This window comes from Marmota flaviventris, chromosome 8, assembly GCF_047511675.1.
Source record: "Marmota flaviventris isolate mMarFla1 chromosome 8, mMarFla1.hap1, whole genome shotgun sequence".
NCBI classification, from domain to species: domain Eukaryota; kingdom Metazoa; phylum Chordata; class Mammalia; order Rodentia; family Sciuridae; genus Marmota; species Marmota flaviventris.
Genome location: NC_092505.1, coordinates 13154316 through 13226404, shown reverse-complemented (window position 1 = coordinate 13226404; position 72089 = coordinate 13154316). Strand labels below are relative to the sequence as shown.

Genomic DNA, 72089 nt, shown 5'->3' with positions numbered 1-72089 from the left:
ATAATATCTTGGAGGCCCAGGTGTTACATGAAGGGCACTCACCCACTAAGGAAAGGTCACTGTCTTCCATAATATGGAGAATGCCTAGGACATGGAGGTTATTATTAATTTAGAGGAGTTTTCTTAATCAATGCCACTTATCAAGACAATTGCTAGAAGTCTCAGAGTAGAGATAGTCATATGTTGCATTTTAAAGTAGAACCTTAGTTTCATTACTAGACATATTTTAGCACAAATTATATTAGTAGGAGATGAAACCCATGTGATGAACATTTGCATTTCCCATAAAAATTAGTAAAATAATCATGGTGAGTATGTCAGTAACAATTAAAATGCATTGATGGCATACGCTTATTGGATTAAGAAAATGCACTAAAATATGCAGATAAATTTCCTACACAGAAGAAGTAATGAAATCAGAAAAATAGTCATAAAGGTTCATATAATTTGAGAGATGAAAAATACTTGGACATTGAACAAGGGAAAACAAAACAAATATTTAACAATTGCCATGGTAGATGTGCTAACAGCCACAGAATTAAGAGTACTTTATATTTTGTGTTGTATTACTTGTGAAGTTTACAGTCAGGGATTCCCTGATGTCCCAATATGTAGTTTGGAGATTTGCTAACCTTCAAAAAGTGAGCAATATGTTTGCTAGGTATTGATTGAATAGCTTTGTGTTGAAAGTTAACAAACCTAGTTAAATTTGGAGGAGTGTGGACATTGTAAAGACAAAGTTCTGCACTGCCTCAACTGGCTGTGAAGGGCACATCCATGTATCATCCCTATGATTGCAAACTGACTATCTTACCCTTTCTCTTGGTTTAACAATCATACATATAGAATTTTCTTATACCACATCATTTAGAAGAATCAATCCAAAGGCTCAAACTCTGCTGGTCCAGGTTTTTATTCAGCAGATAGAGTGAGTGAGCGAGCAGCAGGAAGAGATGAGGCTAACACACCTTGCCTAACTGCAGGCACACTGAAAGAGTCCTTACCCAGCTCCCCTGCCTCCCTTTCTAAGAGACATCTCAGGACATTTCCTTATTAAAATTTTTGTCAGAACCTAGAGTAATGCAAATGCTGCATTGATAACCGTTTAACAGATTCTAAAAATTATATCCGCAATCTCTTTTCAAAGATTATCTCATGAAACAGTCTGTCTTGTGTCATATGGGCCACTTTGAGATTTACTGTCTCAGCAAGATGCTGTGATTTATAGCAAGTCTGGAAGAAAGAGTCATCTCTAATTAGAGGCCCATCTGGCTGAGTTTGCTGTGCTTTTGGAAAACAACCAGTCTTGCTAAGCACATTTTAGACATACCTGATGGAGTTGACCATGTCATTGGTGAGAGGGTCGAATATCTTGAAAACATTGGCAAATTCTCTATTACCGTCCTCTCTTCACTCACTACCCTTCAGTAACTGCTTTTGACCTTGTTCTCTATGCTTAAAACACTCTTTACCCCCGCCAATCTCAGGGAGCTCTCTTGTAATTCTTGTAGGTATAACTCAAGTGTCATTTTTTTGAGAAACAAAAATACCCCTGATCTTGCTAAAAGCAACCAATTCCCTTGTTTGTAATACCATTTTTACTCACTATATACTATTTTATACACTCCAATATTATCATACTTTTCTGCATTTACCACTTATTTTTCTTCAGTCCCTCAGATTGAGTTGTTTACTATATACCCCAAGCACCCAGAAGAGAGCTGAGCACATGATAGGTGTTCCTTGTTTACTGAGCGATTATGCATGCTGAAATAACTTCCAAGGATACAAGTACCCTTATCAAGTGATACAATGAAATATTGACTTAGCAATCTGAGACAGTTCACAGATTTAGAGAGATGCTCTTGTAGTATTCTAATTAACTTTTCACCAGTATGACCAAAATACCCAACATATACAATTTAAAGGAGAGAAGATTTATTTTGGCTCAAGGTTTTAGAGGTTTAAGTCCATTGTTGACTGCTCCACTGCTTTAGTCCCAAGGCATGGTGAAAGGGTCTAGTGAGGGGAAGCCTCTAGCTCAAGATCACCAGGAAGAGGGTAGAGTGGGTAGGGGGAGGAAAGGGACAAAATACAGTCCTCAAGGACACATCTGTAATGACCCCATTGCTTTTGCAGTTTTGGCTTGGTAGTAAATTCTTTGAATTTCTCTTTCTCTGCTTACATTGCCCATCTGTTTTCATATGTAGTCTATTTTTTTCTTTTAGAACTGTGCACATATTCATCAGAGTTATTTTAAATTCCCTGTCTGATCATTTAAACATCTATGTCGGAGTCTGATTTTGATGTTTCCTTTTCTCTGGAGGCTGCGTTTTTACGGGTCTTTGGCATGCCTTCCATTTTTTTTTTTTTTTTTTTGGTTAGAACTCATGCTATATTCTGCAATAGAAACTGAGATAAATATGACTTTGGCATGAGATTTGAAGTTAATATGGCTGTGAGTTAGGTTATATTTAATATCTGCTGTAGCTGCAGGCGTCAGAGTCTTCCTATTTTTTTAGCATCCTTATTTTTTTCCTCCGTACTTGGCTCTCAGGTTTCCTAGCCACTTCTCTTCAGGGAGAATCTCATCAAGTAGCTCTTTCATCTGTACTCCACTGTTATTATGTTCCAGACAATGTTGGTGTGGTGGTAAGGTAGAGGAGAGGGGAAGCATTCTATAATCTTATAATTAAATATCAGATTTTTAATTGGAATGTGTCCCTAAGCTGTGACCTTCCAAGAGTTTCTTAATCCTACCCATCCCTACTTAAATGAGCCAGGAGAGCTAGTGGGGCCCCAAAAGGGGGAGACATCCACCCCTGGGTGGATAAGGTTTTCGTGAAGCTGTTTCTCTTAGATAGTGGGGATTTGTTAAGGAGGAGGTCCTAGGTTTGCTCTCTGGGATTACTTCTCCCCTTTCCCTCACAGGGATTTGTCATGAGAAACTGGCAGAGTCCCTGGAAGTGAAACCCAAGACTATGGCCCCCAGGAGGTTTCATATGCTTGCTAATCCACACTCAGCCTCCAGCAATTTCTCAACATGATTATCATACTTTGTACTGAGTTATGGCTTCAGCAAATTTAGCTCAAGGAAATTGAGTACTGACACACATAACAAGATGAGGGAATCTAACAAACATTTAGTGCAAGAAGCCAGATACAGACACCTTGGGGAGATACTTTATAGTTTTATTTAAAATTTCAAGAATAGGCAAAATTCATATGTGGGTCACAAGTGAGAATAATGGCTATATTTGTGGAGTGATGTTTTGTGTATAATAGTGTGCATGTTGTAGCTCAATTTACATCTTAAAGTGATGTTAATTTAACCAAATCAACCATGGATGTGAGTCTGAGATAAAAGGCAGGCTGGTTCAAGGTGTGATTTACTCATTAGGATTAGGGCAGGGAGAGAGAGGGTCTGGGAAAAAGTGTCAAAAAAGAGAAGGTGTGCATGACATCACCTCTCAGTAACCAGGAAAGCCAAGTATGTTTGACAAAAGACAGAATGGGGAAAGACTAGAATAGATTTTAAGTACTGCTTCAAGGTCAGGAATTTTATGGGTCAAGGTTAGGACAGAGAATATCTTGCTAAAAGGAATGGTTGCTAGTCAGTTTCTAGAGACCATTGTGTTTCTTGTATGTCAGGCGCATTTTGTTGATATTCCACCTCCTTAAAAAGATGGATATTGATGTCATTATAGCATAGTTTTAATTTGTGAAATAAATATTCCCACACTTTAATTCAAATGAGGGGAAAATGTTTCTTTAGTTGAAATATGTACCATTGTATATTACTTCTGGTAACCTCATGCCAGTCTTTTTTACCTCTGTATCTCTTGTGCCTGGCACAAGGTGACTTGGCATATGAGAAGCAAGTGATAGAGAGTGTTTTTTTTTTTTTTAATAAATCATCAGGTTAATAAATAAACTGAGGCTATGTTATAAAAAAGTAAGTTATGAATTTTCAAGCAGATAGACTTGAAGCACAATCTGGTCTTGATGTTGATATATATGAAAGGGTATAGGGGTATGTGATTATAAAAAAGCATTTGTTTGGGAACCTACAGGTAAGAGAGGATTGCAGGAGCTTAGTGTTTCCAATATTGAGCTGAAGGGTATGAAGCCAGCAAGGTAGGGGGGAGAAAGACAATGAAGGAAAACAGATATCACACTAAGGGGCTGGGATTTTTATCTTATTGGAATAGATCATAGGAACTATCCGGGGCTTAAGGAGAAGCTTATGTCCAGGTTTGCAGCTAGACACAGGGTTCTGGTAGAACTGTGTTCAGTGGAAGAGAGAGATAAGAGAGATCATTGCTAATCTTTTCTTTTCAACATAACTTTCATCAAGGACTTTTGAGATCTCTCAAGTATAGGGATTAGAAGTCTCCAGACTTCTGAACTACTGGAGGTATAAATAAAACCTTCCCCCTACCATCAGGTTAAAAAAAAGTTCAGTTGAGAATCACCTGTCCTACCCGCTTGAGTTTGTTGGAATGAAACAATGAAAACAAATCCATGAACCAGATTCTTAATTTCACTGAATCTCATTTATTATAGTTTGAATCGAATATATTCTTCCCACACCTGAGCAACATTGGATAGCATTGCAAGCTGAATTTCTTTGTAAAGGTAAGATGGAAAACAAGATTAAAAGTTGAAAGAAGCTCACATTCGATTAGGCACAGTGAAAACAAGAAAAAAGCAGCAAAAGTCCATGGAATTTGAATTTTCGTCCTGGATCTTCGCATGAATCTTCATTGGAAGGAGGATGCTACAGGCCTCCTTGGGCCGAGCAAGATGGACGGCAAGTGCTGAACACGTGGGGCAGAGTCTGGCAACTGCTGGAGTGAGGCTGCAGAGGTCTGAAGCTGCTGGACACAATGTTCACTGCTTGAGGATTGTAGGTCAAACACCCCGTGGGTCGGTACCCGTAAGGGAGGAGGTTCAGGGGTCGGCCGCTGTTGGGCAAACAGGTCAGGGGGCGATAGCCACTGGACACACAGCCCGTGGGCTGGAAACTAGTGATCAGGGGAGTCGTTGGACGACAGTGGCTGGATACATAGCTCAGAGGCCTATAGGATACTGGGAGGCAGGAGCTGGAGAGGAAGGAAGAGGTTGGCAGAAAACCAGATCCTTGGCAGGGCCTGGGCACGTAGTAAGCCGTGGAAGAGCAGCTGGAGGTCTCGCAGTTGGCAGGCTGGCAGCTGTTCGTCTCCCCAGAGGTCTCCTGGCAGTTGCCTGGGAACCAGGCCTGGTTTTGACAGACCCCAGGTACACAGAGCACATCTCCACAGCTCACATTTGTAGAGCAGAGGGCAACAGGGGCGTTGAGAGGAACATGGCAGGAATTTCTGAGACACCCTGAGCTGTAGTTTCCGGAGCAGGAGTTGTGGCAAGACATGGTGAGGGTTGGAGAGCAGGCTGTGGTTGGAGGAAGCCAGCAAGTGTCTGCAGTTGCATTCTGACCCTGCCTTGGCTTGTCCCTTTATATATCCCTGGAGAGTGGAGGTTCTGTGTACAGACTCTTCCTCCTGGTCCTATGAGACTGCATCAGAGCTTTTTATTACAGTACAGGAAGTGGGGCTCCCACTTCCCATAAAACTGAATGTTCCCTGCAAAGCCTTCCATTGATTAAGTATATCTATAAACCAGTGTGACTGAACTTTAATAGGATCTCTCCTTAAATTGTCCAACCAGAGCAGACACTTTGGAAGGCTATGACCTTATTCCAGTTATAATCAACCCAACAGTATACAAACATTTTTAGAATTCCTCCCTTGAAATTGTCTTTAAAAGTTGTAGCAAACTTCTTTGAATATTGGCAAATTTTGTCTTCGAAGAGAAATTCTGTTCTTTGTAGAAATTGTCAGAATAACTTGAAATCAAGACTTGCAAACGTGAAACCCTTATAACCTATGTGGCAGAATTTAAACTAATAAAATGTAAAAAAAAAAAATGTTCAATGTGTTTTGTTTCCTTTCAAAATCCTAATAAAATTGATTTCTTATCAAAATATCTTTATTCAGAAAATCTGTGCTCATTCATTTCAATGAATAAATGAGTAAAATCAAAAGCTAGGTTTTTACCTAAGGGATTTTTATATATAGGTAGCAAAGTTGAGTTCAGTTAAAATTTTGGACTTCAGTGTGACACAAGTGAATAAATGAAACCCCCTTAAAGAAATTGAACAAAATAACAGTTTTCATGATTATTGTAGGATTAGGTATTATATGGTTATCCATATTATGACCTAAAACCATCATTCTTGGTTTTAAAACTAATGTACATGGATTGAGACAGGGAAATGCTTCATTTCCTGCATTGGTTCTGATACCAATTTCTCAAAGGAATTTCTAAATGTCATTACATAGACAATGGCATCAGAATAAATGTATGGTTTTTCTAAGTTTGAGGACTTTGGAGGCTATGTGGACTATATATTTCTGTAAAAAACTGTTTAATCATTTAAAAAATTCATAAATGTGGTTTGTTTCAAGTGTAGACACTCTTTTACATACTAACATCTCTAGCAACTTCAGTGGCTATCTTAATGGGAATTTAATTTATCTTCAAATCTAAATTCTAATTTCCTTTGGCTAAAACTTTAATTTAAATTGCAAAACTTTTTCTCTATTCAATGGAAATGGTCACACTTATCAAGTTTCCCTCAGTCCAGGAGAATAGAAAATTAGAAAAAGAAGTTTGGTTTCTCTCCGAGGCAATACAGGTCTATTTTACTATCAGGGTTAGAAATATGAAAATAATACAATACAGTCTCTGAGATCCTGCACTGTCCTATTGATATTATTTCTGAATTTTAGGTTGGAGGCCTTTACTCTTCAATGATTTGAATATGCTGTGAAGGAGCCCTAGTCACCCCAACACCCTAGGGCACCATCACCTGATTCTTGCACATGGTTGCTAGAGTCTTCTTGAGAAATCCTGGATTCATCAGCTGAATGGCGTCAGTAATAGGTACAGCCATATTTAGCTGAATGCTTATCAACTTTATTTGTTGATGCTCTTTATGTCTGCTCTTCTCTCATATAAGCAGGAGTCAAACACCTGCATCATTAGCACATCAGTGTCAGTGGATGTATGCATAAGAACTTTATAAGTTTTACGTATACATGAGTGTTTTCTTCCTGAAGAGAAGGAGGGTGGAGAAAGGGGAAACACATTTCTTTTCTCTGTGATACACCTTTTGGTATCCATATGAGTAGTGTCACTTCACCCTTGTAATTCTACGTGGCAAGTTTTACTATTTCAAGTACTGGTAATAAAACTTGAGATTTAGAAAGTTACATTAATAAATATGAAGATAAGCATTACAGCAAAGACTCTTCATCTCCCCAAACATTTTTGTCCCACTACCCAATTTGGGCATTATGTAGAGATGGACTCACCTTCATTTAGTGCCTTCATGAACCTGGATAATTTTATGATTGTTCTTATCCCTAGTCCTTATTACTGTAATTTTATATACATATGCTACACACACTCACACACACACACACACACACACACACACAAACAAAATACCTAAAATTTTTAGAAAATAGAATGTTCTGAATGAATTCTCAGAGCATTACAAAATAAAGGTATGTTAATGAACAACAGCCTTCCATTCATTCATTCAGAAAACACTCACTGAGCATCTTGTACATGTGAAATATCATGATAGAACCTGGCAATGATACTAAGGCAAAACTGGTTTCTTCTCCCAGATGCTTTCTGTCTTCTTAGGGGTGTTATGACAGGTACACATAAATGTTGGCAAGTTCTGTATGTGATGTACAGAGAAGGGCAAATGTAGCTCAATGACTTAAGGTAGAAGTTGGTGTTTGGTATTAATTTTGAAAGATGGAAGGTAATGGCATGGATTTGGGGCAAGAGGGAGACATTTTAGGCTATGGAAAAAGATTAAAAAAAAACAAAAAAAAAAATGACAACACGATGCTTTTTATGGAGGGTTCTTAGTGGCAAGTTATAGTTACTAAACCTCCACTCACTCGCCAAATCTCTCTGGGTCATCAAGGAAGCAGGGTGATGTTTTAAAGGCATTTGTTCCAGTAGCTGATTTCAAGGAGCGTGGAGAATATTCTGTGGCCTAGATTGGAAAGTGAGAAATTTTATTATAATGCTTTTCTTCTTCAGCCTTCTAAAGTTAGAGTCTTTTCACCCATTTCTCTTTGTTATGGCTGCTATTATTCAAATTGGGTTTGGTCCCCATTGGTTAATTTCTTACTGCCATCTTTGACTTCTCTCCTTATAGTCTTTTGTTTTGCCTGAGCACTATATTTAAAATATAGGTCTAAAATTAATTTCATCCTTTGACTCTCTTACTCAAGACACTGAGGAATTCCTTTAGTCAACAGGGAATTGACCAGATACTTGATTACCCTCCACTGCCTTGTTCTCCTCTTCAAGTCTCACATTGTACCATCGCCATCTATTTGGTGTATCATCTCCTTGCTTATCCTACTCTTCCTCTCCTCAGAAACAATTTTAAACTTTTTATCTATTGTTCAGATCTCAAGTAAATCAGCTCTTTATTTTTAAATACTTCCTAGCCCATTCCTGCCAAGCTAAATGTCTCAAGCCTTTAACTATGTATAATTATCACCACTTAATTCTTCCCCACAAACTTGAGTGTGCATGTTCTCTCTCTCTCTCTCTCTCTCTCTCTCTCTCTCTCTCTCTCTCTCTCTCTCTCTCTTTCTGTCTCTCACACACACTTTTGCCTTAGAAGCAGTATGTATCTTATTTTCCAATTGTATTACAGTACTCCTTTTACATGCTATCTACTCAATGCTCATTATCCTCACTATAAACCAGTCAGTAGTCTTCAGGCTTCAGGTCTCTTAGTGGATTGAATGCTCACCCCAAGCCCTGTTTGAGTATATGTGATCATTATTATCAATATATCTGAGGAAGCTTAGTCTTTGATTAGTAAATATTTTCTAACATTTATCAAATAAAAATTGACTTTTACTATATCAATAATCTCTTTGATAAACTTTTCAATTTTTCTGTGTTCACCTGGAAAAGTCAACTTCTAAGGTATATGAGAGAAGAAGAGGATAAGAGGAAGGGCAAGGCACTTTAAATCCTTTATCAAGTTTTTCTCCAAGTTACTCTAATATGTCTGATTAATAGCCACCTTAGCTTGGATTAGAAAAGACAGCCAAGTGTATGGTGTCAATTTCCTTGTACTCTACAACTTAATAAAGTGACGTAAGTGTAGCACCCCCTTGAGGTTGGATGTCATGTGCAAAATCACTGAATCATCATCTATGCATCCAAGTATTTCAGTGATTCCCTATCAGCAATGTAGGCCTCTGGGTGGATGATTAGGCTATCAAGCAGTAATTCACTGTTAAATAAATTTTTACTGTGTTATAGCATTATTGAGTGTGGAAACTATAGTCTATACATGACTTGAAAAACATTTGCTCCTGTCATTCCTGTTTCCTTAACGCTCAAAACCTTTCTCCAGATGATGCTAGAAATACTGTTTTATGTTAATTAACACACCATTTCATACTTGTATCAAAGACAGTAAAGTTGGAGGTATCCTTCTTACTATTCAAAGCTAAGTACTTTAATTGTGCTCCTTTCATCTTCAAAAGGACATTCAAAATTTATTTCTTTTGCATATATGTTTATAATTTAATTATGACTTTTATTAATTTTCCTCAGTTTTTTAAGACAAAACTGTGAAATAAAAATGGCACATGTTTAAGGTGTATAGTATGATGTTTTGATACATATACATGGTGAAATAATTATCACAATCAAACTAACATTTTCATCAGCTCACATAGTTACCATTTATTTCTTTTTTAGTGAGAACACTTACTATCTATTCTCTTTGCAAATTTGAAATATCCAAAGTAGTATTAACTACCATTACCATGATGTATGTTAGATCACCAGAACTTACTAGTCCTGCATCAGTGAAACTTTGCAAGGTTTGGCTGACATCTCCCTACTCCGACTCACTAGCTTTTGGAGAACCCATTCTAGTCTTTGCTTCCATAAGAGTGACATTTTTAGATTTCACCTATAAATGATTTTGTGGACTATCCATGTGACCAGCTTGTTTCACTGAATGCAATGTCCTTCAGGTTCAACCACATCCATTTGTCAAAATGGCAAGGATTTCTTTCCTTTTTAAAGGCTGAATAGCATGTTCGTACAGATATTGCCTCAAGTTACTTATTTCATTTTCTTCGGTTATACACCCCAGAATGAGATATGTGAACCATATGATAGTTCTCTTTCTAATTTTTAAAGAAATTTCTGGAATGTTTTCCGTAAAGACTGTGCAATTTACCTTTTTGCCAAAATTGTCCACTGTTTCACATTGCTCTTCATCCTCACCAGGTTTACCTTATTTTTTTGGTAATAGCTATACTAGAGGCTGTGAAGTAATATCACATTGTGGTCTTTATCTGCATTTCCATGATAACTGTAGTGTTGTTGGACATTTGTTTGTTTTCTTTGGAACAATTTTTAATTCAGATTTTTTGTTCACTTTTAAATTGGGCTGTTGGAATTTTATTTGTTGTTGTTTGCAATTGAGTCATATGTATTGCTAAATATTTTGAATATTAACACCTTATTACATTTATGGTTTGCAAATATTTTCTTAGGTTCTATAGGTGGCTTCTTTGTTTTGTTGATTGTTTCCTTTGACTTGCAAAGCTTTTAAGCTTGATGCAATCCACTTGTCTTTTATTGTTTCATATATTTGGGCTTTGGTTGTCATTTCCAAAAAAAAATCATTGCTAAGCCCAATTTCAAGAAATTGTGCCCTGTTTTCTTCCAGTAATTTTACAACTTCTGGTTTTATGTTTATATCTTTAATCCATTTTGAGTTCATTTTTACACATGGAGTAATATATTGATTCAATTGAATTCTTCCACATTTGGTTAAGGCAGTTTCCCCAAAATATTTATTAGAAAGACTACCCATTTCCCATTATATTCTCATGGCAACATTGTCAAAGATCAGTTAACTGTGAATGTGTAAATCTATTAATGGGCACTCCATTTCATTCACTTGATCTACTTGTCTATTTTCACACAAGTACCATCTATTGATATACGTACATTATAACATGTTTTGAAATAGTGTCCTTCTAGCTTTGCTTTTCTTACTCCAGATTGATTTGCCTATTTGAGAATTTTAGGATTTTTCTGTTGTTGTGAATATGCAATTGGAATTTTGTTAGAGATTGTGTTAAATCTGTAGGTAATTTTGGGTGTTTAAAAAAAGTTATCAATATTAATTCTTTGAATCCATAAGCATAAAATATCTTTCCACTTGGTTTTGTTTTCAATCTCTTTCATAAATGTTTTCTAATGTTCAGTATACATATCATTCACTTTCTTAGATAAATCTGTTCCTAAGTACTCTTTTTTATGCTACTTTAATCAAAATTTTTTTGTATTTCTTTTTCAGATAGACTATTTTTAGAGTATGGAAATGCTACTGGTATTTGAATGTTGATTTTGTATACTGCAACTATACTGAACTTATTTATTATTTGTAACAGTTGCTTTTTTGTCTTTCTTTCTTTTTCCTGGTAGAGTTCTTCCAGGTTTCTAGTTAGTATCATGTCATATGCAAAACAGAAGCAATTTCACTGCTATCTTTCTGATTTGTATGTGTATGATTCTTTTTCTTTTCCTAATATCTTTGGCTCATTCTGTGATGAATGGAAGAATGCAAGAATGGACATGCTTGTCTTTTTCTTGATCATAGGGGAAGATATTTCAGTTTTTCACCATCGTGTATTAGCTGTGGATTTGTTATATGTGGTTTTTATTACATCAAGGTGCATTCCTTCTATACCTAATTTGTTGTGAGTTCGTATCATGGAAATTTGTTGAATTTTATCAAATTCTCATCCTGCATCTATCAAGATGATATACTACTTTTATCTTTCACCAGTTGATGTGATATATCAGATTTATCAACATGCATTCATTGAATCATTCTATCTTCCCAGAGATAAATCTCACTCAGTCATGTTACATGATCCATTTAATGTGCTGTTGTATTGGTTTGTTAGAATTTTGTTGAGGATTTTTACACATATATTCATCCAGGATATTGGCCTGTAGTTTTCTTGTAGTGTCCATACCAGACTTGGGTGTCAAAGTTCTGAATTTATAAAATATGGTTAGAAATGTTCAAAAAAACAACAGTTACTTGTGTTGGTTGTTTGCACCTTTATTATTCTATATTTCACTTTATATATATCTGTTATGATCTTTATTATTTCCTTTTTTCTGACTTCGGGCTTAATATATTTTTTTCTGCTTTTTCTAATTCCTTTAGAAGTTGCATTGTTTTATTTGACATATTTATTTTTCTTTAGGTAGGTGTTTATTGCTCTAAAATTCTTAAGTATTTTAGTGCATCCCATAAGTTTTGTATGCTGTATTTTAATTTTTATTCATCTCTAGATTTTTTTATTTCTCCTTTTATTTCTTCTTTGACCCATTGGTTATTCAGGAAGGTTTATTTATTTTTCATGTGATTGAAAAATTTTCAGTTTTCGTCTTGATTTTGATTCCTAATTGGATACCATGTGGTTGGAAAGGATCCTTGATATGATTTCAGTCTTCATAAGTTTGTTAAAACTTGTTTTGTGGGCTAACATATGTTCTATGCTACAGAATACTCTGTGACAAGTTGAAAAGAATGTGTATTCCTTTGTGTAATCAGAAGTGATATTGGTGGATCATATTTTATTTTCTGAGGAGTCTTCATAATATTTTCCAAATCCACTGTACTAATGTGCATTCTTACAAACAATGTACAAGGATTCTCTTTGCTCTGCATCCTCACTAACATGTGCTTATCTGTGGTTGTTGATCATAGTCATCCTAGCAGGTGTGAAGAGACATTTCATTGTTGTTTTAATTCAAATTTCCCTAATGACTAAAGATGTTGAACATTTTCAAAATATATTTGTTGACCATCTACCTCTCATTTGAGACATACTTGTTCAGATCCTTTGGTCATATTTTAATTTGAAAATTTGTTCCTGTTGTGTTGTTTGAGTTTCTACATATTTTGGATATATATGTAGCCCTTATAAGATGTATGGTCAGCACATATTTTCATCCAGTTCATGGATTATCTCTTTACTCTGCTAATTACTTCTTATCCTATAAAGAAGTTTTAAAGTTTCTTCATTCCAGTGTTTGTTTCACAAGTCTTAGTATTATACATATGGGAGCAACTTAACTCCACATCAATAAATGAATGGGTAAAGGAAATGTGGTATATAAACAAAATGAAATAATATACAGTCTTTAAGAAGACAAAAATTCTGTCATTTACCACAACATTGGTGGAATTGGGTCACATAATGAGAAGTGAGAGAAGCCAGGCATAGAAAGACTAATATTATATGATTTCCTTATATGTTGAGCCTATAAAATTCAATCCCATAGAAAGAGTAGATATATCATTGACAGAAGCTAGGAGTGAGGAATGGTTTGGGAAAGAGATGTTATTCATCAGAATAAGAAGTGTCAGACTGAAGAAATACGTTTTAGTGATCTATTGCATTTAACAATGACAATACATTGTATAGTTCAAAGTTACTGAAATAATAAAATTCTAGTTGGGTACAGTGTTCCATGTCTATAATGCCACCAACTTGGGTATCTAAGGAAGGAGAATAACAAATTCCAGGCCAGCCTCAGAAACTTAGTGAGACTCTATTTCAAAATCAAAAATAAAAATGATTGGGATGTGACTCAGTGGTAGAGTACTCCTGAGTTCAATTCCTAGTACTCAAAGACAGACAAACAAAGCAAAATATATTCTTTTATGTCTTCACCACACACAAAAAAAAACTGACATATTAATGTGGTTATGAATATGTTAATTAGCTTGATACACTATTTATATAATATACATATGAAAATATATGTACTCCATAAATTTACCTAATTATTTATTGTCAATAAAAATTAATAAAAAATAAATATACCTAAATTTTATATCAAAAAATTCAGAATGGGTCAGAGATTTACATGTAAAATGTAAAATGATAAAATGTCTTTTAAAAATGGATGAAAAATTGTATGATCCAAAGCTGTGAAATAATTCTTAGACTGAACAGCTCAAGCCTATCCTGAATTGAAAATGTCATGAGTGGGGATTTAATCGAAACTTAAATTTTTCAGCTGGGAGTGGTGGCATCTGCCTATAACCCCTGGCTTGGAAGCTGAGGCAGAAGGACAGCAAGTTCAGAGGCAGCCTCAGCAATGGGAGGTCAAGCCTCAAACTGTGTGAGGTCCTAAGCAACTGAGGGAAACCCTGTATCAAAATAAAATATAAAAAGGGTTGGGGATGTGGTTTAGTGGTTAAATGTCCCTGGGTTCAATTCTTGTTACCAAAAATAATAAATAAAATTAATTAATAAATTAATTAATTAAAATTTTTATTTTGGGAGTTCCTGTTAAGAAGATAGGGAAAAAAAGTTACAGAAGGTAAGAAAACATTAGCAATCCAACTGTTTAACAATCAACAATCCAACTAGAACTTGAGCAAAATATATGAGGAAATATTTCACCTAAAACAATATACAGATGGGAAATAAGCACATGAAGTGATGATCAGTAACATAGGCCATTTGGGAAATGCAAATCATAACCACAGTGATGTGTCACATTCATTAGGGAAAAAATTGCTAAAATGAAATATGGACAATATGAAACACTGGTGAGAATTCAAATAAATTGCAGCATTCATATATTCATTGTATGAATACAAAAATATAAAAATGCAGGGTACTAGAAGGTGGCAGAATAGAGGAAGAAGACACGTCCCACTTACTTTGCTATTTGTGATTTGAACAATAGGAATACAGCTTTCTATTGAGGTGGAAGTGAACTATTACATATGATTTTTTTTTTTTTTTGTCAGAGATTTGGAGAAGCCCAGAGATACTGACGTATTGAGTAGAGGCACATAGGAAATGCACCCGAGCCTGGCAGGGTAAATGATGCTATGGCACCACAAAGCAAGAGGCAATGCGAAGGGAGTGAGAAACAGAAGACAAAGGTGGCACATGATTGTGTTTCCCAACCTTTAAGTAAAGAACAGAGATTGTCACTGGGCATGGTGGCTCACGCCTGTAATCTCAGCTTCTCAGAAGGCTGAGACAGAAGCCAGCATCAGCAAAAGTGATGAGCTAAGCAACTCAGCGAGATCCTGTCTCTAAATAAAATGCAAAAATAGGGCTGGGGATGTGGTTCAATAGTTGAATGGCCCTGAATTCAATCCCCAGTACCCTGTCCCCCCCAAATTTAAAAAAAAAAAAAAAAAAAAGAATAGAGATTGTTGCCCTGGCTACATTGGTTGACCAAATCTTGTAATACCATATACATATGATCTTTTCTTTTCATTTTTCCTATTTGATCATTTATGTGAAAAATCAAGGGAAAACGGCATCCCAAACACTTCACAACACAATTGCCACCATGAATCCGGAGTAGAGGAACTGCCATAAAAAGAATTTAGGATGCTGATCATTGAAATGTTCAACAAACTAAGAGAAGATCTGAGGAATGAACTGAGTAAACATACTCTTAGTTAAATAACGAGAGAGAGAGAGAGAGAGAGAGAGAGAGAGAGAGAGAGAGAGAGAGAGATCTAGAAAAGAACCAAATAGAAATCCAGAAAAGAAAAACTATAAATTAAGTTAAAAACTCCATTGAAAGCATCCCTAATACATTAGACTATTTGAAGACAGATTCTCAGGCCTTGAAGACAGATTATATAAAATTAAATAAAAATGGATAACAAAGAAAAGGTGTTAAGAAACCATGGCCAGAAAATTTAGGAAATCTGAGATAACATTAAAAACCAAATGTAAGAATTATTGGCACACATAAAGAAAGTGAAATATAAAGTACAGGAATGCCCAACTTTTCCAATGAAATAATATCAGAAAAAAATTTAAACATTAAGCATAGATGGAAATCCAACCACAGGAGTTCTTAAGAACTGCAAGTAGACGAGATCAAGAAAGATCCTCTTTTTAAAAAATTGATTTTATTTTTTAAATACATGACAGCAGAATGCATTACAATTCTTATTACACATATAGATCCTCTTAAAGATACATTATGATTAAAAAGCCTAATATAAAAAGCAAGCATAAAATTCCAAAAGCACAAGAGAAAAATGGAAAAGTCACATTTAGAAGCAAGCCAATTATAATGTGTGCTAATTTCTCATTCCAGACCCTAATTGCCAGGAGGGCTTGGAATAATATATGCCAAACCACAAAAGATAACAATCTCCAAACAAGATTGCTATATGCAGCAAAACTGTCCTTCAAAATTAAAGATGAAATTTTAAACATCCCTGATAAGCAGAAACTAAAATGATTCATAATCACTAAATCAACACTATAAAACATATTCAATGAGATATTTCTCATACAGAAGAAATAAAAAATAAATATTGCAGGTAATGTATGAATGGATCTCACTAAATGAATCGTCAATTGAAGAAGAATTAAAAATGGATGAGGCATGAGGAGTAAATAAAAATTCAGGAAATAAAAATCATCTTTCTTTAATAACACTGAATGCAAACTGTCTAAACTCTCAAATCAAAAGTCACAGACTGACAGAATCAAAATCAAAGACCGAACCATATGTTGTTTATAAGAGAAGCACTATGTACACAAAACATTCAGAGCCTTAAGTTGAAAGTATAAAAAAAGTTATACCCTGTAAATGGAACCCCAAAGCAAGCAGGCGTAGATACTATCATATCTGACAAAGGATACTTCAAGCCAAAGTTAATTAGAAGAGACAAAGATGGACCACTTCATATTGTTAGGGTAACTGGCACAAATATCTACAAGAGGCACATCTCTGAATTCAAGCAAAATTTTATTGACATAAAGTGTTTGCCAGCTTGCCCTTCTGCCAGGCACAGCAGGCAGAGTCACTTAAATAGAGGTTTTGTATCTTTTAAACAAGGAACAAGAGCAAGTTGGAAATGACCTTGGGTGCAGCAGGCTAGAGTTGACCTTGGGTGCAGGTGGCTGGTTAACAACAGATTTCTCTCTGTAGGGATCTTGGAGGGAGGGTTATGGGAAGAGAGTATCTTAAGTTTCTTTTTCTGAGCAGTTTGTAAGTTTTGGTTCTGAATCCCATAACCAAAATGGAGTCACTAATGTCTAAGAATCTAACACGTACTGGTTAAGGGAATAATACAGCAGTAAAGATACAATGATTACAAATATTTCTGCCTCTAACATTGCTGAACGTATGTAGATAAGATAAGCCTTACTCAATATAATCAAATGGATCCCAATACAGTAACATTGGGTATTTCAACAAATTTTTTTTTCACCAATAGATAGGTCATCCAGGAATAAACTAATTAAAAACTTTTCAGAACTAAAATTCATCATTAATCATATATCTAATAGACAGTTATAAACTATTCCATTCATCAACAACTGAATTCACTTTCATCTCTGTTGCACATGGAACTTTTTCTAAAATATACTATATTTTAGGATACAGAGCAAATCTTAGCAAATAGAATAACATAGAAATAATTGCTTGCATCCTATCAGATTATATTGAATAAAATTAGAAATCATCAACAAGACAAAAAACATAAATAATTTTAATACCTGAAGACTAAATAGTACCCTTTTGAATGAGGAAGAGATCACAGAATAAGTCAGGGGAGAAATTTAAAAAAAATTCTAGAACCAAATGAGAATAGGGAAACAACATATCAAAATCTCTGGGACACTATGAAGGTAGTTCTAAAAAGAAAGTTTATAGCCTTCAGTGTTGACTACATTAACAGATTAGTAAGATCCCAAATAAATAATCTGATGTTACATCTTAAGACTCTAGAAAAAGGAATAAACTAATTCCAAATCAAAAAAAGATAAGAAATAATTAAAATCAGAACTTAAATTAATGAAATTGACAATAACAACAAAAACAAACCACACAAAATACAAAAGATCTATGCAACAAAGGGGCGTTTTTTTGAAAACATAAACAAGATTGATAAACGTTTAGCCAAACTAACAAAAAGAAAGAATGAAAAGACTCAAATAAATAAAATTAGAGATGAAAAAGTGATACCACCAGAAATCTGAAATCCAGAGCAACTATTGATCAAGAGTTCAAAGCCAGCCTTAGCAAAAACAAGGCACTAAGCAACTTAGTGAGACTCTATCTGGAGATAAAAAAAAAAAAAATGCCAGAGGAAGTAGGTATACAGGGAACTTACCTCAACATTATAAATCTATGTATGACAACCCCAAAATCAACATCATAATGAAGGGATAAAAAAACTTCTTTTTCCCCTAAAATCAGAAATAAAACAATTTACTGATTGTTTCTGATTTTAGAATTCTTTTTTAATGTAGTTCTTGAAACTCTAGCAAGAATAATCAGGGAATAGAAGAAAATTAAATGGATATCAATAGGATAAGAAGAAGACAAATTATCTCTGGCTATAGGTAACATGGCCCTATATCCAGAAGAGTCAAAACAGTCTACCAGAAGATGTCTAGAGCTGATAAACAAATTCTTGAAGTAGCAGGATATAAGGTTAACATACAAAAGGCAATAGACTTCCTATATTCCAATAATGAATCTTCTGCAAAAGAAATCAGGAAAACTATTCCATTTACAAAATAATTACAATAATAATAAAATTGGCAATAAATTTAACCAATGAGCCAGGTATGATGGCTCATGCCGGTAATCTCAGCAGCTTTGGAGGCTGAGACGGGATTTTCTGGAGTTCAAAGCAAGCCTCAGCAATGTAGCAAGGCCCTAAGCTATTTAGGGAGACCTTGTCTCTAAATATAGAATAAAAAAGGGCTAGAGATGTTGCTCAATGGTCTGAAATCATTATCTTTTGTGGCTTGGCACTGCTTGGTTCAATCCCCAGTACCAAATAAATAAATAAATGATAAAATATGAAAAAAAATCTAATGAAGGAGGTGGAAGACTTCTACAATGAAAAGTATAGAACCATAAAGAAGGAATGTAAAGGTCTTAGCCAATGGAAATATCTCCTATGTTCTTGGACAGGCAGAATTAATAATGTCAAAATGATAATACTATCAAAAATGTTATGCAGATTCAATGTAATCCCTACCAATATATCAATGACATTCTTCACAGAACTAGAAAAAAAAGCAGATCTAAAATGCATTGGGAAGAATAAAAGACCCATAATTTTTATGGGCCAGATTATATGGGAATGACCAAACAGACTCCATTTTGCCCTGTACCCATCAACAGTTGTTTAGCATAGCACGTTTGGCAACAAAATTGAAATTCTTATACAATGTAAAAGTTTTCTCTCTTTGGTTCCCATTTTTCTTGGACAATATACTCTGTCAGAGATTGATTGTCTATGTTAGTAACCATTCTTGAACTTGTACTCAACTAGGGATGTTTTGGTCCAATCTCCCTTTTCTTCTTATGATTTTAGATCTCCTGACATTTGTTTATGGTATTGAATCATAGCAACAGCCACTTATACTTTAATATGGTTTTGGACTATAAAAGGTGTACTCATACCCCAGGAGGGGGTTGAAGGTTGTAGACTCAGCCCACACCTTGGCCCACCAGCTGGTGAATAAATTTTCCGTCTCCTGCTTTAAGATCCACTCGGTGACTTATTGAAATCTTGCCTTAACATAATAACATAATATCTAAAACAATTGTGAGCCAGAGAGATGCTGAAAGTATCATAGTAAATGTTCTCAAATTATACTAGAGTGCTGTAGTAAAAAAAAAAAAAAACAGCGTGGTATTGGCATCAAAAGAAACATGAAGTTCAATGGAATAGTATAGCAAACACAGAGACAACTCACATATTTTCTGATATTCAACAAAAGTTCAAAAAATATGTGTTTGAGAAAAGATAGCCTTTATAACAAACTTTGCTGAGGAAATTGCATATTCTAATGAAGCTGAATGAAAATAATCCTTATCTTTTACCCTGCAAAATAGTCATCTCAAAGTGGATCAAAGAACCAGAAATTGCACCAAAAACTTTGAAACTGCTAGTAGAAAACCTATACTCAACACTCCAACATATTGGCACTAGCACCAACTTCTTTATCTAGACCTCTAAAGCTGAATAAATAAAACCAAGAATTAATAATTGGGATGCCCCAAATTAAAAAGCTTCAGTAAAGCAAAGGAAATAATTAAGAGCACAAAAAGAGGGCTTACAGAATGGTAGAGAATCTTTGCAAGCTACTCTTTGAACAGGGGATTAATATAAGTTATTTAATATAAAAAAACAAAAAGACAATTAATTTTATCAATAAATAGGCAAAATAACTAAATATACATTTATAAAAGAAGAAATACAAATGGCTGAAAATACACATAAAAATATATTTAATATCTGTATTAAATCAAGAAAATGAAAATTATAACTACATGAGATTTCATCGTCAATTATAATGGCAATTATGAAGAACACAAATAATAAATGCTGTTAAGGATTTGGGTAAAAAGTTACACTCATACATTGTTGGTGGAACTGAAAGTTAGTATGACCACTTTGGAAAGCCATATGGAGATTTCTCCACAGTCTAAGAGTAGAACCCACATATGCCTCCTTGGTATTTATCCAAAGGAACTAAAATCAACATTCACTAGAATACTGGAACATAAATATTTATAGTAGTGCAATTCACGGTAGCCATGTTATGAAACCAGCCCCAATACTTGTCAATAGATGAATGGGTAAAGAGAATGTGGTATACATACATGATGGAAGTTTACTCAGTTATAAAGAATAATTAAATTATAGTATTTGCTGCTCAATGGAGAGAACTGGAGAACACCATGCAAAGTAAAATAAGGTGGACCCAGAAAGTCACAAGTTGAATGTTCTCTCATATATGAAAAGTAGAGCAAAACAAGGGGTATAAGTGTGAACACCATTAAAATGGAAGGGAGCTGATAGTGAAGGAAGGTTTAGGGATGGGGGAGAGACAGGAAAGGGAAGAAACAGTGGAATGAAGTTGACCAAATTATGTCGAGTGCATATGTGAATGCATCATGGTGGTTTTCACCTTTATATCTACCTAAAAACAGTAAATAGATGGTTGGAACATCAGTGGAGTAGAAAAGGATGAATGAGGAGGGAGATGGGTTCTGAAAAATGAAACAACCCAGAAGCCTGGGAACAAATAAATGGTTAAACAAGTTGTGCTTCATCCCCACAATGTACTATTACTCAGAAATATAAGGAAACACACTTTTATTAATATATACAACAATCTAGTTCAATCTTTTGAAATTTACACAGAGTGAAAAAGTCCAAAGGTATGATTCCATCTGTTTAATATTCTTGAAATTACAAAGTTATAGAAATGGAGAGTGAATTAGGAGTGGATTAGGAGTTGCTAGGGGACAAAAAGGGGGTGAGGCTGGAGAAAAGTCAATGTGGCTATAAAAGGGCAACATGAGGTATTCTAGTGAAATATTTTGTATCTTGCCAGGCATAGCTACACGTCTGTAATCCTAGCAACACAGAAGGCTGAGGCACGAGGATCACAAGTTCAAGGCCAGCCTCAGCAGTTTAGTGAGGACCCAAACAATTTAGCAAGACCCTGATGGTATCTATAAATAAAAAAGTAAAAAAGGGGCCAGGGATAAGGCTCAGAAGTTGAAAGCCCTTGGATTTAATCCTTAGTACCAAAAAAAAAAAAAAAAAGAAAAAGAAAAAAGAAAAATTTTGTTTCTTGACTATCAATATCAATATCTGGGCTATGATATTGTATTATAGTTTTCTAAGATGGTATTATTGGTGAAGCTGGGTAAAGGGCACACTGCTTTCTTTTATTTATAATAACTGCACATTATCAATCTAAAATTAGCTTGAAATTAAAACTTTAAAAAGAAAGATTTATATTCCTTTGCAGTGAACTGGAATGTTCTATATATAGCTGTCAGTCTACTTAGTCCAAAGTTGTTCTAACTAACTGTTGCTTCATTATTAATATTCTGCTATTTCTTCTTTCAGTAGTGTTAATGTTTGCTTTATAGAAATATTCACTGTGATTGTTACATGTTCTTTATGAATTGACCCCATCTTCATTTTCTAATGGCCTTCTCTCTCTTACAACAGTGTTTGTCTTAAAGTCTATTGTGTCTGATATATGCATAACCATCCCTGCTCCCATTGGGTAAATTTACACAGAAATATGTTTCCATCCCTTCATTTTCAACCTATGTCTAACCTAAAATTTAGAGTGAGTATCCAATAATGTACAGTAAGAGCTCTTTATTTATTTTTTAAAGCAATTCAGTCACTCAGTGTCTTCTGACTAGAGACTTTAATCCATTTACATATAAATTACTTTCTCCAGGCAAAGAATTACTATTGCCATCCTGTTGTTTCCTGTCTGTTTTTGTGATTTGCAGTTTTTTTATTCTCTCTGTTTTTCTGTCTTCTTCATGATTTGAGTCCCATTCCCCAATCCAAGTGGTGTGCTTTGATTAGCTTCTCTTTTGTGAATTTACAACATATTCTTGGTGATCATCATGAAGCTTACATAAAACACACTATAGTTGCAACAGTCAAATTAAAGACAATAGTTTAACCATGATCACATAGAGAAACCGTGCATTCCCCCAACCACACATGCAATGTTATTGATTTCATAATCACACTGTTATTATTGTATATGTATTAAAAATTATTGTTCATGGTTCTCCAGAGAGTCACTAATAATAATAATAATAATAATAATAATAATCTATTAGAAAGATTTATTATAAGAATTGGCTCACAGGATTATGTAAGCCAAAAAGTCTCATGAGATATGCCATCTGAATATTGGACATCCAGAAAAGACAGTGGTGGAATGCAGTATGAGTCCAGGGGCCTGAGAGCCACGAAGGTTGGAGGCAGGTGCAAGTCTAAGTCCTGGGTTTCAAACGCCTGAGAACCAGGACCTCCAATGTCTGAGGGCTGGTCAAGAAAACATAAGTGAATTCACTCTTTTTCTATTTTGAGTTTCCTCCCAAATCCCAATAGATTCAGTGATGCTTGACCACATTAGCTCATCTTTATTAAATATAATGAATCAAATGCTAATAGTTTCTAGAAACATCCCCAGAGACCTATCTAGAAAGAATCTTATGCATGTCTTTTGGTAATCTTTCACTCAGTCTAACTGACACATAAAATTAAGCATCAAAAGAACTATAGGTGGTTTTTGTTTTGTTTTTGGTCTAAACATTTTTAGGGAAGTTAAAAGTTATTTATTAGTATTCTTAATTTTGATTACCTACTTACCTTTAATAGTAAATTTTATGCTTTCTTACATTTTCATGTTGCTGTTTAATGTCCTCCCATTTAAAACTGAAGACTTCCCTCTAGCATTTCTAGAAGGGCAAGTCTACTATGGCCTTTGCTAGTTTGAGAAAGGCTTGATCACTCCTGTGTGTCTGGATAGCATTCTTGTTTGGCAGTAGTTTTTCTTCTTCCAACACTTTGAATGTACCATCCTGTGTGTTCTACTGGCCTGAAAGGATTCTGCTGGAAATCTACTGATAATCCTGGATAGGTTTCATCGTTTGGGATGAGTCAATTCACTTCACAGCTTCCAAGATTGTCTTTGACTTTTGTCAATTTCATTATAGTGTTTGTTAGGGTTCAAATGTAAACTGCCCCCAAAAGTTCTCAAGGCAATGTAGAAATGTTCAAAAGTGAAATAAATAGATTATGAGAGCTTAAACCCAATCTGTGTTTTAAGCCACTTGACAGATTAAAAATTTGAAAAGACTCATATACAGTCTACTTCTACCACTCTAGGCAAGTGGGTTATGGCTGAAGTACTACATATTGTCTCTGGCTTCATGCTGTCTCCCTCAATTCTACTCCCCAACTTCCATGTTGTGAGCTGCTTTCCTGCACCCTGCCCTTCCAACATGATGTTTTGCCTCACCTCATGCCCAGAGCAATGGAGTCAGCTGAACATAGACTAAACCTCTGAACCAGGAGTGCAAAATAAACTCTTCCTCCTTTAAGTTGTGCTAGTTAGTTATTTTAGTCACAGTGATGCAAAGCTGACTATACATGTATCTTGGTTAAAATCCCTTGATGTTCAATCTACCTGTAGTTCTTTGGATTTAACTTTGGATCTAAGTGTTAATTTTCCTCCCCAGACTTGAGAAACTTTTGATTATTGTTTCCCTTTAAGTATGCTCTCTGCTCCTTTTTAATTCTCTCCTGTAACTTCGATATGCATATATTGATCTACTTGATGTCATCCATACGTCATGTTGGCTTTCCTCATATATTTTCATTCTGCTTTTCTAAACATCTTTTCCTTATCTGGTTAATCTTAAAGCAACTGAGATGGTGAGTGAAGGTTAGTGGGAAAGCTCTTGCTTAGCATGCACAAGGCCACAGGCAAGATTCCAAGCAGTGATACAAACGAAGACAAAAACATTCAAACAAAAACTTGTGCATCATTGAATCTATTGTTGAAATATTCTACAAAAATCTTTTCATTTTTTTAGTTTAGTCATTATATTCTTCAGCTCCCGGATTTCTATTTAACATTTCAATGGTATTTCTATGTAGTATCCAGTTGTATGGATATAAAGAAGTTTATTCATGTATATGTAAATGGACATTTGAATTTTTTTCCAGTTTGGGGAAATTAAAAATGTAAGTGTTATAAACTTTTTTTGCACCATTTTAACTGAAAATTACTGCACCTTTTTACATTTTCAACAGTAGTATATGAGAATTAAGTCTCTTCATGTTTTCTTTTTCCAAGAATAGATATAATTAACCTTTTTTCATGGCTAGATTTAATCAAACATTTAAAATTTCTGATTCTATTAAATGTACAATGATATTTTATTATTATTTTAGTATACTAGTGACTAGTGGTACTGGGCATGTTTATTGTTCATTTGCTGTATTTCCATGTTCTTTATTGAAGGACATGCTTCAGATTTTTCTTTATCTTCACTCACTTGTTTGCTTTTTCATTGTCAAGTTTGGAGAGCTCTTTAAACATTTTTGATAAAACTCCTTTATTATATATAATTTTCAAATATTCCCTGCTAGTCTTTTTATTCAGTTAGTAGTGAGTTTTGAAGATCAGATTTTTAAAAAATAATTATGAAGTTTATTAATTTTTAATTAATGGGTTTTATTTTTATAGTGTATCTAAGAAAACTGGTAAATTTAATAACTTAAAGATTTCCTCCTCTCTTTTTCATCCTTAAAAAACCCCAAAACTGGCTTCTATTGTCACCAATATTTTAATTTGTTTTGGTACAGATTATCAATAATTAATTCCTTATATCAATGTGAGTTTTGCCTTCATCTTAAGTACATTGCACAATTGATATTGCTATCCTTAGTCTCTGTTTTGCACTTTGACCTATTTCAATTTTAGTAGTGCTCTAATCTCATAGTTATACTGTAAACAATATATTTGTATTCATCTCTCTCTTTTTTTCTACTCTGATATAAATATTTCTCAATCTTCTCCTTCTGCATGTTTATTAATCTTCATTTCATTTATCATAAGTATGCAATTAATAGCTCCATATGAATTTTTTTATATTGTTGATTATAGGCAGGTTTTATTTTTCTTGATCTCTGTTTTTGCATTTGTAACTGTCTTCAAGATTATTCCACTGAGGATATCTTACATTTAAAATAGAATATTTATATATAAAAAGTACTTTCTGCAAAGTTGTTTCCTTCTTCAACGAAGTTTATTGTACTTATGGTACATATTTTCTTAGTCACAGAGGCTTAACCTATAAACTACCCTCATGAATACCTCCATATCTATCATATTCCCTAAGGTGTAATTAATAGTAAAATACCACTCTGGTGATATTTCTCCCTTGGTCACAGTTATCTTCATTATGTCTCAATTTCTCACAGAATAAAGTCAAAATTACTTGTGTTGTCATTTAAAGCTATTTACAGTATAACTGCAACATAGGTTTCCAATCTTGAGTTCTTCAGGCCTTCTTACATGGAACACCAGATGCTTTATTTGCCATTGTCAACAAACATCTCAATTATGTTGTTGCTTTCCAGTTCAATGTTTTGAATGCTCTTCTACCAAGCTATACTTATTGACACCCTATTTATTCTTGTAGCTCAGGTCTAACATAATCACTAGAAGGAAACCTTCATTTCTGTCTAGCGAGAAGTAATTTCTTATCTTTATGTATTCTTTTCAACTTTTCATATCTCTATTACACTGAATGTTTTACACCTAAAATTTTATTCAATCTGTGTCCTACTTTTGCTTCTGAGTGATAATTTTATTATAACCTTGTTTATGGTTATATTGCTAAAAATACCAACCATGCTAACAGCTTTTGTAAGTAAACAAAAAGTAAGTGCATGAAAAGATCTTAGTTACTGTTTTTCTTATTAAGTTCATACATTTCATTTTATTTTTATCTTAAGCTATTTTCCACATCAGAATGAAGATTTTCATGTAGGTTGATATATAGGATGATTAATAGCTGTTGAGGAAAAGTGGGAATTGGCAGAGATTCTTAATTGAGTTCAGAATTCCTGGTTGATTCTAATGTGTTCATTTTTGTTTAGATGTACATTACATGTCTAACTGTTAACTCTTAAATTTACACATTAAATTCTATCATTGCTTTTGGTTCTTTGACAACTTCTTTGTGTGAAAGCAAAAGTTTCTATAAATCTCCTACAAAAAGTGAGGCATTGGTCTCTAATGTTACTGGTTATGGAAGTCTTGGATTTTTCCTTAAACCTGTTTCCAATCAGGGGAAGAATACAGTTCGTTTCCAAGTCACAGGGGTTGCTAGCTCAATTATTGTTTTGCCAATCATAAAACAAACAAACAAACAAAAAAAAAAAACCTCTCTTGGCTTTTTTTTTTTCTCCTCAAAATTATCTAGGGACACAGGAACTCTGGGGAACAATATGATAAGAAATATGATCTAAGAGTCTACAGTAGACCCTTTTTCTGATAGAATATAAAATTAAAAACAGTTATGATCTGTCAGCAACTTGGCAGTCATGCTAACATTATCAGGTGCTCTTTGGGAGTTTGACCCTAGGAAACCTTTATGCTCTCAGAACAGCACTCAGGATCCAATGAAGACTCTGAGGTAGCCAAAATATCGACTTCTTCTGAAACTTTGTTTTCTAGCACTTCATAAAAGATAGCGCATCTCTCTTCTCCAGTTCAAAGACTGACATTTCACTGATTCAACTGCTCAACTAGGTCTATACCATTCCTAAGTTCAGATAGAATTTTTCCCTCTGCATTAAGAAATCTTTCTTTCCTGCAAGTTTTCTCATGTTTAAAACTTGTCATTTTTTTTCTGGACTAATAATTCTGGATATATCTTTTTTTTTTAATTCAAGGAATATTGGGAATGGAAATCTGAGTTTTGGTGAATGAAACAGCAGCTTCACTTCCTTTCATGTTGGCAGTGGGGAAAAAGACATCCATTCAATTCTCACCTTTGTTATTTCACCAAGAACCTCTTCTCCCAAGGAATGCAGAGCCATCCAGCAAAGAATGGAGGGCACTTTTCTGTCTGAAATGTACATGGATTGGATTACATAGTAAATAATTCTGTAACATAAAATAAAGCTAAAATGGAATATGAAACATCATATTTGGAATATGAAACATCACCGGGACTATGCGATTAAATTTGTGATAAATCAAATAGTGCTTTTCATAATTACCCAGTACTTAACATTTCTACCTGAGGTGTGAGCATTAATAAACTGACTATAGGTTTTAAAGGGTATGCATACAATTTAAGTAATGAAAAAGCCTCAGACTAGAGTGACCATGGCTATTACAGCACATTTGTCAACCACACTGCTTGCCTAAGTGCTGTCTTTCTCTTGATATATTGACTTTGAAATCAATATATAAAGAAAGTAAAGTACCACTAGTCCTAATATCCAAACTAGAAAAAAGTAGTTTATATTTTCTATGTGAAATGTAATAAATTTTCAGCTACCACTCCTCAAAAAATGGAATGGTTGGATGTGCTAAGTAGCTATAAAAATTCTACACTCTGCTGCACCTACTATGGATTGATTATCCATCCATCTGCTCCCTTCTCTTCAAACTCACATAGGTTTCCATCTCTCTCCGAGGTATCAAATACAGGATGTTGACAAAATGTGACTTTTGGAAAAGGGCAGTAAAGTAACGTGTAGACAAATTAATGGAATTTGAAAAAAAAATTCATTGGAATCAGTATTGAACATGCTGACCAAATCAAGATAATATATGATAATTCACTTCATTATTTGTTAATGAAGAGGAATTGAGGAGGTGATTGAAAGCCAATTCCTGGGAAACAGATCCAAAGGCAGCTGATCAAATGATGCCTGGATTTGAGCAGGGGGAACTCTAATCTGGCTATGAGTCTCAAGTTTTCCACAGTGTAGTAATTAATGCAAAATCTCAACTGGTTGGGAAGAGGTTCTGTCCTTTTTTAGACAATTCTACGGAGATGTTTTAGTCAGCTTTTCTATCACTGTTACCAACAGACCTGACAAGACCATTTAGAGGATGAAAAGGTTGTTTGGTTCATGGTTGCAGAAATATCAGTCCATAGATGTGCCCAAGGTGAGATAGGACATCAAGACGAAAGAGTGTGTCCAAGGAACAAAACATAAACCTACAAAGCACACTCCCAGTAACTTACCTCCTCCAACACACCTTACCTACCAACAGTTACTGCCCAATTAATCCATATCAGTGGGTTAATGTACTGTTTTGGGTAAGGGTCTCATAACCCAATCATTACTCCTCTAAACCTTCTTGCATTGTTTCATACATGAGCTTTTAGTGGAAACCACACCTCCAAACCATAACAGATGATATGTGTGCCAGATTTAAAAAATGATTTCTACTAAGTGTCTCATGTCTGATGTACCCAAGGGAAGAAACCATGTTCTCCCAGCTGGAAAGCAACATAGCTGTGGCTGCTGAGTCGACAGAGTTCCAAGACTTAGACAAATGCCATCAGAATTGAATTTGCTACTGCTTAATTACAGGGCATCGAGTGAACAAGAAATATTAGAAAATTCTTTGGTTAAATTTCTAACAAGCGTTTTGCTGCTCAAAACTAAATGTAAGAACATCTAGTTTTCTGATTCCAAGCTCCTCCCTCTCTCTTTCCACACCTGTTGATCCTTCACTGTTCCTCTATCCTGATGTTACTTGCTGTGAGGAGAAAGATGATTTGGTATAGGACTGATGTCTTTCCTCAATGGGGATTGATGCCATATGCACTCATTCAAATATGATGGAGTACTTCAGGGAAAAGAAATACTCAAAGTTTTATTGCAATTTCAACGGAGATGCCCATGTTGCTTTCTAAACCGTATAGTGAAAGGGGGTGTCAAGAAAATACTTAGAATTCCCTCAAGTTCCATTACTTGGTATTGGAAGAAATCATAGTGGTGAAGGGAGGGTACCGTGGCCTTGTAGGTAGGTCCATTTGAGCCAATTCAGTGTACTTTGTTGTTGTCGGAATTATATACCGACATGTCCCCATCTAGAAGTTTCTAAGAGAATCCCCTTAGTTGTGAACAGTAGTATCTAGAGAAGTGATCATATTTTTTTCCACTACAATTTACTCTGAGGGATGGTTTTGCTGATTTAGAGGGATCAGCTACAAAGGGAGACCAGCTCCACCAATCTAATGGTGGAAGACAAGATCCCGAATTCTGGGATCTTGCTTATGGTAGTCTTACTTGAATGCTATCTGAAAAGTACTGGGTCTATTTTGTTGCAATCTCTTTAGGACAAACTAATCTGAGTAGTCACTTCAGTAGAATACTTGTTTGAAAGTTCACCAGGAACATTTGTGTAGACACAATGGCTGGATGTTGTAAGGGAAGTTATCCACCTAAGGGTCTTGTATTTCTGGAACCAGAATTTCTGGTTCCTTTTGTTCTGAATTATTTTTTCAAGAATGTTTGTATAGAAAAAAAGCCTTGGAAAGTAGATATAGTTTTTCTGTCTGGGGTGAATGCCAAGCATGCTGTCAATTATCATGTCCAAATTCCAGGGTTCCTAAGCTTAGAGTTTCTCTGCTTTAAAACAACTCACTGCAAATGCTGATGTAACTCATCCTTGTGGGGACTGGAGCTCAGGGAACTGGTGAAAATACTCAATTCAGGATTCTGCTATTGACATGAATAGCATGTTTTTGCCTCTGACCTAGGTGTCTCAAGTTTGCTGCTATCATTCATGAAGCTTTGACATTTTAAAAACTTGTTGGTATGAAAGTAGGGTAAATAATATGACTTTTCTCCCTTTTCATTGCCTATTTCCAGTGACTGCTATTTTCTAGTTGAAATAATGGCACTGCCGTGTCATCATGATAATCAACTCTTCTGCTTTAACAATTACTTAATAAGACATAGGATTTGGGGTAGCAATGCATTTGTCATAGCAATATTACAATGATAGGCAATTTAGGAAGCAAGAGCTAGTAGAGATTAATTAAATTTATTAGGAGATAAAGAAACTTGATGCCACATTGAAAATACATCCTAAAGTCTTAAATGACATGAAAAGAAAAATCTGACAGAAATGACATAAATGTGAAGCATGCTGTAGTGAAGAAACAGTCTTGAGGCTGAATGGTAGAGCAACAGATGGGTCTAATAGAATTTTTACCAAAGCCGTCCAGCTGCACGGATGAGAAGGCCCGTCCCTCCAACTATGCCAGGTAGAATTGTTGGCATACTTTATTTAGCAGTTGGCAACCATGAGGGATGACTCAAAATGCAAGAGGCGTGGAACACCAAGCTCATTTGTTAACAAGCTAAGCGGTCCACTAGGGGTCAGCAGCTGCTTACTCCCAGGCATGGCTGAGTCATATGATGCCTTCCAGAGGACAACAGAGTCAGGGACCTGGGACCTGAGCTGAGACCTGGGAATCCTGGGACAGCCATTGCTGCCATAGTAGCTCAACATTTTTTGAGTGCAGATTACTAGATGAAAGGATTAAAGACTTAGGGAGAAAAGGGCAGAGGATGATTGTACAGACACATCATAAGTAGAACTGAGTAGGAGCAGTTTCACAGGACTGGATACAGCACACAGGTTGGCAGCCAGAGGTTCCCCTTAGGAGTCTTGGCAGCTGTTCAGAAACTGGATTCTTTGCTGTGGCTGATACTGGGTTAGCAGAGGGCACCTTCGAGACTCACATGGAGGAAAGGGCTATTAGAGGAGATGACAGAAACTGTAACTTGGCAATGACCCCTGAGGGAATGACAGCTGTAGTTTCCAGCTGAGCAATTACCCAAAGACAAGATGACCTTCGTTTTGTTTCTAGGCAAAGCAGCCACACTTACTGAGTACTATTTCCCCTTCTGTTCTGTGGTTTCTAGAAGGTTTTAGTAATGGCTATTGGCATCTAGTGTAGAATTTATTCTGACTCACTGTCTCAAACATGATGATGAATGCAACTTGACTCTTTAGATGTCAGGGATGATGCCATGGTCCTCAAAATTTACTCATTGGATCTTTAAAGTTAGGTATCCATGGTCTTATTTGCCATTTAGCAAGCCATACATTTAGAAAAGTAATGTTCTACAAATTTTTATTAAATGATATTTAAAATTCTTTGGCTAGATTAATGTTTATCAGAGTTAGCATGTATTAACTCAGATATGCCACATTTATAATCTAATAAATGTTTTTTATGTGCTATATGCAGCGTTTAATGTACATATAGGTGTCATTAACGATTATTGTGCTTAGTACATTTAAACATACTTAATAAACTTCTCAGGAAGGGCACTTTGAGGTATAGTCAATGGGGCACTAAAATGAATGTCACAAGGCCTGAATTCTAGCCCTGACCCTGCTGATTATGAGCTGTATGTACTTGAATAAGACATTTAATCTTGGCAGGTGTATTTACTCAGCTACATAATGAGTGAGGCAGACTAAAGATCTCTTACACATTTAGATATAATTATGATTCTGTGAAAACATAACTGTATTAAAAATGAGGACACATAAATAAGACCAAGCAGAAAAGATCAATTAGTCTTTTTTTTGTGAACACTTTAGCCATCAGCATTTCGCTTGACACCCTGAGGAAGTCTTGGGCAATATGTAGCTCTGATTAGACATCATTCAGAGCAAAGCACAGCTTGGGCTGATATTCATCCTGGGAGGAAAGTTCAATGGCTCAGAGTGCTGGATATGGTTTTTTGATTGTTTCGCATTCCATTTGCTGCCTCAGGGCCCCAGAGCACTGGCCTTGTATTAAAGTCCCTACTGGACCCTTCTCAAGATCAATGTTTTGATCTCCTCAGTCATTCACTGCAGGAAATTAAGCCAGACTCCTGGGGACCAAGCGGCCATCAGCTGTAGCCCCAGGGAAAGAGGAAAGTGGGAGCAGATACACTTTCAGCAACTTGCTGAACAAATATAGACTTGAAAAATGAAAACGACATTGAGGAAGCTACTGCCATTTTTCCAAAGACATGTATTTTTTTCAGTGGTAACGGATGTTTTAACTTTAAGCTGGTTAGTACTCTTGTAAATACTACAAACCCTTACTTTGGTTTATTGTATATCTCATCCTTAAATGAGTACATTGTATTGCAGCCTTTGTGAATATCGACACTGGTTAAATTTAACTTTTTTCTTATTTTATTCTCTACTGTACTTTAATAAAATATGAGGTCTAAGGAAGGTACTGTATTCTTGAAAAGTTCAATGTGCATTCTTAGATAGGTTTGCTGACATAGAAAGTGCCAATGTGAATGCTAAGGGGAAAAGAAAAACAATAGTTAATAACCCTTGTATAAATTTTGAATTGTTTATACCAGAAGAGGGATTTTTAATCCTGGTTTATCACTGTACATAGTCAATTTAAGTTGGGAGCATGCCCCTGCCCATGAAGTACAATGAGAAGGCAGTGAACTGCTAAGTAGGGGCTATTCTTAGCCTTCTCTTTGATTTTCAGTCTCTTTTTCTCATTATCTTTGCCTATTACTATTTACTGACCTCCTGCAGGGGCATTGGCCCAGTGTTTGAAGTGATTGCATATTGAGTAATAGCAAAATAGAAACTGGCTTAACCATTTTCAGATATTTACCCTTGAGATTTCTTAGTTCTCGTGTGTGAAGGTAATAGCATTGGTTTTGCCTTTGGGCTCCAAGGAACACTTTTCTTTTTGAATCTCATTAGTACATTTGTTTCCATAAAGTTAGTGAAAGTTACACAAAAAGCCAGGCAAAGTACTTTCTACTCTGCAACCACAAAACTTTTCTTTTAATTTGAATTTTAGGTACTTATTGTGCTATCGAGAGTGGATTTTATCTCTTATCAATGCCAAAGATCTGTGTAACTTGGAATGATGAATTATTAATTTTTCAAAGAAGTATAATGCCCTCACTTTGTGTTGAGTGATTCTATCTTAATTACATTTTTTTTCAATCAAGTATCATTTTGAGTACAAGTGGAAGGACCTGGAACAAATGAAATGATTTCAAGCTGAGTCAGTCAGTCTTGAAGGTAGAAACAGGAAGTAGAGCTAGGAAGGAGATTCTGTACTAAGAAAGGTGTGTCTCATACAACTTGGAACGAAGTCCTTCTCCCATCTCTATTAGTGTCTACATCAAGCTTACGAAAAGAACTCACAGCAATCCCTGAAAGATGTGTGACATGACAAAATTAAGATAACAAAGCCTATATTGTAGGAGAGTCTGACTCCATGCCAACTCAACACCTTCCCTGGCACCTGAACTTTGCCAAATTCATGTGATCTGAAGAAAATAATATTTATTACTTTAAGAGATATTTCAAGTACATGTTTTACAAAACTCTTCTAAATATATGTTCCTTTCCACTATTATATTCATCCCTGAATTATATATAAGCCACAAGTCAGCTATATATAGTTCTCTCAATCTCCCTAAGAGACCTAACTTGAGCTTTGATGCCTAGATCGTGTGTTAAAAATCTTGTTCTGCATTTATAACCTAAATTGGAAAACTTTTTCAATTTATCTGAACCTTCAACTTCACTTGAAAAGTTTGCATTAAAAAATAGCACTCATTCTACAAAATTACATTTAAAATGACAAGACACATATAAAATGCTTGGTAAATAAGTGCTTGATCACTAAGAGCTTTGCTATGGCTCTTGGAACAGCATTGTAGAAGAAAGTGATTGTTCTTGATGGTCATGATTCTTAACTTCTAGGAGAGGAGTACATAGTTATGTCACTTATGTCCCCAGTACCAAAAATCAAGTCCTGTTGGAATCTTTCTGTGAAGAGACACTCTCTCTCTCTCTCTCTCTCTCTCTCTCTCTCTCTCTCTCTCTCTCTTTCCTTAATTTATTGGTTCTTTTTAGTTTATATGACTGAAGTAAGCCCCATTCCCCTAAAACCAAAGGTTGAATGTTTTCTCTAATAGGTTGAAGTTCTTAAGTCTCTTATTTTATGATGAATATTCTGTAGCATTCACCATGTTGTTTTCATATTTATTGAAAGCGAGTTCTGCATAGAATATACAGGTTATGTTCCATAATGCTTATGCCCTTTGTGAAAATGCAATGGAAGGGTTTCTTAGTTTCTGACCTGGGGTATAAATGCAGTGCACGCAATTATAAAGTAAACCAAGGTTGGATCCAAGAGTCAAATATCAAATAAAGTATCAAAGCGTATCTACAACATACTGTAAACATATCACGTAATAAACATTCCACAAGTATTTAATTGGCATTATATCACTTAGCTGCCATAATCACCTATTGAATCAGGCATTATTTTCTCCATTTTATAGTGAAAAATTTAGTCTGAAATGTCAGGGCACACAGCTAATAATTGAAAAATTTTGGAATTGAGCAAGGCCTTGTAATGATCTTCCCCTTACACTAAATTTTCTAGCAAGATCTTTTCATGCAATCATACTACTATTTATTCAAATATCAATAGTCTTTTGTACTTGAATCCACACAATTTGTCTCTATGATGAGCTCAAATTTGCTTTATGTTGGGTTAGGTTCAATATTGGCCACTTCTTCAGCTGACTTCTCTTTGGGGAAGAAGCCAAGCTCCGCTTGGGAAGGATGAGTCAAGGTCTAAAATGATGAACAGGATAGACTAGAAAATGAAACTCATTCAACACTGTTGCCTCTCTTTCCTAGCAATTTCCTATCCACCAACACATCCACTGCCCCCAGACAATTTTCAACAAAGTCCTGGCTTCTCGATAAGCTATGTCCATAAAGAAACATGTACTTGGAAGGCACCCACACTGGCTGTGTTTTTCCTCTTGTCTTCAGAAACAGTGGCTCAAATGAATTGAACTCCTTCCCAACAATCCAATTTGAGATTCATTAGCAACAGTCTTCATTGTGAAGAAATTTGATCTGTGTACACATGATTGGCTGTGATTGGAATCCTGAGAGGCTGCCATGAGACAAAGGCTCCCTTTGCTATTGCATTGCTGTGTTACAGCCACCACTGCTGTGGCCAAAAGCTTTACATCAATGTCTCTGGCTGCAGGGATGCTCTTCTGTTGACACTCTCTGTTACTATGGATGAGATCGAACAGTTTGGGGCCTCTCTTAGACAGCCCTCAGTTCTCCTTCCCTTCCACCCTCTCCAAACCACCTGTGTAAGCATTGGTTTATAGAATTTAGGTTTAAATCTTCCTTTTTAGTCTATAGTGTTCCATTAATCAGGGTTATCCAGAGAAACAGACCCAACCATATAGTGCACATGTGTGTATAAATTTCACAAATATATATGAAGAGATTAATTATGAAGAATGTTCACATGACTGTGAATAATGATTAAGATGGACTAAACTCGGCCATCTGTAGATTTGAAACCCAGGGAAGCTAGTGGTAGGACTCCAATCTGAGTATGAATACTGACAACCTTGGAGCTGATAATGCAAATACCACTTCAAGGGCAGGGAAGATCCAGGTTCCATCTCAAGCTGGAAGGCAGGAAACAAAACAGAATAAATCCCTCCTTCCTCTGCTTTTGCTTTTTTCAGGCCCTTGGTGGACTGAATGATACTCATATTAGGGAGGTCAATCTACTGAGTTCTTTGATTCAAATGCTTATATCATCCAGACAGAAACATTTTCACATTAAATACGTTTCCCATCTTTTGGTGACTGCCACTAACATGTTCTCTTATTCTGGTTCATAATATCGTCCAGTCAGACACATCCAGAAATGATATTTCATCTGCTGCCTCTTGACCTAATCAATTTGACACATGGAATCATCACTGCAAGCACCTGCAAAACTGACTGGTAAATTGTCAAGAGCATTAGCTTTGCCATAGATTCAGAGTTACTTGCCAGTCTCCTCTAATTGTTTATTAATCCTTTCCCTTGCATCTTCCAAAATTATGAAACAACTCATCTCTGTTTTGTGGGATGACTAAATTTCCTTTATATCAAGTTATCTGGTTTTATTTATTTATAAATTTCCATTCTTTCTTCTGTGCTGAGTTTATGACCTGACATCTCCATATGCTGATAACTTTTAGTTTATTACCATAAGCTCCCAAAGGCTGAATCCTCTCAAGTTTGAGGTTGAGGACACTGAGTTGTAGAGTGGTTAAATAACTTGCAAAGTTACAACTGGAATTCAAACAGCATTCACTCAGCACAGCTCAGACTTCAACCCCAGAAAGTATGTCTTCAAAACCCATGCTCTTAGTCACTCTGTCTGTTGCTCCCCTAAAGAAGAACAAAATCAAACCTTCATACCCATGCTATCTAATCAAAATAATGAATTCCACACATTCTGATTCCATGGTTTTACGATTTTCACATTAAGTATGTTTCCCATCTTTTAGTGACTGCCACTAATGTGTTCTCTTATTCTGGTTCATAGTAGAAAAAAATATACTTAAGAAACATATTCTTTTATTATTCAAATATTTATCATATTTTCATCAGGCAGAAATCATTTAAAACTTTTTAATGTAAAACTCACAAGAGTCATATAAAATAATATTTTGACAACAAGTCTATAATTCCAAATAAATTTATTTAACAGTATGAACATTTCCCCAACTTATAAATCACTTAAGAAATAGTGAAAAAGTAAAAGGAATAGCAGAATAGTGATGATACTAAATTTGAAATCAACATTTTTCAAAGATCTTTGGGGATTTTGTGGTCCTAGAGTCCATAGAAATGGAATTCAAATATACTTTTTAAGCAGTAGATTCCATCTCTTTGCTCACTTAGTTGTGTTTTGATGCAGTGGGTAAAATGGTGAATGGATAATGAACAGGCCCAGATTTTAGTTGTTTCTAATGTTAATAACTGCAGTCAGTCTCTGGCAGAGTTGAGCCTATTTGAATTCATAAGACTACATGGGCTTAGGTCTCTCTTAATTCTACCATTTATGGATTTCTGATTTATTAGCACATTGGTAAATAAGCAGATCCAATGTCAATCATTTCTAGAGATGGTAACTATTAGAACAAAGTGTAAGGTTAACTTTTGAAGGATTCATTTTATTCCCTGATAAAATTTATTGCTCTATAATAAATAATGTCTATTGATCTAAAATATATAACATGCTTTCCAATCCCAACATACCACCAGAAATCCCCCAAAGAGAAAAAAAGTCTTACTTTGGAGAGCGCAGAAGAAAAAGACAAGCTCATTTACTAATAAACACACAATATTTTACATTTAGAGAAATGAATATCCTAAATATCCTAAATATCACAGAAATCAATATATATATATATATATATATATATATATATATATATATATAATATCTTCTACAATTTTTTTTCACTTACTAGGCAATTGCAAACCACCAGTAACACAGCAAGTTGGCTCATAAGTGCTAGAAGATTCCAGAAGTTGTGGCTCAGGTGCAGCATCGACCAGAGGGCTACAGGAATTGTATGTAAGGGTCTGAGATTGGCATTGGCTAGATTCATATTCCAGAGTTTGGTGACACCTAGACACGGAAGACTTTAGTGGACGATACTGCAACATGTAGCTTGCAGGTTGGCATCTCTGGGCTACAAAAGCTGTGTGCCGATTGCTTGCTGGCTGGCAAGTCTGAGAAGCACTCTCCAGCACTGCTGCACAACTTCCTGGTGGGCATGTTGTCCTTTCACAGGGCTTGGAATTGGAACACGTTGTTTGGACAACTGAGGAGTGGCAGGTACTCTGTGCACAGGTATCCTCTCTGAACTGGTCCTGTTCACAATTGGTCACTTGGCAGCTGGTGGCTTCACTGCAGGTTTCTTGAGAGCTGTCCAAGAGCCAGGTTCTGTTGTGGCAGCTGCTGGGCAAACAAAACCCATCTTCAAAGCTTATAAGATTAGAGCCATGTACAATGGCAGAGAGTGGTGGGGCATTGCAGCAGCTCCTGAGTGACTGGCAGTGGCTCTCAGGCATATTGCTAAAACCCTTAGTTGAAGATGGTCAAAAGGACTCAACATGCCAAGTTTGAAGAGCAAATTTGTTGCAGGGGAGATTTTATACTACTCAGAAAATTGGGTGTTGGCTTTTTTCAGGACTTCTTTACACTTCATTGCTAAAGCTCATTGGAAGGATAACATCTCATTAGCACACTGTTTAGTTATATAGGAAATGATGTCTTATTAACAAAGATGCAAGTCCATTTTGGATCTTCAAAATGGCTTTCATGTTGGCTCCAAAGGTGACTCATTAGGGTGGGGTTTGTCAGATGCGAGTCCCTGCGTGTCATCCAAGCTGACAGTCTTTTTCCCTTAGCCACCAAGTTCACAAGTAGGTGAATAGCAATAATGAGTGTGGAAACTACCAATTGAATGCTGATTTACATTCAGCACTGGAGTTTTGAGAATGCCAACTGGGCAGATGTGGTAAGATAATGCAAAGACATTTTTAGACAGAGGTGGATTCAGTGGAGCCTGCATTCAGAACTTAGTCTCTCCAGGTGGTTGGGATGAGAGGGGACTCCACACAAGCAATTTTTTTCTCCTGTTCACTCAAAGTACTGGATGTGGTCATTGCCCTGCCAACCTCCCTCTGTGATGAAACTCTATTCCCCTCATCTCCTTGAAGGTCCTACAAGGAGCCTACTCCCATTAATGAGCCTATTCCCATTGCCATTTAGAAGCTACTGGTTCTTCCTCCAAATTGCCAATTGAATTTTTAAAAGGAAAATAGGTCATTTTCGCCTTTTCTCAATGCTCATACACATTGAATAAAATTTAACGAGGAAGGAATATCACTGTTGAAATAAAGGAAATGATTAAAGTCATAAAATTAGGTAAAAGAAGGTACATTATATTATTTATAATGTGCCCTATGGGAATGGGGGTTACAAAGCAGTTATTTCATTATAATTTTTAAATTGACATAATATTTGTATATATCTATGGAGTACAGGGGATAAATTGATACATGTATACAATGAATGATGATCAAGTCAGAGTAATGGACATATGTAGCTCACCAAATATTTGTCCTTTCTATGTGCTGAAAAACGTTGGACCCTTCTAGTTATTTTGAAATATATCATAGATTGTGTCAACTACACTTGCCCTACTCTTCTACAGAACACCAGGATTAGTTCCTCCTATCTAAATTTATTGGTTTCTAGTTTATAATATCTTTCCCTCCCACCTCCTCCATACTCTTCCTAGTCTCCAAATCCACTATTTCAGTAAATTTCAGCCTCTTTTTATTATCACTGTGCTTTATCACAAGCATTGTGCTTGTTTTTGTGCTTCTCAGGTTGATAGTTTTCCCTTGGAACAATTGTGTTTCTGATATGATTTTCGTTTGTATTTATTTTGGTTTTGGTCTGTGACTGCAGGCAGATGCTCACTTCCTACATGGTTTACATTTGCAGACAGCACTTAGCAGTTTCATGCCCACGACACAGAATCTGCCAGCATAATTTCTAGAACACATTCTACAATTTACCAAGCGCAACTTATGACAATGAAACTGAACAGAAATAATTCTTAGCACAGGGCCCTAGTCTTGTTTTCAGATCTGAAGAAACTGGAGAATATCTAGGCCATTTGAATAACTCTCCAAAAAAAACCATCCTTGATATTTGAAGGATTAGGGGTATTATCGTCTCAATATTTTCAGCTTGATTGACTGTGCACACGCAAATTATGGATAGTTTGAAAGACCATCAGTGTGTGTTTGAAGGTCCCTGAATACCTGCCATGAAAGCCCTACCATAAACCATTTGATTCTTAGGCAGATTGTATTTTATATGCTATTGAACAGAGGCTTCCACTGTAGCTTGGGACTGTCCCTACAGGGATTAAATTGTCCTTAGAATAGTTCTGCTTCCCTCAGCCTGGCCTGTAACACCTTATAACACCTGGTCACCCTCTTCTTCTGTTCCCACTCTGTCCTTTCCCTTGCTCAGCAAGGTTCTGGTCAGAGGCCTTCACTCAGCCCCTGAGTCCTTTGCCTCTGTGTCCTACACACAGTCAGCTGTTTGTTTGGCTCCTCACTGCTCCCCTCACCCCTCTATCTGAAGTTCTTTTCTTGATTCCAGTTTCAGAATTACCTCTCCACCACTGCATCTAAAGAAAGGATTCCTTTCTCAGGATCAATTTTTTTTTCTTTACCTTCAGAAGATTTAGGATGATTTTGTTTCCTTGTTGTCTCTGCCTCTACACTGTGCATTCATGAAGGCAAGAGCCTGCTCACCATTTCTTCACTATTTTATCTGCGACAGTGAGTCTCAATGCGGTGCCACATATTAAAATCTCCAGAAACGTGTTTGGAAAGATTAATGAATGGAAGGTGCTAAATACAAATGCATGCTAAACTGTAACTAGATGCATAGAGACATGCAGTTTTTTTCCCTGAATGCCTGCCATGAAAGCCCTACCATAAACCATATATTCCAAATGTTCAAGAATCAGCAAGGGTACTAAGCTTAAAAACAAAGCAAAACAAAACCATAACAACAACAAACACTCACCTATGCCTACATTTTAGCTCTCTTTTTGTGGGGGAAAAAAAGAGTAAGATTACCAAGAAAGCCACTTATTAGTAGTACACAAGCTGACATCAATTACCTTAAAGTAATGTTTCACTGTATGTAGGTATGTTTTCAAAAGCTTTTACGATGAAAAGAGCAGTACTTTTCACTGCAGTCAGAGTCCTGTTGCCAAATTGTGTGGGTAAAGCAGAAAATCAAGCAGGATGGAATTCTCACACAGTTGTGTCCAACTGACAGCCCTGCTATTAACCTCACAACGTGTAGTAAATTAGCGCAGGTCCATGCAGCTCCGAGTGTCCAAATGTTCAAATGGTGACGTTAGGTTTGTCATATGTCAATAAGAGCATTCCCTAAGTTCTTTTCTCTTTGGGATAAGACACTCACTTGCACATTCTATTTAATTGCTGAGTTAGTAGGTATTTCAACATATAATTTTCATTGAATTAGTATATGTCCATATAGATTTCAGTCATCGCTGGATTTATAGAGGGAGTTCCCTGGCTGTTACTATGGAATGGTGAAGGCTAGAGTGATTGGTCACCTTGGATCTGTTTCATGCAGCCTACTAAAAACTAAGTATTAGCTTGGTAGGCACTTGGGTGATGATGGTAATGTAGCCTATTTCTTAGTATTCTTGAGAAATAGACAAAACTAATTTCTTCATTGCATATAGTGACTGGATACTAAAAGGTTGCCCAGTTCTCTCGCTGGCTTCTGCTGGTCTTGAAATAAAAATGATTACAGCTGCAGGGACACCACCTAACCACCAGAGGGCGGAATATTACAATTTGGTATGGGAAGCAATCAAAAGGATCTAGAGCCAAAATGCCCGCATTCTAAATGAGACCTATAGTCACAAACTGCAACCTTTAATAATTGTCTTAAGCTTCTTTGACCTGATTACTTCATCAGGTCAAAGACTACAAACCAACTGATTGAATAAAGTTTTGTTTGTGGTACCAGATTGCCCATGATATACTGTGTGGCACATAAATAAAAGTAGCTATTATTTCTGAACAGGGTAAGGATCTTCAAGCAGACACTTCCCATAGCATTATTAATCTGGGATAAATTATAAGAGCATATAAACATAGTATGTTTTTCGTGTTTAGGATTACACTGTAGGACTGTAGTGTGCTTGGCATGCACGTATGAGATTTTAAGTTCAATTCCCAGCACTTGAAAAAACAAGAAGTGTAAGGTTATGTTGTTTTTGTCTGTAGTTTTTCACATTCCAATATTTTTTAAAGGTTGAATCATTCCCATTAGAGACAGAGACTTAGTTAGTATCCATCTCTCAAGAGCTTATCACTTGGTTTGTGCTACTGATTGAGCAAGGTCATTTTTTATAAATTTTATATTTGATTATGTGGCTATGCCAGAGTTCAAACCACTTGTTCAGTCACATTAAAGTAAAATAAAATAAAATGTTCAATTTTCTTAGATAATATATTTCATGCCCCACTCCCAGGATTTTTTTTCTTCATCCTTCTCCAGTTTTTTGTCATCCACCAAATGTATGCCAAGTGGCCTAAATTAATGTACACCATTATCCATGTCAGAAGTCACCCATGTAGAGACCTTGCCCAGCAGTGAAAAAATGCTGAGCCAAGAGGGAAGAGCACCAGGATGTGGCTCCTTGCCTTGATGGTCCCATTCATTCACATACAGGCTTTGGCCTGTCACTCTGCCTCCACAAATACCCTAGAATTCAAATAAGAAGCTCTCTGTGGTCTTTTCCAGTTATTACGACCTATGCCTTTCTCTCAGAATCTCCATATCACAGTTGAAAGGGACATTGAATGATGTGTTGTCCCTTCCACCCACTGAATAAATCCTCACTTTCATTTAAGACCATCTAACCCTTATTGAGACTACTTACCAAATTTTAACAGGACAAAAAACAAGATGGAAGTCAGTGGACTATGAGACACCATACATGCTGGCAGAAATTCACAACTTCATAATGAATGATCTAATTGTATTTGAGAATAACAACAGAGAAACAGAACAAAAAGGAAACTCTTCTGGCCAATCACACATTGCTCTTCCCCAAAAGAGTTTGGTTGAAGGGAACAACTAAATTTTGCTACATGTAACATTCTATGCAGTAAATTATGTAGAATCTACCCCTTCTCAGACACTGTAATGCATATGGAATGAGAATGATTTTAGGCTCTGGAATACTTCAAAACTATGTCACTATGACAATAATAATGATGTTTATGCCAACAGCCCCATGCAACTTTCTCTGTTTCTAATAATAAATAGATCTTTTGAATGTAAGAATAAAAGGAACCACAAGTAACAGCATTTCCTCTCTTAAGTAATTTTGAATTCCGTGTATATGTGTGTGTGTGTGTGTGTGTGTGTGTGTGTGTGTGTGTGTGTAGGGGGTAATTCTTGGTCATTTTCAATTCAGTTGTATCAGACTTTGATTCAAGCAACCCAAAAGAGAAAGGAAAAAAAGGAAAAGAAGAAGAAAAACGTTAGAGGACAACAGTGTCGGTGCATGTCATAATGATAAATGGTAAGGGGGGGAAAATGAGCCATGGCACCTTTACCTTCTGAGTTCACAGTTCATATTCTCTGATCCCTGTACCATTATGTCTTGGAAGTGAAAGTATCATGGCTTATAACAATTATATACTTATTTTGGTTCCATTCCCTGGATGCACATGCCTACCTGCCTCGGAGATTTGTTGAGTGATGTTATTTTTCTGCTATCCTGAGAACCAGAAATGTGAATTTGTTTTTGAGTTCTCTCACATGTGTGGGTGATGCATTTGTAATAATGTATCATTGAGATTGCATTAAATCAATTTTGATGATAATGATAATCAGAGGATTGATGACAACTAGCTCATCTAACAGGAGCTCAAGGCAAAAAATGAATGCATGTTGAACGCAGTGACATAATATATCTCCAGGATTGTCACACTACTTCTATTTCTTTCATTTATTTATGCAATCATTCCTACTGAGTATTTACTACTCGTAAGATTCTGCTAGACTAAATTATGTTTTGTGCATTCAAGTTACAATAAGATTAAACAGCATACTGATTAAATGCAGTAATATTAGCAATGGGAATATTAAAAATAGTGGCTTTGTCATTAAAGAAATATAAGTGCATATATGCTATCATTGTGAAGGGAATAATCAACTCTCCTGATTGTGGGGTCTATCTGGAAGGGTTGAGGAAAGATAATATTTCCATGGGCTCTGAAGGAGAAAATAAAGGTGGCTTTCCTTGTAGATGTTCTAGACTATATGAGGTCAGCTCTGCCCAATGTGTTGAAAGAATTGGAAGAAGGAAGCTTTGATGGGGTGAAGGTTGGTAAACTGTATGTAGATGAGGAGGGAAGACAACTGGATGGACAGAGGGCAGAAATAGGCTTCAAACTGAGATTATATTAAGGGGACCTCATTGAGAAGGGTTACCATTACCGTTTAAGGTTTTTAAATGAGTGTTTAATTTACAAACACCTTAGTTTTCCAGTAACAGAAATTGTAATTCAAAAAGGCTTGATCAATTACATGATGTAATGGCTTGCATAAATCCAAGGCCAGAAGTTACATGGTTCAAACTTTGTTCCTCTTGGTTTTGGATTTTTCCATGTAGGGGTTTAATTTAATTTTATATTAAGGTCATATAAAATAATGACCCAGCATTTCACATGGCAAATGCAGAGGCAGTGAGAGCTGCTTCAAGAAACCCCATGAGAAAAACTCTTGCAGAAACAGCTCCTCCACCACTCCTTGTTTCTCGTGGGTTATGTCAGATCCCATGCTCATACTTTCCTGGAGCAAGCTCTTTCAGTGGGGAGGCACCTGCCACGGATTTGCTGGATCCAGTGCTGAGAAGTGGAGAATGCTGTGTTCATTTAAAGGGCAGCCTGGTAAGATGAGGAGAGACACACAAGCAAAAATCTAAGTGTCATAGCAGGAGGAGAGGGGAGGAAAACAACCGAGGGGAAATGGACATGGACTACCCACATCCCTTTATATATTTTTATTTCTGTATTTCTGCTTATATATTTGAATATGGAGATGCCTGTGTTTTCCTTATCGAGAGACTCTAATAGACTATCTAGTTATTACATGCAAAGCCAAATCCAGAATCTCAAGAGGTAAAGACTTTCTTCAATCTGGATTATCTACCCATGACACTGCCATCTTTTACACTGTTGTCAGATGACTTCAACTTGTAGACAGATGGTCTTATAGTGACCAAATAGAAGAAACAGAGTTAATTATCAACATAAGAAATCTTAGAACTTCATTCATTTTCTTGTAATAGAATGCATACCCATTTAATTTTGTTCATACCTAAAATATTCGTTTCATTAATGAGCCACTGCAGTCACGTAAAGTCAAAACCTCAGCATTCTCTTGTGGCTTATACAAGTCTGGGAAGGAGGTTCAGGAAATCTATTTTGACATATATCTCATCAAAACTTGCCAGATAACACTTCCTGAAGCATCACTGAAACTTCTCTTTTTTGGATCTTGTCCAATAGTAGTTTAACCAGAGTGAAGTATCCTAATTAGGCTGAAATGATCATAAAAAATTAGAGGGTAACCTGTCCAAGTTCTGATTCTACATGGCAGAAATTCCTAGCAACTATCTCTGTGTTGTTAGAAAAGTCTTCTCATCAGGAAGTCTACTCCTGCTCCTCAAATTAAATATTTCATTTTTAGACAAAGAAAATAGATTTGGAATTCCAAATATACATCTCAAAAAGAAAGAGTAAACAGCAACTACCTTGATCTAATATTAAAGGAATTTATTTGAAGTAAAAGCTTGACCTCTTGCTCCTTTTTTAAAAAAAAAAAAAAAACAGAGGATTGAACTCAGGGGCACTTAACCATGAGCCACATCCTCAGCCCTTTTTATTTTTTAATTTCTTTTATTTTGAAACAGGTTCTCACTAGGTTTGAACTTCCTTCCTCAGCCTCCTGAGCTGCTGAGATTATAGGCATGCACCATCATGCCTGGCTCTTGCTCCATTTTTAACCAGAGAAGCAGGGGAGGCTCCATAAAATAGGAGAAAAAGAGATGGATATGCTATGAGATGAAAATTATTTTACTATTAATAGAATTATTCTTTTGATTATTGTTCTTCTAGGTGGTCAAATTTAGGATCTAGCTAGAGGACAGCTGAGATGACTTTGAAAAAGTAATTATAAAGTCCTTAAATTAAAAGTTAGAAGTTAGATCCATAAGCTTGTCTGTAGGAAGAAAACTGGAAGGTCCTAGAAAAAAAAAAAAAAACTATGTTGGTCAACAGATTCTGGATCCATAGCCCAGAGAAAGGAAGTCACTGGATTCACAATCTAGTAAGTAGCACCTTCTACAATCATTGACCAGGCAGCAACTACTGCTGGACCCAAAGCCCAGAGATGCAATGTTAAGTCAACTGGGACTAACTGTAGAGTGTGGAGGTCTTTGGGCAATAGTAGGACACCTGGCACCGGTTGGATATCCATAGGGTGGCTGGCATAGGGTACCCCAGAAATTAAGGTAATGATTTTTGTTCAATTAAAGCTAATAGAAATAATAGAATATCAACTTTATAATTTTCATCCTTGAGTCCAGTTTTATGGTATTCTTTATTTGCTATACTTCAATAAGTAGAACATATTGAATAATTATCAGTAAGATTCAGGCATTTGATTACTTTACCAGGAAATATTGGGTGACTTCAAGAAAATATACTAAAAAAATCATACATTATCATTTTAATTTTTTTCAGTTCGATTTTGCTTCATCTATAACCATAACATATAAATCTATTTTTCTCTGCATTTCTAATAGAACTCTCAAAACTCTCAAACAGTCTATTACATTAGACCTTGTGGCTTAGACTTAAGGATCTGCATTTTTGAGGAATCAGTTTAATTTCTACATCTAGTTTTAACTAACAAAAGTATATATATTCAAACAATATCTTTTTACTTCCACATTTTGAGAAAGAAAAATATCTAAGGCTTTTGAAAGTTTTGTTCAAATCCCTAACTTCATAGAGTTTCAAAGCCTATTTTACTATGCATGTGAATAATTTAATAATAATCCCTTTACTATTTCACCACCAATACCCTAACAAAACAAACCAACCTGGATACCAAAGCAATAAATTGATCAGGTTGAATTTTCAGTTTTCCTAGAATTTGGGAAGAAAATCCAACAATATAAATTGCATCTTAAATGAATATTTTATTTTGAGTGAGTACATTCATTACAGGGTTTCTCAAATGATGTATGTGAGCAAGTGTTTGTGGTCAATGTTAGGGTCAGAAATTGACAACCAGGGAACAAGAGGGCCATTTTTGTATATAAGGAAGAGGGTAAGGATTGGGAGAGGAGTTACTGATGACATTGGTCAACAAGATTAGAACTTAGTAAGATGATTGATAGAACCCAGATTCAGATGCACAGGTTGGTCTGTGGCAAGACACCTGGCAAGGTCTGGAAGCCCATAGGGTGAGTGGCAGAGCCCAGATTCATAGCCCAGGGAAAGGGAAGCCGCTGACTCTGTCATCCAGGTGTCTAAACCCATTAGATCCACATCCTGATTAGTAGTATTTTCTAGATCCACAGCCCAGGGAGTGGCGACAGCTGCTTATCCCAAAAGTCAGAGAACCACTGCCATCGCTGCCAGGGGACTTATGGTGGAATAGGTTTCCTATAGAAGGTAATCTAAGAAACTGGAGACTCAAAGGCAAATGCTAAGTCAAACTTTGAAAATAAAAATAAAAAAGCACAGTCACATATGTTATGCGAGAGTCAATGAGTTTATTAGGTAAAATATAACTGAAGTTTCATAAATGTTATAGGATGAATTTATGTATTAATGAATTACTTGTTTCTAAATTATAGACATTGGACTCTACACTTTGGTCATTCATTAATTTCACAGCCTGAAAGTGCTAGTTTGTTAGCTTGTGCTTGATGCCAGAGAAAGTGTGCAGGGAGAGGTTAGTGAATATTGCTGAGAAACTAAGAACAGCAGCTCTGAGTAGATACTGAGATATTTGGCTTGAAAGGTCTGGAAATTCAGCAAATTTATCTCTAGAAGGCTGACCCACAGGTTGGTCTGTAACAAGAAGACTGGAAGCTCCTAGAAGCCACATAGGTTGGGTGGTGGAATCCAGATCCATAGCCCAGGGAAGGGCAGTCATGGATTCTATAACTCAGAGGTTTGAAGTGGATGGATCCATAGCCCGAGGGATAGCAGCTCCTTGATTGGTAGCCCAGAGAACAGGAACTTCTAGATCCATAGCCCAAGGAATGGCAGCATCCAGAAACATGGCCTAAGGAATGGCAGCTTCTAGATCCATAGCCCAGAGAGTGGCAGCTTCTAGATCCGAAGCCCAGTGAGTGGCAATTGCTGGACCCAAAGCCCAGAGATCCAGCATAGGTCCCCTGGCAGGGACTGCAGTGGGTGAAGGTCCTTGGGTGGTAGCAGGTCCTGGACACCACACAGGAATTCTGGCATCCTGAGGGCCTGTGGAAGATCTCCTGACAGCCCCTGTAGTGAGAGGAGCCCAGGTGGCAGGTCCTGGGATGGTGGAAGTTGGTGGTATAGACCAGGTTGCTGGGGTAGGAGGAAGAACAGAAGGAGTGTGAATAGGGCAGATGGTTGCCGAAGGAGTGGGAAGAGAAGTCTCCAAAGCAGCAGCTGTGGGACATGCTGAGAGAAGATGTGAGCTCAGCTCAGTTACAGAGAAATGATACTCGAATGCCCCTGAGTACTCCTAGTGGTGTTTATATACCCTCACTCTGGGGGTGTGATGCAATATCAGAGACCCTGCCCATTCCTGTGCATGTGTTTTCATGAAATGACTAATTAACCTATCCTCTAATTGTAATTGAACTCATTCACGTGTCCTTAACTGTAGTTTGATCATTCTGATTTATAGAAGCCACTCTGCTTCTCTCTGTCTCTTGTGTGGTTTGCTTTTTTAAACATTGGTCATGGATTATCCAGTACCCCGCTCCTTCATTCAGTTTAACTGTGGGTATTTTGAGCATGAGTGTACATAATTTTCAATAGTAATATGCTCCTAACAGTCATCAATACCCATCCCTCTAATTATTTTCATATGATTTATTGAGCATTTAGTATTGCAAAATATTTAATTGTGGCATGATTTACTCTTCACAACAATCTCATGAGATAAAAATTGTAAGAATTCTTATGAGATAAGATTTAGGAATGAGGTCATGGAGGCTTAGAAAAATTATATGACTTCCAAGTAATGATCAAAGAAGTCATTGATCCCATGTCATAATCCAGGTATGTCTGTCTCTAAAGCTAGCAGGAGCCACAATGCTATATTGGCAACTTGGGGTGCTTTATGTTTCAGCTTCCAGAACCACATGCCAATAGAGAATCTCAACCTTGCTGAGAACAAAGAAAACTATATTTATTTGGAGCTAATTATAATTTTAATCTAGGAAAACACAGGTTCAAACAGTTGAAAATGTGTTGTATGTATAACTTCAAACCCCAAAGGCGGTTTGAAAAATTTTATCATTTAGTCAGGAATTGTGATTGATGCTGGAAAAATTAAGTTGTTGTGTAAGAAAAAGATTGAGTGGGATCTCAGAGTCTGAGTGGTTTGGGGGAAGGGCTCCATTGTACAAGACAAAAGAGAATAAGGATGTTGGGAAACTACCTGGTCCATAGGTTTGGTTCAAAACAAAGGTCAATAGGAATCTGGATGCATACCTGCAGGTAGCCTGGCTCAAAAGTGCAGCTGTGGACTGTCTGAGACCTGATTAACAGTGGCTTCCAGTCCATTTTAAGTGCTTGAACCAACGATACTCCATCTTTATTTTCTTTTCCTTGAGACATAGGAACAATTAGGTATTCAAAAGAAAAAAAAAAAGGTAACATTTCAAACAGATGATATTTGTGTCTTATGTGATATATCCAAAGGGTATTCGTTTCACTTGTGAAGTCCCCAAGTATAGCCACTGAAGACACGGCTTCTTAATTTTCAATTATTTATTTATTTGGCTTCTTAATTTTCAATTATTTATTCATTTGGTATTCAAAGTTACTATGCAGATGCTTGTAACAAACCATCTTGTCCTCTCATTTAGCTTATCACCCTTAATGTTTTCCCCACTACGAAGTTATTGGATTCTTTTATGTGTGAAGCAGAGAACTCTTTGGCAAACACTTCTGACTATCTCTGGGAATAATTGCTTAAAAACTGATACACTTCTAGTGAGCTGACTACCAATGAAACACATTAGCAAAAACTTGAATTTTAATAGTATGTTAACCTTTGCCAACTCAGTTGGGAGTGAGAAATCTGACACCTTAGAGAGTGATTCATTTCACCCCCTGATGAGATTCTCTTTTGCTCATCCTTCCAGAAAGACAAAGCACCATAAAATTTACTTTCATATTAAGTACTTAAAATTATCCTTATCACTATCAAAAAAAAAAAAATCAATGGTACAAAGAAAAGTCTTGGAATTTAAAAAGTTTCTTTTTTTCACCCATTATCATGTCCAACTTCTTTTTAAAAAAAATTTTAGAAAAGAAAATCAAAAAAGTATTTATTTATTTTTATCTTCTCAACCTGTCTCATAGATGGCTTTTTTCCTAGTCTCTCATAGTATTTATTCATCTACCAATACAATATTCTGCCTATTGTTTCGCTTACAAACCTCTACTGAATGTATTGCTCCCTTTTTCTCTTCTTTCATTACTCTTAATCATTCTCATTCCCCAAAGCCAAACTCAATTCTTCCTGTTTGGCAGGGAGAAGAACCTCAGTATTTTATATGCTGGTCTATCTGGGTGGGTGCATGCATAGGTGAGTGTGCGCACATGCACACACACACACACACACACATACACACACACACACACACACATGCATGATGGAGGAATTGCAAAAGACATCTTTAAAGGATGTCTTTTGAAATGTGTCCTCTGGGATGAGGAGGAGTTAGCTTGCAGGGCAGTCCCATGTGTGGGAGTAACACACAGGAGGAGCTCAGTAGGGCTAGTAACAGTGCTTAGTCCGTGTTTGACTCAGCATTTGGCACATGTTGGGTGTACACCATTATTTATGAAATGAAAGCATATATATAAAATCTTTATATTTTTACTTTCATCCAAAAGAAATATATGGAAATAATTATTTTTTGGCTTTCAAAGTAATTTTAATGAATATAAATATCTTTTTCATGATTAAATATAATCCCCTTGTTAACCATACCTAGTAATCCAGGTTTTTAAACTAGCAATCCACTTATAACATGTACATAAAGAGAGAAATTAGGCTTTTCATGTGGGCAATTTATGAACAATTCTTGTAGTGTGTATAAATGTGGACTTGTTGTTTTTCCATTACACAAAGAAACAGGATCAGAGAAAGCATAATTGGAAAGAGGTGGTCAGTTAGCTTGGCTGGAAGTCTGGGTACAACCCTCCATTGCAGTAGTATCTTGATTTTGGCTCTTTTCTATCATGTTGCAGGTACTAAAACCACACACACTAGCTGGACATGCCCTCCATCATGACCTGGGGGCGACCAATTTCTCTAAGTCACTGTGGGGTGAGAATGTTCGAATCCACGCTCCAGCATTCCTATACACACATCAGGGTAGTTTTACTTGGGAAAATGCTATCAGTATACGGCACCTATGTGATTCTCAGTTATTTTATAATTTTTAGAGCTATACCTTTTTATAAAAAGTACAAATTACTATAACTTCGAAACATTAAATCTTTGTATATCTTACTACCATAATTTGGAATTCTATTCTAAAAACAGGCACAGCTATACTTTTAAAAAATTAAAATTTACTATGTTATTTAAGGTATATGGAGAATCACTTCTTTAATAGGTATATTAGAAAACAGCTCCGTGAAAATGACAACCCATTTAAATAATATATTTATTATGGATGTGAATATGTACACAACGGTGTCCACAAACTTTGAGAAAGGTCAAATCCATTGGGTGGATTGTACATTTAGTAAACTCTCAAAATATTCTGCATTGCTTCCTGCAACCTTTTTCTGAGGCACTATTGGTCTAAAAGTGCTTTCATGGATTCTGAACTCATGCTTTATTATATGTTTATGACGTGACTGAATAAGCTATAATAATAGAATAACAGTTTTTCACATGAGGACACTATGTCATGCAGCCAGAAAGCTGTGCATTTGGTAGCTGTGCATTCTTTCTTGTACATGAAGCTTAAAAAAATTTATATTCCCTTCACATAACATTTCCATCAACAGGACCCTCTGTTATCCATCTTCCATTTGTACATGCTCTCATCTGTAGATTTGCCTGATTTGCCATTTGGAATGTCTTGACTGAAAAGCTATATTCTTCTCACTTAGACTACATCAATATGTTTATTGATGTAGTCTAAGTGAGACTACACTTCGTTTATCACAATCTGTCACAAATTTCAGTGCTTGTAGTAATCTTCCTTTTCTGTCCCCGACCCCTGCCCCTAAGCAAAATATCTTTCCTGGAACCCTCATTTTCTCCCCTTTCAAAATGCTTTGTTCTCATTCATTCCAATTTATAATTCCCAGCATTATAAATACTATCAATCCTTTTCAGTCCAAAAATTTTAAGTCCATGATTATATAACTTTTCTTTTTAAATCCAGAATTCTCTAAAGAGTTGTGCAACAATTTGTCAACTATTCTCACTTCTTATTCTCTTCAGTAACCACCTTGCCCCTCTTTAGCACTCTTCTGAAGTGATTCTGCATGGTCAGCCATGGCCTCAATGCTGTAAACAAATGCAATGGACATTTCAGGGTAACTCTATGTTCACATTGAGCCACATCAGCACAGGTGACATGGCCTTAATCTTGAAACAGGTTTTGTCCAAGTGTTTTCTTGCCATCACAAGCCTTGTTTTCTCTTTAATTTGCACCTAATTTTTTGTTGCCCTGGGTGGGTTCTTCCCATAGTATTCCTTGAGACCTGGTGCTCAACTCTGGACATAGTCTATCTACAGAGGAAATGCCTTTTCTCTATGGCTTAAAATACCTTCTATATTTTATTACATCAAATAATCCAAAAATCATATTTCCAGTCCACACCTTTTTTAAAAAGTTGAGGCCTAGAGATCCAACTACTTCTTACCATTTCCATTTGGAAATTTCATAGTGTCAAACTTTCATGTGTATGGAATTGAACTTTTTTCTCCTTTAAGAAGAAAAAAAAACATTTTTTTTTCTCATTTTAATGAGAAACATTTCCACCAACACAGTTGACCTCAGGAAATTTGGACTCATAATAAATGCAGTCCATTCTGAGTACTTCCCATTCTCTCTGCCAAATTTATTTGACATCCATCCAGTCCTCTTACTGCCTTCCCGGGAGTCCAGGATTTTTTAGTCTTGGCCCCTTGAACATTATGAACTGGATCATTCTTTGTTGTGGGGGGGTCTTTTGCATGTTGTAAGATATTTGGAAGTATCTTTAGTCTCTTACTACTAGATGCCAGTAGTACCATCCCCCTCCCATTATGACAATTAAGAATGTCACCAAAACTTGGCCAGGAGTGGGGTAGCAATGTCAGATGGGAAGAACTGATGCTGCTCTTCGACCTCATCTCTTTTCTTGCTTGAGACTATTGACAACAGTTCTAAGTATGCCTGATTCTTTACAAAGAATTGTCTCCTTCAATATTTTCTCTGCATTTCTATGTGATTGATCTTTTTAAAACCAATAGCTGTGCACAGTACTCTGTTGAATAAAGCTTCCTGATTGCTTTCTAACACTTGAGATAAAACCAAAATCTTGTAAATGGTCTCCAAGGCTGTGGGACAATGTCCCTGCCATTTCATCTCTCGCAAACACTCTGCCTTTGTTCCACAGTGAAGTATCTCAAGTTTCTTCTGTAAGGACATGGTATTCTCTCTATCTTAAATGTACTTAAATGATACAGTGAAGTATCTCAAGTTTCTTCTGTAAGGACATGGTATTCTCTCTGTCTTTTTTTCATCAGCAATAAAATACTTAAGACTTTCCTTGCTTTTGAGTCATCATTCCTCAGGATAAATTAGGTTTCTCTGTTGTGATTTCTTATCATCCCCATACTTAATCCTATCATTTGAAATGTGTATATTTTTTCCATCCTCTAGACTAGAGCAATACTATGTAAACAAGCAAGTCCATAATAGTTTACCAGTTGGCCTGGAGATAAGCAATACATACCCATGTGCAAATGACTGCATTGTTTCCTTTATCAAGAAGTCTTGTTATTAAAAATTCTACTTTAGGGAAATCATGTTTGATAGAATCATTAATTCATCCTGGTTTATAACCCCCTCCTTGAGTAGCACATTTTTGAGTTTTAATCACTAAGTTGGAGCAGTAAATACTTATATTCTTTCTTATTTAACACTGAAACCTCAGCTCAAGGGAAGTCAAAGTTAAAAGTTCTTGCTCAAAAAATATTTAATGGAAAGCTAGGAAATTAGTGGATTTATCACCATTAATATCTCTTATTTTATGTTTCCTCTAGACCTCAAGACTTTCTTCTAGATCTCCCTTTGAATGTTGCTCAATATTAAACCCAGCAACATCTGAAGTATCTCCTAATCAGAGCCACCAGGTGCAGATCTATTTATTATCTATCTATCTACCTTTTTTTGTTTTTGGTAGGGAGACAGACCATCTTTTATTATGAACTCTGATCAGCAGTGCTGGGGTTGGACCTGGGGTCCTAACCTGCTTCTTTTTCTGTGCAACCTATCTTAGTATGGTGTGCCATATGTGTGATTCAGAAGTCTATGCCTGGAAGATAGCTCTCACCCCCTCTTTCTCACCAAATTCCAACATCTGGTCAGGATGCTTGCCATTTTTATCTCTGCAGATTTCTCCCCCCTTCCCGGACTTTCTCTGAAGATTTCATGTCATTCTTTGATTCAGTTCTTTTCTTCCTCTATTATGGATGGCCTTTACCATACCTGAGAGCTTTTGTCTTGACTCTCTCAATTCTATTTCCTACGCATTTTTTCAGAATGATTTTTCTAAAAGTCTATGCTGGACTTTTTAAACTCTGATTCTATTTTGTAAATATGATATGCAAGATGTCCTATTATCTGACCACTAATTACATCATTCCTGGAAAATTTTATCTTCAAAAATACTGCTTACCTTGGATCATCTTAAGACCGAAAGTAAAGGACTAAGTCAGGCAAATGACCCCTGTCTCAGGAATACTGGCATCAGCCAGACTCCCGGAAGAGAAGAGGTGAAAGACAACACTGAGGCAGACGGAGAGGAGTCAGCTTCCAATGGGCTTTGTAAGCAATGGTGGGGATATGGACATTCTTCTAAGGCCTAAATGAACTCTGAAAATCAAAATATTTTCCTTTTTGAACTTGGTGGTAAAAGACTGCATGTCCTATTCCCTTTAGATGGAATCACATGGTTCAACCTAATGGAAATTGGAAATTATATATAGCCTTTTCTGTTTATTTCTGCTTGGTGTAAATATCTTTATACTGTGCCTCATAAATATATATGTATGTGTGTGTGTGCATATATATATGCACACACATATATTATTTTATATATTATTTTATTATAGAGTATTGTCTCAGATAATTTGGTTACTATATAATTAAATTTATCTTCTACATTTCCTTTCTACAGTCTGGAGATATATATATATATATATACACATACATACACACACACACACACACACGCATATAATATATATATATATATATATATATATATATATATATATAATATACACATGTATATATAAATTACATGATTCTAAAACATAGTTATTCTCATTGGTTTTATTAAGGAACACAAGTCTGTAGAAATGAGAACACATTCTTAGATACAAATCTAGAGATGACTATTCCAAATTTGCCTCCTAGATAAATGACCCCTACTCCAAGGTGACACATGGATTGAAAGGTCACATAGCAGTACAAAGAGTAGGCCTTAGGGTTCAAACCCTGGGAAGATAGTACAAAACTATGAGCTTTACTACAGTGTTCAACTGTCTCCCATAAAAATAGTTATTAAAGCCCTGAAAAATGTATAGAATGAAATGAGAAGGGGTCTAGTATGGCACCTTGAATAAATCTTACATTTTTAAAAACTGACACAGCAAAAGGAGCCCACCAATGATGGAGAAGGAATAGCTAATGAAGTAACAAAGTCAGGTTGAAAGTGTGTCAGTAACAAAGGAAAACAGTCTAAAGTATTCATAGTTGGAGGGATGTCAAGCTAGATGTTCCCATTAGATTTTAAGAAACTAGTTAGTCACTAATACCAGGAAAAGTGTGTGTATGTGTGTGTGTGTGTGGGTGTGTGTATGTGTGTGTGTTTAAATGTGGAAATGGCCACAATTCCAAAAGTACCTGGTCCATAATAAATGCTAAATAAACAGAATTATCTTATACAACAGTTTCAGTATGTTAATGTGAAATTTGAAAACTGGAGAGATTTATGCCCCATTAATTCAGCAAGCATGCATTGATGTATAGGCAACTGGTGGGAGGTGAGAATGTGGAGGGGACTGTGAGATGACCCTATCCCTAAAGTCAGTATGCCCTAATCTGTCCCCGACAAAATGAGTCACAGTGTGCTACGATAAGTGACTTTAGAGTAAAGTATGTCATTGTCCATTAAATTCAATCATTTTGCTGTTCTGAAGAACCCTTGAGCTAGTATACAAAGCTGAATGAAGTCTTAGGTCCTTTACATTCACTTACTCTGAATTGTTTTGAGTCCACTTGTTTTATGTAGCAAATGATAATTCTCCCAGAAGGTATTTTAGACCTTAGAATTCTTTCTGCTTGTACAAATGTGATGCCCTGGCTCTGATTATACAGATTGTTTTTTTTTTTTTTTTTTTTGCAAAATCAACAAAAGATATCCAAATAGTAATTTGTCATATATTTTAAAAAATGTAACCCCAGTGTTATAGTTTATATATTAAATGTCTCCCCAAAAGCTCATGTGTTGGGGCTGCAGCTGTGGCTCAGTGGTAGAATGCGTGCCTTAAACATCTGAAGTACTAAGTTCTAGTCTCAGCACTATATAAAAATAAATAAAGATACTGTGTCCATTTGCAAATATATATATATATATATATATACATACATATATATGCATATATATACATATGTATATGTATTTTTTTTTAAAAAAAAAAAGCTCATGTGTTGATGGCTTGATCCTTGAAGCAGCAAAAGGGTCCTTTGGAAAGGGATTAGATCATGAGGGCTCTGACCTCATCAGCAATTAATCCACTAATAGATTCTTTACTTAATTGGGAGAGATAGTGAAAATTTTTGGATATGGGTCTTAGTTGGAGAAAATAGTTAATTGAGTGCATGCCTTGAAGGATACACTCTTTCCCCAGATCCTTCTCTATCTCTCTGTCTGCTTCCTGGCTACCATGAAGTGAGCAGTTTCCTCCATCACACACTTCTGCCATGATTTTCTTCATCTCAAAGGCCAAAAGCAATAGGACCAAGAGACCATCAATGAAACCTCTAAAATTTTGAGCCAAAATAAATCTTTCCTCTTTGAAGTTAATTTTGTCATAGCAACAAAAATCTGTCTAATACAGCCAATAAGCTAATCATTCTAAAATATCAAGGAAAAACTGTTTATGTTCAAAGTCCATAAATATTTACTTTATTAAATAGCAATACTGATGTCACATTGTAGAATAACAAGAACACATGAAATAACTCCATGACATCTCCTACATAGAAGGTAGTTGACATATAAAACTCCAGTTTATATTATCTCACATATAAAACTCTAGTTTCTTGATGTTAACAATTGTTTGTGTAATGATTGCAGAGCATGTCTCCTTGAAAGAAACTAAATAGGTAGACAGCAGCCTGTTCTAGAAGCAGGGTTTATAGTAGATGAATATGGTGGAAAGCAGCCTTTCCTATTGGAATAAGTAGAGGTAATAAACTGATTTATAGTTATTGGACCTGTTAATATATATAGACTGGTCTATATTAAGTTGAAAGTGTGTTCCTAATAGAGAGGTAATCTCACTGAAAGGAAATCAAGACTGTAATTCAAATTGGAAATCACTGGATCTACAATGCAGAGATTGCAATCCATTGAATTTATAGCAGAGTGACCTTCTTCTAGAAGAAAGCATGATAGCTGGCTGCTGGTGGATTTACAGCAGCTCTTCTGAGAATTGGTACAGAGAGACTCAACTTGACGGAGACTACAAGAATAGAGGGCAGTAAAGTGGAACCAACTAGCTGGGTTAAGAAGAGGCTCAGGATTATTAGACCAAGAATTCTGTAAGGAAATAGGGAGAGAATTTTCCCCTGATGCAAGCACAAAATATCATCATTCTGTCTGGTTCACTTGTCTGTCAGAGGAGTCCGAATGTTTCCCACTGGCCCACAGACTTATGCACGTTTTCCTCATGGGTGTGATGTTCATGGGAACCAACTTCATTATCTCTCTACACTATAACTTGCATAAGAACATGTCCTTAGTGTTATGTCTAATTTCAACTGAATAGATTAATACCATCATAAATATGCATGCTTGTATTATATAACACCAAATAGTTTACTGTTCTGTCTTGGACTTCATATGATGGTTGCATACTCAAAGCCATCAACATCATTTCCAGCTCAAATTGCTACTGAGAAGATCACTTACAGGATGCTGAGTTATATGTCTTTTCTTTCTCCCTGTTTGCATTATAGTATTTTATTGGGTTCTTTTCTCAATCATTCCTAATATGTCTTGCCATATTATAAAGCATGTGCTTACATTTAGTGATAACTGACACAGTATGTGTGCTATAAATGGTGCATAAAAGGCAAAGATATCATTGCGTGATCATGATTCACCATAAGAACCAAATGAGTTTTATAGAAAAATAATTCTGCTTGGCTCTCTTCACCAGATAGATTACTATAGAATGCCTGATATAAGTGGACTTAAATTATATTAGCTAAGAAGATGGAAATTGCAGCCCAAATACTTTTAAAAAAGTAATCTGCTATCAAATTTATGGAGTGTAAATTTTTAATGGCTCCTTAGGGGCTATGTTTAAAAGCAGTAAAGCAAATACCAAATTATTTTCTTCAAGCATGTTGAAAATTACTGAACAAATAAAAAGTTCTAAGACAATGCTACAGATAGTCAGATTTCCAAATTATGTGAGAGTGCCTTATGTCCCAAGATGGTTCTAGATATAGAAATGTAGTGACCCAGTGAATAACAGACACTGGTGAAGAGCAGAGATAGAAAGATCACAGGTAAAAGAAATATTTCTAATGCACAGAAAAACATCAAGAGAACGTTGTAATAGGTTATATCCAGGATGAAAAAAAAGTATTATAAAAGAAGTCAATTAAAACATTTATTTACAAATTTATGATATTTGGGAGGGAATGGAGTACACTCTTGTGTACTTTAGTGGATACTTAAAATATTTAGGAATTTAGAGAATGAATATTTAGATCTAAAATTCTTAAAAGAATGTTTCAGGCTCACACAATCAGACTTAGGTCAAGGCATCCATAAGCATTTATCTTTCGGCCATAATGTGTATACATTTACAGGCTAATAATAGTTAACATTTATAAAGTGCTTTTTATAGTCAAGAAACTCTTCAAGTTGTTTCACATATCATTTTCCCTCATGTAACCCTGTGGTATAAAAACTATCATTATCTTTTCTACATTTAAGGAAATTGAATTTTTGAGAGGTTTCATAATATGCACAGGATATACACCCAATAATGCTATAGTTAGAGATCTAGAAGTATGTAGCATTTCTTGTGGAAGCATATTCTCAGGCAATTTAAATGGGTTAATTCTCACAGCAAACAGATTATTGTGCAACAAAAATTATATATAATCTATATATACGTAGTCAGATATATAGAGATTATATATAATGTTTTAGATATAAAATGTCTCTCTAAAGCTCATGTTTAACACAGTGTAAAGATGTTTAATGATGAAATGATTGGTTATGAGTTTTAACCTAATCAGTGCATTAAATCTGGATAGGGATTTACTGGGTGGTAGCTGTAGGCAGGCAGGGTGTGGTTGGAGGAGGTGGGTCATTGGGGGGCGTGCCTTTGAGGTATATATTTTGTTTTGGGAAAGGGAGCTGTCTCTGTGCTCCCTGGTGTTGTTCTGAGTCACTTTCTCCACCATACTCTTCTGCCATGATGTTCTGACTCATCTCCAGCCCAAAGGAATGGAGTAGACCATCTATGGACTGAGACCTCGGAAACCACGAGACCCAAATAAACTTTTCCTCCTCCAAAATTGTTCTTGCCAGGTCTTTTGGTAACAGCAGCAAAAAACCTGACTAAAATAATACATAATTATAAAATTATATGCATACAAATAATTGTACATATATAATCTAAGTACTTAACTCTTTCAAGAAATGATGCTAAAACACAAAAGCCCAGAAGATCCAAAAGATGAAGAAGCCAAATGAGGGACCCTGAGGGTGACATTCTGGTAATCAAGCAATCCTGTTCCCAAGGGTCTGGAATGCCTGTTAGTTAAAAGTCCCAGCAGTGTGGACTCCTCTTTTTAATGGTCTGGATCTATACAGACTCTCTGTACCTACCATGCGAACTAACCTGGTATTACTGGCATTTGGGGAAGGATGAGGGTTAAGGTTAATAATCAAGTGGTGACTTTCCAGAGGCTCTTGGTATTCAGGAATCACGTGCTTATTCACAGGCAGGACTTATTTGGGCAGCATCAGTTCTACACCATTACATGGCTACAGGGTGATGTGTTGTCCATTGCTAGCCATGTTGGTAAGAATTTAAGGTTCAGTAGGCAAAGGTACTATCTGATGGACCACATTCATTTTGAGTTTCAATATCATTAATATGCAATGCAGTATTTGACATTCCCAACAAAATCATGGTAGAACAATCACTGATACTTTGTAACATCGGAAATAGCATCTTTTACTCATTTTGGTGGGTTGACAGGAGCCAGTTTGCATTCTGTTTCAATGCTAGTGTTTTAACATTTTTTCATAGTTCTTCATCACACCCTGCTGTGATTATTAGGAGTTTATACAAAGTAGTATATCAGCAGGTAAAAGGCTTTTTTGAGGAAGTTTTGTGTGTTTTTTACCTGTATCACTCTTATCCATCATAAAAATCAGTGAAGATTTTAGGAAAAAATGTCTATTGATTTAATAACAAGTAAACTTTGGAAAACAAAATTTATTTTTATACATTATTGAGAAAGCAACAGTTGGTGGATTGATGCTTGAAACAGTGATGCCCAATTATAATATCAGTAATGCCAACCAAAGAATTTTATGCCCCTCCTGCTTGCTAAAAGGAGACTAACATGGGAATACTACTTGATAAAATATGACAATAATATCATATTCAAAGAGATCATGTTCAGAAAGGTATTTATTCTCATTTTTATTCTTCATAGTCATGCTGTGAATTAACTACTATGTTCATTTTTTTCAGATGAAAATAAAGAGATGTTTTAAGTAATTTGTTAAATAAAATTATTCATAAAAGCTTACAGAGTCATAAAGTGAGACTAGGTCTGTCTGTCTGCAGATATTTCATCACCCAAGCCACAAAATAAAGCTAACAAATGCCAAGGACCACATGCTTGTTGCAGATGAGGTAAGGTTTTATTATGACAGTTTTTAGCACTTACACTCCTCAGAAATTAGGACTAAAATTAAGGGGATGAGAATCTCCCAAAGTAATGATCTACTGGACAAGAGGCAGAAAGTAGGAAGAAAAACGTAGGATCATTCTAGAATCCATAACCACGGTCCTTCCCTGTCAATAATTGGAAAATGATGCCCAGTAGAATTCCATCTCATGACTTCAATAAAGGTAGGCTTGATGTCATGGCCAGGTGTGGAAAATCCATTAAGGGGACATTTCCACATCTTTCTCCCAGAATGAAGTTTGCAGCTGCCAAGGAATTGCTAACTGTATTTTGAATGTTTTTCCTATACTTGCTAGTGTAGTAACAGACCGGGAGAATTCCCCTTGCATTTCTTGAAAGCAAAAAGAGTTTTCTTTTTCTTTTCTTTTTTTTTTTTTTTAAGAGAGAGAGATAGAAGGAGAGAGAGAGAATTTCTTTTTAATATTTATTTTTAGTTCTCGGCGGACACAACATCTTTGTTTGTATGTGGTGCTTAGGATCGAACCCGGGCCGCACACATGCCAGGCAAGCGCGCTACCGCTTGAGCCACATCCCCAGCCCCAAGAGTTTTCAAATTTGGTTTTTAAGCTGGAGAATATGAACAACCAATAACACCTCTTCACCTTCAATATCCACAGGACACAGAAAAGAAGACCCTGGAATTTATTTTATGATCAAGGGCATTACCCTCTATGGTTGTTTGGCGACCAGGAAGAATAAGCTGTTAATAGCTCAGAATGAGACATTATTTACATGTCTTCATGATTATTATTGTTCTAACAGCTTTCCTTTCAATTACAGGACTACAGTTATTTTGCTGGTAATGTACCAAAAGTGTATAGAAGAGACAGATTTAAATATTTTTCCTTTGCAGAAATTCTCTGAAGTGAGGGTAATAGCTTGTTATTTTCAATTTGGATTTTGACTACAATTCACAATATTAAATGACTTAAGGTATCTTGGAGTAACTGGTGGTGTGTCCCTTTCAACTCCACTGTCTCACAGAGGAGGAAAACTATAGTCTCCTCTTATTCTCTTCTAAAATCACAATGCATTTGAGTATACTAAAAAATTCTTAAGATGAGAAGAAAATAAAGCTCATTAATTTGGTCCATCAAGTTAATTTATAAAAATAACATTATATCTGATCTATTAATGTTTCTCTTTTTTATATGTTCTAATTAGTTATGACTGTAGAATGCATTTTGGCATATCATACATAAATGGAGTGTGACTTCTCATTTTTCTAGTTGTACATAATGTAGAATTACACCAGTTATGTACTCATATATTCACATAGGGTAATATAATGTCTGATTCATTCCACTGTCCTTCCCACTCCGATACACCATCCTTTCCCTTTATTGCCCTCTGTCTAATCCAAAGTAACTTTTTTTCCCTAATGCTGCCCCTCATATTTTGAATTAGCATCAGTATATCAGAGAAAACATTCAGCCCTTGAGTCTTTGGGATTGGCTTATTTTGCTTAGCATTGTTTCCCCCAGCTCCATTCATTTACTGGCAAATGCCATAATTTTATTTTTCTTTAATGCTGAATAATATTCTATTGTGTATATATACCACATTTTCTTTATCAATTTATCATTGAAGGGCATCTAGGTTGGTTCCATAGTTTAGTTATTGTGAGTTGAGCTGCTTTAACATTGATGTGGCTGCATCTTAGTAGTATGCTGATTTTAATTCCTTTGGGTATAAACCAAGGAATGGGATAACTGAGTCAAATGGTGATTCCATTCCAAGTTTTCTGAGGAATCTCCATACCACTTTCCATAGTGGTTCCACTAATTTGCAGCCCCACCAGCAATGTATGAGAGAATCTTTCCCCCCACATCCTTGCCAATATTTATTATTGTTTGTATTCTTGATAATTGCAATTCTGACTGGAGTGAGATGAAATATCAATGTAGTTTTGATTTGCATTTTTCTACTTGCTAGAGATGTTGAACTTTTTATATATTTGTTGATTGACTGCATATTTTCTTCTGTGAAGTGTCTGTTCAGTTCCTTTGCGTATTTATTGATTGGGTTATTTGGTTTTTTATTGTTAAGTATTTTTAGCTCTTTATATATCCTAGAGATTAACGCTGCATCTGAAGTGCATGTGGTAAAGATGTTCTCCCATTCTGTCAGCTCTTGCTTTATGTTATTGATTATTTCCTTTGCTGAGGAGAAGCTTTTTAGTTTGAGTCCATCCTATTTATTGATTCTTGATTTTACTTCTTGTGCTAGTCTTGTTAAAGAATTCCATCCCTAAGCCTGCATGATGGAGATTTGGCCCTCCTTTTCTTCTATTAGGCACAGGATCTCTGTTCTATTAATATTTCTTAAGATCAATGTTCCAAGCAGTTAATGGTGGGAAATGGGGCTTTAGTCATTCGGCAATGGAGTAGAACATTTTACTAATCCCATCAGAAAGCAAAATGGAGAATGAAGAGGGATCTATACATTTTGAAACAGGTTGTGAACATTGCAGAAAAGATGAACTTGGGACAAAGCTAGTCCTTTGACAGTTTTCACCACTTCTAGTAGTTTAAGAGCTTCCATAAATCACTAACTAGAGTTTTTCACTTCATCAGATTTTAGTGTATCTATACTCATTCTCTAAGACTGCTCCCTGTCAACCTTAAATGCCTCTTTCTAATAAATCATCTGGTTAACTCTTAATAAACTTTTAAAAGATAATTATGTTACAGACTCATAGGAAGTTCCCAAAACAATAGATTTCCCTGAACCCCTTATCCAGCTTCCCCCAATATGGACACATCCCTTAAATACTACAATATCAAAATAAGGAGATTGACGTTAGTGCAGTACTATTAGCCAGACCATAGTACTCGACTTTTATCTGCCTAAATATTCATGCATTTGTGGCTTCAAGTAATTTATTTCAAATTAACTACTTAGGTAGTCACACCCACAGCCCACCAAGAAGATCATTCCATTAATGGCCAATTTCTTAGCATTTAGAAAAAAAATGATTATGTTTGCAAAACATTATTTAAATTAATTAAGTAGTTTACATGTGACTCTTGTTTTTCCTAGGCAATAATATGAAATAGTAATGTAGCATTTGATTAAGTGATGGGTTGAGGCATGAAGAAAGATTAAGTCAAGATATCACACCTTTGTATAATAAAGCCCACTTGTCCTTATGTCACAGCCAAGGCAATTCCCTTAGAAAACCCCAAACCTGGAGGACCGCTTGCTGAAGAGGGTAAGCCAGACACAAAGACAAATGCTTTATGGCAATCTCACTGATGTAGAGTCTACAGTAATCAAAATCAGAGAAGCAGAGAATAGGCTGGGACAGAGGTGGAATGGGGAGGTGCTGGTCAAAGGGTCCAAACCTTCAGTTACAGATGAATAAGTGCTAGAGATCTAACATGGGGCATGGTGTGTAAAGTTAAAATACTGCACTATATATTTTTAAAATACCAGGACACTTATCTAAGTTTTATTGCCACAATAAATAAATTAATCCATTAACTGACTAATTAAAAATGGAAACAGTGAGGTGATGATTAGTTATGTTAATTAGCTTGAGTATGTGATCATTTCAAATAATTGTCCCTCCATCTCCATAGTAATGTGGTTTAGGACCCCCTTGCCCCGCCATAGGTACCCAAATCCACATATGCTGGAGTTCCTTATATACAAGCTTGCAATGTTAACATATAACCTACACTATCCTCCTGTATTCTGTAAATAATCTCTAGAGTACTGAAAATATCTAATTAAATGTAAAAGCTATGTAAGTAGTTTTTATACTGTGTTTTCTTTGGAAACAATTACAACAAAAATCTGTACATGTTAAGTACAGATCTAAATTTTCCCCTAAATATTTTCAACCCATGGTCAGTTGAATCAATGAGTGCAAAACTCTTGGACACAAAGGATCAACAGTCTATACACTCAAAACATCAAATAGCAGTATTTAAATATATACTGTATTTGTTGATTTTCTTCAACAAAGCTGGAAAAAAGTACTAAAAAGTACTTCTATTCTTCCCCGTCCCCTTCACCCTTATTGTGAGTTAGCATTCAAATATCACAGAGAACATTTGACCTTTGGTTTTTGGGATTGATCTATTTCACTTAGCATGACACTGTCCAGTTCCATCCATTTACCAGCAAATGCCATAAGTTCATTTCTCTTTATCACTAAGTAGCATTTGATTGATTGATTGTGTGTGTGTGTGTGTGTGTGTGTGTGTATACCACATTTTCTTTGTGCATTCATCTGTTGAAGGGCAGGCACTATGCTGATTCCATACTTTAGCTATTGTGAATTGAGCTGCTATAAACATAGATGAATACATGATTAGTGTAATTCCACATCACACACAACCAGAAAAATTGGAAGTTATACTCTGTGTATGTATAATATGTTACAATACATTCTACTGCCACGAATAAATAATAAGAATACATTTTTAAAAATCTGAAATGAATAAAAATGACATAATTGATGAGGTAAAGTAGATCGCCTCATGAATCAATGGACATCATTTTATTTTTTTCCTTTATTTTCATAATACCAGAAAAAAATGATGTTCACACTAATGCAGCAGATGCATCACTATGTTTTACAATGAGAATTATAATTTCTCATACTATTGTCAGGAAAAATTGTCAAAGACTGAAATGGGAGGGATGAATTACTATAAGGCTTGTCTGATTCACTTTCAGTGTATCTTTTTTGCTTTAGAAATATTGTAGAATTTTGTATATCAGTCAAAATTGACAGAAATGCAAATGATGTCTGCCCATAAAAATGAAAATGAGTTCAGTCCAGTGGAATACCATTTATTTTCTGGGTACAGTGATTACTTTGCATCTTTCTGAGTTCATTTCAGTACAACTAATAGCCTGAATGAGTGTATGATTTGAATTACCCTTGAACCAGTTAGTGGTCCCTCTTTTATTAACTAATAAAGTGTTTTATAGGTGTTTAATTTTTATTTGCATAGAAATCATAATTTTATCTTTAAAATTAATTTCTTAACAATATTATGTTATATTTTATTACATTTTATATATTTTTTCTTTTTTTCCTTCCTCCCAAGTCTGCATAGACAAATTAAAACTATGATGGGGACATTTATACCTTCTAGTCACGTTACTACTAGCACTCTTCATATGCTATGGATAGATCTGTGATGTTGAAAGGCACTTTAGAGACTGTAGACTATTGAGAGACATCTAATTTTACATAACAGAAGCCGAGGCCCAAAGAAAATCAAGGGATGGGTAGAAGATCTAAACTAGTTAACAAGAGAACCAAAAATATACCCTAACTCCTAAGCTGTATTTTTTTTCTAAATTTGCTCTATTTTCTTTTATATAGAGCCACAAAATAGGAAAAATGGTTAAGTGATCTTCAGACTTCAGCCTACCTATCATATTCCTATATATAGCAGCATACTCTAGGTTGAAAATTTCTACTTCATTGAAATATAAGTATTTTAGACACAGATCTGCTGTGCAATCACACTTTTGATTACATTTGGCTGTCCATATTTCATAGTTAATAATCAAACAAACAATAAAACCTTGTAGTTTTCTACTCACCAACCCTATATGCCTTTTTTTGAATCAATTTTGTAGTAACTTATGCAATTATCCCACCAGCAGTCCTCTTCACGCCACCCTTCACACCAAAATAATGAGAGAAAATGTGTCTTTCACTAGACATGAACTAGCTACTTAAGACAAAGACCTCAGTCTTTCCTAAGTTTCTGGCATTTTTAATTTTTTTTTTTTTTTTACAGAACTCAAATACAAAGTTAAAATTCAAATAATCTCCTGAGCTGAATTCAGAACAAACAGCTCATATCACTTAGTGTGGTAAGGGAATTAAATAATTATGAATGAGCAGAATTAACTTAAGGGTAAGTTCCATTTCACACTCTTAGCCAGTGATGGAATGCAGCCTTCTATCACATTCTTGTCACCATCATCCAACCCAATTATTGACTCAGTGTTAAAACTCAAATTACCCTAGATTTGGAGAAGAGCAAGGACTGATAACCATGCAAAGGATGTATTATGCCGAGGATCTGAAGTGTGACCATCTTGTCTGATGCCTGAAATCTGAACTTTCACATTGTACTTTGTAAAGTTTAAATATGGCAAAGATTCTAATGTATGGGTTTTCTTCTACTTTTTTACTCCTCCTTTCAATTTTTGGCACTCTGCTTCAACACGTCCATTAGAATGGGGGGAAATTCTTGAAGTCATTTTGGAAATAGATTCAACTTGTCCCTGGACATCCCTTTTTTCCTTCTTGAGGTTGTTATTGGTTTTAAAACTTTCTTAAAACCATCACTCCTGTAGTGCCTTGCCTTCCTTGCTAATCTTAGAAGTCCTTAGGTTCCCAGGACTTTCTCAATGGACATGTATATGACCCATTTGTTTCTCTTCCCAAAAGGCTCTTTAGTCCACATTTTACTCATCCCCCCTTATTTACAGAAAGTGAGTCATCCACCCTCATTGTAATGACAGTGACTCAAACTCCCTGGAATCTGTTGGTCTTAGTAATAAAAGATTGAACCGCTTGTTTACACCAAAGTCAACTAGTAAGTCTACACCAGATGACATATTCTTATTAATTATGACTCTTTAAATGTGAGTGACACAAATCCTATTTTATTTTAATTAGTTTAAACCAAAAGACGAATTTTTTGGGCCCATATAATCAAGGCACAGGAAGGATAAATAAAGGTGACTTGAGAGATGATGGCAGCTAGAGGATCCTAGGTCACCACGAGCTTTTACTCTTTGTCCCTGTGTTCTATCCTATTCTATCTCTGAGCAGGTTACTGTACATAGACGGCCTTGTTCCCACACCTCCATGCTCAACCCACATAGCATGAAAAAAGGATGCCTTCTCTTCTCAGGTCCAGTTAGAAAACACTCCAGGAAAAGGTGTTAGGCATACAAATCAGTAAACACTCAGAGCATTGGAGTAAGTTATAATCTTTGATAATTATTCTACCACTTGTGAAGAGTTATTACTAAATCATTATGGCAATCTTTTTACCTAAATTTTCACACTATAATCAGCCTAGGAAACAATTGACTCTAAATTAAAAGAAACATAAAGGATGTACTTCTCAGATGTGAATGAAGTTCTACAATGATTAATTTTTATTCTCACTGTTGCAGTTGAGCACTGGATCCCAAGGAAACACAGGTTTTAAGATTTAGAACACTAGATCTAATCCAAAGCAAAACCTCATCTAACTTTTGAAGGATTCGGTAGCCAAAAATGTACCCAAGTCATAATAATATTATATATATATATATAAAATATTATATATATAAATCATAAATCATATATATAAATCATAAATATAGTCAACCTCTCATATATGTATGTTCCACATCCGTAGATTTAGTCAACTGTGTATTGAAAATAGTTTTGAAAAAAATTGTGTCTCTACCATATGTGTATGAACTTTTATGTCTGCTCATCATTTCTTAAACAGTTCAGTGTAATACATATTTATATTGTATTATGTATTATGAGTAATCTAGAGATGATCTAAAGTATACAAGAGGATTGCATGTTTAGATGAAAATACTTAACCATTTTACACCATTTTATTTAAGGGGCTTAAGCATTTAAGCAGTTTGGTGTTGTGAGACTTTCTGAAACTAATTCCTTGCAGATACCAAGGAACTACTGTATATATTTCTTTATAAAGAGCCATCATATGCCTCCCTAAAACTTTTTTTTTATTACTTTGTCCTAACCTTTAAGTCCCTCTCTGTCCTTCTCTCTCTTTCTCTCACTTTTACACACATACACAGGGACCAACTCGTTTTCACAAATTTTTAAAGACAACCATATTTCCCTCCACATGGTGTTTTCTCTTTTACATAACAGCATATCGGATTTGCTCAAATATTTTATATATTGAAAAAAATATTTCTTCACCTAGTTGACATCATCTTGAGAAACTCTCAGTATTGTTTTAAAAATGTAAACTCAAAACCAATGATGGCTGTCAGCATAGGTTGTTCTCATTGAAAGCACGATGAGAATACTGGCTTCATTGTGGATATCTTCTGCTGTTAAAAATATGACAGCAGGCAAGTTCTTGTTAGCATTTAGACAATGGAATGTCCAGACCATATCCGAACAAAAGCCAGATGTTTTTTTCCTAGGGAATGGGTTTCCTAGGGAAGGTACTCTGAGAACCTGGAGAACCAAAAGCAGATCCCAAATCAAACTTTGAAAATAAAAAAAAAAAGCAAAGCCACATATGGTATGCAAGAGTGAATGAGTTTATTAGGTCAAATATAACTGAACGTCCATAAATTTTATAGGATGAATTTATGTACTTATGAATTACTTGTTTCTAAATTATAGACACTGGACTCTATATTTTATTCATTCATTAATTTCACAGCCTGAAAGTGCTAGTCTGTCAACCTGTGCTTGATGCGAAAGAAAGGGTTCTAACATTGCTGAGAAACTAAGAACAGCAGCTCTAAGGAGACAGTGAGACATTTGGCTTAAAAGATCTAGAAATTCATCAGATTTATCTCTAGAAGGATGACCCACAGGTTGGTCTGTAACAAGAAGACTGGAAGCTCCTAGAAGCCACATAGGTTGGGTGGTGGAATCCAGATCCATAGCCCAGGGAAGGGCAGTCATGGATTCTATAACCCAGAGGTCTGAAGTGGATGGATCCACAGCCTGAGGGATAGCAGCTCTTTGATTGGTAGCCCAGAGAACAGGAGCTTCTAGATCCATAGCCTAGGGAATGACAGCTTCCAGAAACATGGCCCAAGGAATGGCAGCTTCTAGAGCCATAGCCCAGAGAGTGGCAGCTTCTAGATCCAAAGCCCAGGGAGTGGCAACTGCTGGACCCAAAGCCCAGAGATCCAGCATAGGTGCTCTGGCAGGGACTGCAGTGGCTGAAGGTCCTTGGGTGGTAGCAGGTCCTGGACACCACACAGGAATTCTGGCATCTTGAGGGCCTGTGGAAGATCTCCTGACAGCCCCTGTAGTGAGAGGAGCCCAGGTGGCAGGTCCTGGGATGGTGGAAGTTGGTGGTATAGACCAGGTTCCTAGGGTACGAAGAACCACAGAAGGAGCGTGAATAGGGCAGGTGGCCCCCAAAGGAGTGGGAGAAGTATCCAGAGTGACAGCTGTGGGACATGATGAGAGATGTGAGGTTAGCTGAGTGGATCTGAGAAGATGCTCTGAGTTTCAATGTCAAGGTTATATATACTCCAGGTTATATATACTCTTGCACCTGGGTGTGTCCAATTTCCTGATGCTCCATCTTTCACCCTCACCTTTTATATGAGAATGTTTTCAAGGTTATTGTTGAAGTTTATCACGTGTTCATGTAATTGCACTTTAATCTCTCTGATACACTTACCAGGAAGCCACTCACTCTTTTCTGTCCCTAGAGTTTGTTGTGGTTTGACCTTCAGCGTGACAGTTGACCATGTTTTTGAAGGTCTTGCTCTTACGATCTGTGTGCACACAGAGTCCTTGTTCTACCAAAAGAAATTGCATCAGTTCTTTCTTCAGTTTTATGAAGTCACCAGAAACATCAGTGGTAACTTTTCAAAATGACTCATCCTTTTTTACTTTATAAGCACATTATAGTGAATTTCTTTTAATATTATCTCCACTCAGTTAAATCTCTTTTCTCTCCATCTTGAGCTCAGGATAAGAATTAAGGAGAGCAACAACATTGTTGGTGTTCATATCAATAAACTTCCTGAAAGAGAAGCTTTCACATATTATTCTCACTAAGGAAATAATAAATAAAACACTTGTAGTGAGACTTTTAACAGAAGATTTTTTTCATGCATTTTCTTATTAGTCTATTTTGTAGCTTTTGCTTATTCCCTAAATCAATACGTAGAATCTATTTAAATTTTGTCTTTGTGTTTTGAATTTTTCTATTGGTAGAAGGATAATTAACTACAATATTAATATATACTTCAAAGAACATTTGGGGGATTGTTAGGAATTTCTGCAGATATTAAATTGAAGCCTTAGAACTATGTGCATATTTAACTGAAATTTGGTCAATACATGCATGAAAAAATTATCTCTCAAAAATTTTCCTTAACTTTCTTCTAATATCTCAGAGAAGTAAGATTGAGTCTTTAACTATGGGTTCCGTATGCAGAGTTAAGTTTCAAATACTCTGAAAACTTTAAAAGCAAATTCTAACTTGTCTCAAAAAAGAATTTATTAAGCTTATTGATACTGATATGAAAGTCTACTAAAGCCTTATTT

At 35.8% G+C, this 72089-nt stretch overlaps 3 protein-coding genes and 1 pseudogene across 3 annotated transcripts; all 4 read right to left on the bottom strand.

Moving 5' to 3' along the window:
• Positions 1-4780: 4780 nt before the first annotated feature.
• On the bottom strand, positions 4781-5410 carry Krtap26-1 (keratin associated protein 26-1). The gene has a single exon (XM_027929345.3). It carries the CDS (start codon positions 5408-5410, stop codon positions 4781-4783), a length of 630 nt encoding a protein of 209 aa, XP_027785146.3.
• Positions 5411-37901: 32491 nt separating this feature from the next.
• Positions 37902-38519, bottom strand: Krtap27-1 (keratin associated protein 27-1). The gene has a single exon (XM_027929071.2). The coding sequence runs from the start codon at positions 38517-38519 to the stop codon at positions 37902-37904; it is 618 nt and encodes a 205-aa protein (XP_027784872.2).
• A 9641-nt stretch (positions 38520-48160) lies between these two features.
• On the bottom strand, positions 48161-48781 carry LOC114087784 (keratin-associated protein 13-1-like; annotated as a pseudogene).
• Positions 48782-70371: 21590 nt separating this feature from the next.
• On the bottom strand, positions 70372-70989 carry LOC114087533 (keratin-associated protein 13-1-like). The gene is made up of 2 exons (XM_027929004.2): positions 70644-70989; positions 70372-70523 (listed from the first exon to the last, which is right to left on the bottom strand). The coding sequence occupies exons 1-2, from the start codon at positions 70987-70989 to the stop codon at positions 70372-70374; spliced, it is 498 nt and encodes a 165-aa protein (XP_027784805.2).
• Between the last annotated feature and the right edge of the window lie 1100 nt (positions 70990-72089).

What these genes read in the sequence shown, in the direction of transcription:
- Krtap26-1 (XM_027929345.3), bottom strand. Translation starts at nt 5,410, where the DNA reads ATGTCTTGCCACAACTCCTGCTCCGGAAACTACAGCTCAGGGTGTCTC.
- Krtap27-1 (XM_027929071.2), bottom strand. Translation starts at nt 38,519, where the DNA reads ATGCCTGAGAGCCACTGCCAGTCACTCAGGAGCTGCTGCAATGCCCCA.
- LOC114087533 (XM_027929004.2), bottom strand. Translation starts at nt 70,989, where the DNA reads ATGTCCCACAGCTGTCACTCTGGATACTTCTCCCACTCCTTTGGGGGC. An exon ending in TAGAAGCTGCCACTCTCTGG is followed by an intron (nt 70,524 to 70,643) that starts GCTATGGCTCTA and finishes GCTATCCCTCAG; the next exon opens with GCTGTGGATCCATCCACTTC.